Source organism: Calypte anna, chromosome 1 (genome assembly GCF_003957555.1).
Source record: "Calypte anna isolate BGI_N300 chromosome 1, bCalAnn1_v1.p, whole genome shotgun sequence".
Classification (NCBI taxonomy): Eukaryota; Metazoa; Chordata; class Aves; order Apodiformes; family Trochilidae; genus Calypte; species Calypte anna.
In genome coordinates this window covers 35,616,959-35,689,047 of record NC_044244.1, presented here as the reverse complement: position 1 = coordinate 35,689,047, position 72,089 = coordinate 35,616,959, and the positions used below count along the sequence as shown (strand labels likewise).

Below are 72,089 nucleotides of genomic sequence, written 5' to 3'. Positions count from 1 at the left end.
TAGCTACTGAGACAGACAGCCTAATGTTACAGGCTGAATAAGAACTTCAAATTGTCTGTGCCAAGACACTAGATATTGCTGTTCTCAGGGTATATAAAGCACCATGGAGTTGTTAGTTTCATGCCTGTGTGCCCAAGCAGGGTGCTGGTCAAGCAACATTTTCATGGGATGACAAAATGGAAGTCGTTCCAGGGCATCCTACTTAAGTGAGGATTACAAAATGCATCAAATAATGTTTATGCAGTCATAGCTGCATTAACACACTTTAATTACACAAAGCAACTTGCAACACTCCTGTGGGATGGCACACAAATGGTGAAAATGGGAACTGCAGGAAAATCCTAATGTTGTACTGGAAAAGGAAAGTGCTTTCAGTTGGGAAAACTACAGCTCTTACCATTAAGCAGTGTTAGCCCTGGTCATATTCTTTGTGCTCCTGCACTCTGGTGGTATCAGGCAAACTTCAGTGCTTCAGGTAGTTTCCTTTGGGTGCATGGAAAGAGAAAGAATTTGTCTAAGACCAAAGCCAGCAGAGATGCATTCACCCAGGTAATTTTATTGGTTTCAGAGGGACGGAAATAAGCAGAATACTACATACAACCCAGGGATCAAAAGTGCACTGCAATACTGAATTTTTTTTGTCCTGTAGTAACCCTCAAGGAAATTTTCTTTTAAATCTGGTGTAAAAAAGCCTGTGTATTCACAGCATGCATGCCACCACCACCTCAATTCATAATTTCTAAAACAACACAAGCCAAACATCACTTTAGCATTTTGCTCTTTGGATAATACTACCAGCTCTCCAAGGCTTCAGAATAAGGAGCTTAACTCTGCAGCATTATGGTGCCTAATCTCATCAGGGACCACGGTGGCAGCCAGGCTCCCCTGTGACAGCCATGGGGAGGCTCCCAGGGAGCAAGTGAAAGGCAGATGGGGAAGTTCTGCATAAAGAATATGAAATAAACATTCACTACCAGAACAGAAATCCCGAATAGAAAGAAACAAAAACCCCAAAACAAAACAAACAAAAAACCCCACCCCAAACAACACCAACTTGACTCATTTTCAGGCCTCCTCTGACCCAAAAATATCAAAACCCCACTCCCACTCTTTCATAGACTGAGGGAAGATAAATGTGTGTCAGAGGAATTCATTGTGGACAAGAATGAATATGGTACATTTACTGATGGGCTTCCTGCTAGTTTAAGATTAATTTTAAACTTCAGAAGTGCTACTATAGTAATGGCAAGTCCACCAAATTCAGTGTGACTCCATCATCATGAAAATTACTTCAGCCTGGACCTCAAGGCTGTAGCAAGATGAACCTCTCTTAGGGAACGGCGCTTCAAGGTCCAACCAGGCGTTCCAGCAGAGACTCACGAGCAACGCCCTAAGCCTATGGCTCTCAGAGCTGACCAGCCCAGATCAGTGCTGTTGCTCCAGGAGCAACTGGCCTCCCTGCAGGCATGCCCAAGACTGAGCTCTGCCTGTGTCTTAGGCCTCTCCTTTTATTGGCCCCCTGGTCCTGCTCATGCACTGTGGGGGCCCACCCTAATCAGGCACAGGTGGGCTTGACACAAGCTCATGCTCACTCCCTGGCAATTAGTGGCACCTGGTTGCCTCATTTCACTACACAAGGCAGCACAAAGTTGCATTATGAAGAGAACCATTAAAAAAAAAAAACAACCTATCTTTTTATTTTCTTTCCCTAGGAGAGAAAAGAAAAAAAATGCCTGGCTGGAATTAATTGGATGATAAGAATGGAACTCAGGTTGTGATGGAGACCAAAAAGCCAGGACATTTCAGATTTCCCCAGGGCTTTCAAATGAGAGCAAGACAGCCACTTATACCATAACAAAAGGGTCAAAAGGGTAGAGTCAACGCACTGGTGTAAGTGGGTAGGGACCCTGGCAAGGTTAGGAACCTTCAAGAGAGAAAGGTGCATTGCTGAGAACCTGCTGTAACTTCTTTGGCTACAAGCTTCCAGGGTTACCTAAGATCTGCTGTCTCCAGTGAATTTCACCCATGTGCTGGGAACTCATCTGCTAAGGCAGCATTTTTTTGTTGTTGTTGTTAAAAAAATAGAATACAATCTTACAGAAAACTTAGGTTTCTGGAAATATATAGGAAGGTCACAAAGAGTAGATAAAATCACATTTGCTGATGATCCAAATGTATAGGTAGGCCCAGTCTTTTTCAGAACTGTTGTGATAGAAGTCAGAAAACATAAAAAATGCAGGGCAGAGTAAATATCTATCCACTCCTAGCTGTCCATCCACACATTCATTGGGCTTGTACATAAACTGCCAACAAGATCTGCTTCTAGCTTCCTTTCTTTCTCCCTTCAGACATCAATCCAGGCAGTTACTGGGCATCATAATTATAGTAAGCTCTTAAATCCCAATAAATACTACCAAGCTGGCTACTCAGAGGCTTCCATGTCATCAACTTTCTAACACAGTCACAATAATTAGACTAAATTGCTTCTGACTGATTTTAGAGGTTTACCCTTTGATTAGACTTGAGAGGAGGGAAGAAATACTGGTAAAAATGGGAAGGATATTTCAGTTTGGGAAGAGATTTAGAGACTTTGTTTCCAAAATTTGACTTTAAAAAAGAATAAACAGAATAAACATGTAGAGATGCCTTTTATTAGGGTCTGCTTTTCCTTCAGACACGACAGTGAGAGAAAATTATATCAGCTGCTTTGTGAACTCTGGGATACCCACTTCCATAGAAACCTGGTTTATCACTGACTGTCTCATCTTCTCCAACATGAGTTCAGTTTCTCAGCCTGCATTTGTCAAAAGGGCAAAAGGCTTGGCTTGCATCATGGTCATGTCAACATTGGTTTGTCCAGCATCTCCAGTGGAAGTGCTCGAGGCTTTCAGTACCAAAAGTAAAACCTGAACCAAGATGAGGAGCAGGGAAAACAGGACCAGGGATGTAGCATTTGCTGCCTTTCACCTGCATGCTGGCCAGGTTTTGTCTCAGTCTTATACCAGTCCTTGACAGTCCTCAACTGCCTTCCTCCTCCATGCCATCTGGTCTGCATTACACAGTCCAGGAAAACTGTACAGCTACCTCCAAGTTTGTTGTCCAGCAGGGTTCAGTATAAAATTTAGGAAACACAAACTAGTTCCTCTTTCTTCCAAAACATACAGAGCTCTAAGACTTTCCCTGGGGCTCTGAGGAAAATGCCTTCTGTATCTCAAATTTCTCATGATTCAGGTCTTACTCAGAGAGACCTCCTCACAAAAGGCACCATTTAGTTTTGCTGCTTAAGATCTTTCCATTCTGCAGCAGCAGCAGAGTAAGAAAAGGATGAGAAGAGCCTTAGCTCAGAATTTCAGCAGATGGCTTTGTAAATGTTGAAGTCAAACACAGGAAAAAGAATCTGAGTTCACTAAACAAGCTCTGCTTCAAAATCATTCCCAGTTCATCTCCAGTGGTGGGCACTCCTTTAGCTTTTGACAGAAACTTGGGCTGTGATTGCCTGTGACATTGGGCAAGGCACAACAAGACTTCAGAGAATTGTGTGGACTAGAGTAGGGCACACAAGACTCCACCAGTGTCTGTGGCAGAGATTTATGAACCAGTGGGGTATATTTAGGCAGTGATAGGGCAGTGGGGAATCAAAGTCAATTCCTGTCTGTAAGGTGGCCTTTGGGTGATGGCAGATGCAGATGACTGGGACAAAATAAAAGGGGCCAAAGATAGCTCAGCTGAAGAGCAAGTTGATTGGCATTGTCAGCCTGACTTTCTTCAGGAAATTGCAGTTCAAAGGCCTGATCGCTGAGGAAGGAAAAAGGTGGGGTTTGATACTGAGATTACTTTATAGTTCTCATGTAATTCATGACTGATCCACAGGGAGAATGTTTATGTTTCTACTACTTTGGAGTGTAATGTACTGTTTAGCCTGTGTTGATTTGTTGTTTATATGCCTATTCACTTGCAGAGACACTGAATATATTTAGAAATAGCTGTCTTTATAAATTACAGCATCTCCTCTGCGAAAAAAAAAGAGCCACTTCGAGAGCAGAACATGGCAGCCATTTAGCAGCATGCAACACTCCTGTGCATCACTTTAGGCTACAAAGAACTGCAGATTACCATATCTAATTGCCACTGAAAGATGAAAGCTTAGATACTCAGGCTATAATTAACCACATCCAATTTGAGCAGTAAGCTAAGGTTAATGGTCCTACAACACTGGAGAAAAGTGTAATTGATCTGTTAGAGAGCATAAGTGATTAGGATATCAGTTGGTGTCACTGGAAACATAATGCTGTGAACACCACAGTGTCCACTAACAGAGTACACAGTGCACCAGTTCAGTTCCAACCTAATGAAATGGATGTGCTTAATGTCACATTTTCCACACCTTATAATCATGGACATAGACTGACTCCATTATCTTTTGTGTTTGTCATAACCAGATGAAACAAGGATTTCTATCATCTCTTAATAATCCCTTCCTTTCCTTCAGCTCCCAAGGTCAGGTAATCCCATTTAATTGGATATGGTGTTAAGCAAAGCTACAGGAGCTAAGCCTGAGGTAGAGCTTTGCTGTACAGCTCAAACCACGAATGATTATCCTGGTGCTGCATCCAGGACAGTAAAGCCTGAACCACAGAGGAGGTGGCAATGAGATCTCTGTTAATGTGGACTTGAACTTATGGACTATCCTAACACCACTAAGGAGATAAGAGAAAGGAAATTGAAGAACAGACAAACTCCAGGCAGGGTGGCATTCCAGCATGGAAAACTGAAGGAAAGAAGAATAAAAATTTTCTGTATTATCAGATTCACCTTCCAGAAATCTTGAGCATTTGGGGAAGAACTATTCAACTGACAACTCTTTCTTCCCAACAAAACAAAAGAAACAAAAAAATATTTATGGAAGCATGGAAGGCTCTCCTGTTTCTTCACAGGTTCATTTCAATTCACTATCTCACCTATCCCATCACACAAACTGATTATTCCAAAGTAGCCAATGATCTTTGTAATTTCATGCCCTTTCTTACTACAGATGTGTGCCTAAGTTTCCTTCTCAACAATTAGTTGTATTTCTACTTGAGCTTTTCACTGTAGAACAGAAATAGAATTTATCTGACTTCAAGTGGATTGTTAGCATTGAGCGGATTACACAGAAAACAGATGTTGGGTTGGAAAAGATGTAGTTCTACTTGTATTTTTAATCAGAACCAGGGGGGGTTGTCCCCAAATTAAGAAACACTAATCACTGCAGGCAGCCAGTGGGAACCTACCCAGGGCTGAATACGTATCTAAACTGTTGCTGGTGTAATTTTGACAAAGCCACTAATTCTGCCTCAAAGCTAACCTCAAAATATTTTTTTCTTGTCAGTGCCTGGCAATCTCTCACATCTCAGCAGTAATGAGTGGACAAATCAGTTTCTAGAGGAGAACCAGAAGTTGCAGTCTTTTCTGATGCCATGAGCCTCACTGAAGTCAACATCACACATCAGCCAGACCTTAACACTGAGGTCTGCTTCATAGACAGGCTCAACCCTGGAAGTAATACTATTTGACCCCTTTCCTGCCCTACAAAGGAAGGGAATCATGCCAGCACACAAATAATGTAGACACTCCTTGAGAAAGGTATCATTTTAGGCAAACAGAAGCATTTTCTACATGTTTATGGCTTTGCTGCAAATCACTATTTGTTAATTTAGAGGAACAATTCCTCAAATGCACAGAATTCCAGTTAATAACAGTCCTCCCTCAACATTTTTCATCCTACTGGCCTTGAATTTTAAGCAGCTAAAAGTATGTGTCTCTTACCAAATTAACACTGGACTCTTGCAGCATGGATCCTCCAGTCATCCAGGCTGTACTGGGTGTTTGGTTTCCCTGGTGTTATGCACACAGCTGAATACCTCTAAAAGAAAGGTACATGTGAAAAAGTGATATTCTTCTGTTTTCTAATAATGAAAATTTAATTTTGTAGACAAATTAAGACAGTTGGATCATAGCCATCATCTACCCATGTTGTTAGAAGTTCCTCTGAGATCATCAGTCTTATACAGAGTAGTAGCAAATGTGGAGAACGAATACAAACACTCTAATTCAGACCTCTGGCACAGTGAGCTGCAGTTGGGTAAGATTTTAGCCCTCTACTTATCTGTCATCTTTTTTCTGTTGAGCCAAAGCAGTAGACATTAAAATGTTGAGCCAAAACATAGCATTTCTTGCAGGGCCCTGGTTTAAAGGCATATGAAATGTGACAGTGGAGACTCAAACTCAAAACTTTTTAATGGCCACTTAGACAATCAATCTCTTCTCCCTAACAACAAACAACAAGACAAGAGAAAATGATCTTGAGTTGTGCCAGAGGAGTTTTAGATTAGCTATTAGAGGAAACTTCATCACTGAAAGGGTTATAAACACTGGAATAGGCTGTCCATGGTGGTAGTTTAATACCAATCCCTGAAGGTATTTAAAAGATATATAGATGTAGTACTTAGAAATACGGTTTAGCACTGGACTTGGTAGAGTTATGTTATTGGCTGAGCTCAATGATCTTAAAAGTCTTTTCCAATGAGAACAATTCTGTGATTCTGTTTCTCATACTGCAAAGAAGGTACAGTTCAAGTTAGGCTTCTTTCTTGATATAAATCTAGTCAAATGCACTTAATCTGCTAGGCAAAAAAAAAAAAAAAAAAAAAAAAAAAAAAAAAAAAAAAAAAATCTGAACTATGCCTTTCTGCACCTCCATTCTCCCAAACTCCCACCACCTCACATATATAAAAACCAGACTGAAATCTCAGCAGAAGGGCCTGAGCCAGCATATACTTACCTCCACCTCTCTCAGTAGCTGGCCTTTAATTTAAAGCAAAGAAACCATCAAAACCTCGAGCAAGCTGCTAAAATGCATACCAGGCATTGCTTTCACCACAAGCTGATGTAAGAAGCCTAGAAGTCCAAGCCTTTTCAGATGGTCACGGTTTCTAGTCTTTAATCATTCCAAAATTCACTTAGCTCTTGAAATCAGACAAGATCAAACTTATGAAGTGTGGGAAGCTCCTCCAGCATTCATTCAGTGGCAATTTACTGTAACTCCAGTAATGAGTTCCTCCCATGAGGCATTTGTACATCTGAAGTACTATTTCCTGAGGCTGTCATGTCATTAATTTCCAATGTTTAAAGGCTACTGGAGCTCTTGAATGTGCTGGGTGTAAAGGCTTTGAGATTATAATGCATCTCCTCTAGTGCATAGTGTGTTGGTCAGTTTTTCAGCAAAACTTGCAGTTGCTCTTCAGAGGACATTTGCAGGGACTTGAAGCAGGATTTGGGAAAAGAGGGAGAAGAAAAGTGGAAAAGGAAGAAGGTGAAGAAGAGGGTTAAAGGACAGTGTTACACTGAATCCTTAGTATAAAAACAAGGGAGTTTATTGGACTCTATTTTCTTTCTCAGAATTGTCATTTTTGTGTTCAACATGCAGATAGTGCATGTGATAAAAGCTCTATTCAGCTGAACCTTTCCTTCAGAGAATGGTGGGAACTGTAATTGCTGGGCAGCCCACAAATCTGTCTTGTTCTCAGCTTATACAAAATATTAGTTTCACTCTAGGAGTGAATGGAAGAACACCAGCTGTCTACTGTTAACTAAAGCCACAAACCTCATCTGCAATCACTTGTCATCCAAATGAGAGTAAACCCACTTTGGGATGCACTGGATGAATTCCCTGATCATATTTTAAACTTGTTTTGTATGGAAAATCAGGTGGAGTATTTTTCCCTATATTAACCAATCCTTGAGTCCAAAATTTTCATTTGTTGAACCACACTGATAAAACTGATGCTACTTCTTGGTTCTGTAATGAAACATTTTGTTTCAGGTTGAAGTTTGGGTTTGGGGTTTTTTTTTTACATTTAAAAATAGTTGTAAATCCTGAGTACATTTCTTTTTACATTTCTAAAGTTTTTAGTCAACCAAGTAGAATGTAGAATTCCTTTTTAAGGCATCAGCAATCTGCCTGTGAAACTACAGATTCTGACCAGAGAAGGGAAGATGTTGAAGAGAAGGCAGCAGGTTAAACAGTGCAGTAAGCATCATGTCAGGGAATGGAAAGAACAGTGCCATTTATTTTGTCCAGAAGCCTTTCACTTCACAAAACTGAAGAATCCCCTTTCATAGGGGGTACCTACAGGAGTTTCAGACTTCAAGTAATCACATCTAAATTTTCAGCGTGAAAATATCTGTATTGCCATTGAAGTGTGTGTGTGTCTGCTGGGGAGGATGGAACAATACTTAATCACACCATTGGATTTGGCTCACAGAAAATATTTACTATCAAAAAAACCCTTAGGAAGTCTAAGGAGCCCCCAGAGAACATATGACATTGTAATCATTATTTGACAGCTTTGTTATTGTTTTTCCCTGTGTTCCTTTCTTTATGAATCACATATTTAGTTTTTGAAAGTCATAAACTTTCCTTTAGAGTTCTCTTTGAAATAATTTCTTTTTTTCTCACAAACCAGACAGTTTTATACCTAAATATATAGCCTAAAATATGTAGCCTAAAATATTTATGCATTTCTATAAAGTTAAGGTTACAGATCACTTTCTCTGTTGATTTCTAGTATTGCTGTAAGCTAGCAAATTGGTAATATGTTGGTTTGTAGTCACAGCCAGGCAATCTAAATGATCTCCCTATCCCTGCCTAAGCAGTCTACAGTTCATATAGATTGAGAGGATGGTTTATGGGAAAATGAGGAATGAATTGATCATGTATATTGTATGATACACACCTGAATGTTGGACACATCTGACATGTCTATCAGCCCATCATGTCTGTGGAAGAAGTAGGAACTGATCTCAGTTTTCTTGCACATGAGAACACATAAAATGAAATGCCTGCGCTAGAATCCTCCAATAATATACTTCAAAATAAGTTTCCAAGGTAAAAAAAAATAAAATAGTCAGAATGCTATCTGAAAATTAACTAGAAAGACACAGAAATTTGTTGAATACAATTTTTAAACAAAATATTACTTTTCTGAAACCTGCAGCTATCCTTTTAGCCTCTGAATAAAAGTCCTCTGAGAGCTAGAAATGTCTGTTTTTCATGGAGATTGGAAAACTCACAACTTTTATTTGCACCCTTTAATATCTTACACAGGCACTGTGCCAGACAAAGGAAAATAATTAGCCTCCTTTCTAGTCATGCTTGTTTGGAGGCTGAGCTCAACCACCCACCTACTCACAAGTCCTTGTCAGCATGTGATTTTTCACCTCTTTTCTCATCATCCTTGCATCCTGTCATTTCCAACATCTCATCAAATTCTGCCTATACGTCTGCTGCCTTTCCATTGCTCAAGAAGGCTCAACACTGCAAGCCTTGATAAGTGGATTTAAATTTTGGCACGAATACCAGCTCTCCCATGATTCAGACAGACAGACAGACAGACAGACAGCTAAGCTTTGTGAGTTAAAGGGCTAATTATTTAATTGTCAGACACAAAGAGTGAACCACTCACGTTTGCCTGAAATAAACTGTTTGTTTATTTGTTCATTTGCTATTTTGCTTTGAAACCAGAAGGTAATGGAAATGTGAGTGATAATTCCCTTTCTTCCCTTTTTCCCTTTTAAATTTTATTTGTCAGACCAATTTTTAATCTTCTCTTTTACTGCATGAGGAAAAAAAAACCAAACCAATTTCCTATGTTTCAGATAGCATTTCAAAGACTTGTATTTTAATGAAGAAGTGATGGGATTAAGCAGCCACTAATACATGTTATCCTCTGACATGAAATCTTTGTATTGAGGAGGATATCATTAACAAAACAAACAAACAAAAAAAAACCCAAACAAAAAAACCCAAACCTGTTGTGAAATTGAGTAGATTTAGCTAATCAGAGTGCAGACATGTTTAATAGCGGCAGACTCAGGATTCTGATAAGCAAGATTCTTTAAAACATACTTGATTTTAAATACTGGAGAAGTTCAATTAATTTAAGTAATATCTGCTCAAATGGTTAAGGTTGAAGGCTTGCATAATGAGCATTTGACTGAAACAGGACCTCAAATCTGAATCTGGTTCTCAGGAGAAATGTTGGTTGTTTTGGTTTTGTTTTTTCCTTTTCCCCAGGAACTTACTTTAATAATTTGTGTGTGTTGGAATAAATGCTCTTAATACTTTAATACTTTTTAACATATAAAGTGCTCTGAGTTAGTCAAGTTATCCAAAAGCAGAATCACAGAATTATAGAATAGCTAAGGTTAGAAGAGACCCTAAAGATCATCTAGCTCTAAGTAAGTAGAAACAAAATATTTATTCTTTCTCCAGAATACATTTTTTTTCCACTTTACTTTATGTCATGATATTGAAGATCATCTTTATTATACAAATATCCTTTTATCATGAAATTAGGTGTGGAAATGGTCATTCACTAGTTCTGCTCTGGAGCAGTGAAGAGCCACACTAAATAACGTATTTGCTATTAGTATTGATCAATCACAGAGCTTCTGCAGCATCTTCTGGGAGAGTCAAACCTATATAAGAAGAAAAAACATCAAATAAGTAAAACATTCCAAGTCTGAATTGGTCTTCCATAGATTTATTGCTTTCTTATCTGCTTTTTTATCCAACATTAAATGCATGAGCAATTGTGCCCATCCTGAAGAGTCGTTTGAGGAATTTAAAAGCATTCACACAATAATCACAGCAGAGAGAGTGGTAGAGAAAACCAAGCCAGCAGTAGGTATTCCCTGTAAGATGGTTCTCCTCAGTAGGGTAATCAGTGGTCTCCCCCTTCTCTGAGAAATTACCAAATTCTGTCCTGGGATGGGAGAGACTGAACACAATCATGTGCACCCCATTTCTCTGGGAAATTCAACCAAAATTAAGGTTCTAAAAAGTCTCTGTGGCAGGATAGAGGGCAGAGATAAGTTAGTCATGAACACAGATGAAAAATAATCCTGCATTAGTCACACCACAGATAATAATTGCTGGAAAATGATGACATGTGAGCCTCATGTTAAACCCACTTATGTTTAATTCTCTGCACTGAATATAAAGTGTTCTAAAGAACAACTCATTCCTACAGAACTGTTCTTCACACAATGCCACTAACATCTCTGTCACCTTGATTTAGGCCATTTACATGTCAGTAAGACAAGTGAACACTGCCTAAGGGCAGCTTTGTCCTATGCACCAAAAATCTTGTTCTATCATATTCTATTTTTCTTCAGTGCCTCCTGAAAAGATCTAGCTTTCTCAGGTAAGAATACATTTCCTGGGTGTGTGTAGAAGGGGGAAGGGATGATCAGGGGCTAGGAATGGTGATTCCCCTTTCTCTACCCAGTAGTCCTACCCAATGCAGTATCTACTGCAATGGAAAGAACTGAGATGTGATGTGAGTAGGTGAACCTCTGCCTCTGCCATAACCGTGCTCTTGCTCTACCCAGCCTGCCATGTGCCAATGCTTCCCTTCATTACTACCACCTCTGAATCCCTTGATTCTCCAGGGGAGTGTTTTTATGTCCCCCCAAAAGACAGCTGATCAGCCGTGGATGATGAGTAAGAACCAATCTTCCATGAGAATACAAGGTACTCATCTGCCCTGCAACTGCTTTGAATGCCAAAAGATAGACAGTTTCTACTGTGAGACAGTATTATTAGAAGTTGAAAACAAAACTCTGCAAATCCACACTGATCTGGCAAGCTCTGCCACAGAGAAAATGGGTTTTGAAGGGCTTTTTTTTTTTTTTTTTGCAAAAACAGGTGTAGATCTTGACAGTACAAAACCTCAGAGGTAAAGGTTTAAAATGTTAGCAGATTATTAGCAGCACAAAAATGTGCAGAAAGCAGTTGAATTAATTAAGCTCTGTCCTCTCAACTGCTTGTTGTCCATTTGAAAGGAAGCTTTGGACCACCTGCCATATGGTCTTCTGACCTGCAGTCGTAGGGTTGTATGGCCCAGGTACCCTTCAACAAGGTGCCTTCCATCTGCTGAAGTTATGAGTTGGTCCCATCTGCAGGAAAATTTCAGAGCAGGTATTCAAAGTCACCTTTTGAAGTTCAAAGTTCCAAAAAGAATTAAAACTTGTCATATAAACCAAGTGCTTGTGGCTCCTTAGAGAGCTGTTCCCACTTCTGCATCTTTTCTCTAAAGGTAACACACAGCCTGAGACACAAAGGAAATCTACTTTACTCACTCTTCTGGAGAGTGAACTTTTCAAGCACTCTTACAGCATTTTTTCCCAATGACTTTGTGTATTTGTCCTTGAAGAACTAGAGCAGCTTTGTGGATGAGGGGAAGAGAAAAATGTTCTCTGAAAATGCTGTTTCTGGAGATTGGTTTTTAAGCTGAAGTTTTCCTGCTGAAGTCAGCAAGAAAGTTACCACTGGCATCAGTGGGAATGGTACTAATTGTGACTGTTTGACATTTACACTGGATTAGGAAGCCTTTTGTACTGCTCTTTGGTTTGCATGTCTCATTTGCATGTCTCACATAGCAGATGATGCCAATAAGAGGACTGACCACTATTAACAAACTGCTGTAAGAAATAACCTGGTAAGTATGGGGTGTCTTGTGTTACAACAGAGAAAGGGATATTTGTAGATTAGTGTTATATTAGAACACTCTTTTCCCACAAGGAGAGCAACTTCAGTGGTTGAGTCAAAGCATGGGTCTGACTATGAATCACTCCCAGCCTTCTACCCCCACCCCAGAGGACTCTCTCTCTGGGAACAAAGGAGCCTGAAGATACTAGTCTCCTAGCACAGGTTCCGAACACTTTGTCAGTAGGTTTCAAAACAGAGAAACGGAGAAAAGCAGAGAACTGATAAAACTTCTGTCTCTTGTCTTTTGTTCTGTCTCATGGAGATAAAAGTACTGACAAAGCAGCACCCACCCATTCCCTTCAAGAGCTGACCCCTCTTGCCCCACATGCTTCCAACACTTCCATTTTCCTTTGCACACTCTGAATTTCTCTTTAGGCTTCCTTCTCTGAGCCCCAGGCTCTTCATTTAGCCATACAAATGTTCAGCTCTTCACAGTTCTCCTCCCCTCTGCACCTTCTTCTGCACCCCTCTCTCTCAATCAGTTCTCAGCCTCTGTCTTTCCCTTCCATTTCCCAGAGTCTTTATTTACCCAGATCCAATTACTGCCATACCCCACGCTGCTGCAGATCCTCTTCCACTGTCTCTCTCACCTTTAAATTTTCATCATCATGAGGCTTGCAGCCTCAGTCCCCCTTTCTTTCTCCAGGTAAAACCCTGCATCTCCTTTTGCCATGGCCTTTAACCTGCATTGATGTCCTGATCTGGTATCCGACAGGTCCCCATCAGAGTCCCATCTCCAGGCATGACAAGCATCATGTTGTGCAAAGCATCTCTATAAAGGTTTTGAATATCTAAGCAGGAAACCCAAGGCAATGCTGTGGGAACTGAGGCTCTGTTCTCTCCAGCAACACGTCTGGTACCCCCTAGCCTGGACTCGCTACCCAGTTAAAATCTACCACCAGGATGGTCAGGTTGATCTGTTTAACTCCAATGGTCTTTCCAAAACTGCAGTATGGCAGTATGCATTTTATAGCTTTACAATCAACAAAGGTAGATCTGCTTTTTTGCAGGTGTGTGGCTGTCTGCTTGGTGCCAAAAGAGTCACCTCCATTTGGGGTATTAGTTGGGATCAATGAAGTTTTAGGAATGGGCCATTCCTCCCATCATCCATTTCTACCCTAGTTGTGCTGTTCCCTTCTGCAGTGCCAGTGCTGAGGCTGAGCCAACCCATCAAGAATCACACTACTGTGTGCTACTTTGCTGCCTCTTGGATTGGGCATCTTGTAGGGTGCACATTCCCTGTGAGGAGGAGAAGAGTGACCCACAGGCATACCAGCACCTGGGTGCACAGGGAGCATATGGTGAGGGAGGATGGTGCTAAGGAGTCCAGATGTAGTCCCTGCTAAGGCATGATCAAAAGATGGAGTGGAAAAAAGATGTGCTGCTGCACAACGTGTGAATGTGGGCTTCATATCCAGTGCCTTTCCCAAGGAAAAGAAGTTCAGCTCCATTTGCTAAAAGATTTCTGTTATTTTCTGTCATCCTGCATGACATTTCTTGTATTATAAGTGTCCTCTGCATTACTAGTGTATCTTTTACCAACATCTCTCACTAATATCTCCTTGTCTTTTCCTCACTTTCCTTCCTTCCCTCCAGCCAATTTACAAACCTGGTGGCCACAGTAGGACCTACGAGTGTCTCAACTTACTGGTGACAGACACACAGCTACAGCCTGACAAAAGCCATAAATGAGACACTGGTTGTCTTCTGACAGAGGTGAATGACTTTGTATCCTCTTTCATCTTTTCTTCTAAGTAGCTTTAATCCCCTGCTGCAATTCACTACATTTATTACAGCTCAAAACCTCTGCCCTCACTTGAAGAGGTCAGGGCTGCAGCATCCTGCTTTGCAAATGAGGTCATTACAGGCAAAGCTGGAAATTTAACTCAGTCACTGATAAGACTGAGCTGACTCTTATCTCTTTGGTTTCTCAGGGTACACCCAGTCTGTGTTCAGATGTGCTGTCTGCACCCAGTGCTCCAGCCCTTGAACCATGAGCTCTTTCTAGGCACAGATTGGAAATCCAGGAGATGGAAATGAGGATCCCCTCCCTGTGCCTTGCCCAGTACAGCATGGCATTTCTGTTCCCTGCAGAAGGCTTAAGCAGGGGATGGTTGGCTCATGTGAAATGTTTCCTGTTCATTTAGCTGGAGGGCTGGGCTGGAGCTAGCTTGTTAAGGAGTTTTCAGCAAAGGGCTTGCTGTTAGGAAACGAGGCCATGACAAAAAGAAACCCTTTGTGGGAATGTTTTCATCCTATGAAAGCTCTGGAGAGGTATAGCTGTTGGATCCAAGAGGAAAACCCTGGTAAAAAGGGGTATGAAAGAGAGCATTTTCCTTGTCTAAGCACATATAAAACAACTGGGTTTATTTCTCAACACCTGGATTAGGCAGAGAACCTCAGCCTGAGTCTCCTATCTCTTGTGAATGAGCAAAGCTCTTCTCCTTCTCCTCATCCAAAGGGAGATTTCTACCCCATGGCAGGTTTTTCAGTTTTCCCTGCTAGAGCAGATCTAAACCTGCATAAATACTTAAACACTCACTGAGAGAGGAGAGTGTTTTTCAAGAGATTGATTTGACAGTGCTGTAGTTCAGGCATTCACATAGGATGTGGGAAACTGAGGTTCAGGTCCCTGCCTCACTGAATAATTAATTACTTATGGAAAGTGGAGCAGCTGCAGTAGGAAGGAGTGAGAAACAGTGACGGCTCTGGGGTTGGGGCAGTTATAGATGGTGCTGAAGAAGGCAGAGAAATTCTTGAATTCCAGGCCTCCCGCATCCCTGATGACTGTCCCAGCTACTGCTGGCTCACTTGCTCTGGTACACTGGGAGAATTCTTTGGAATTTTCTTCTGTCTCACTGCAAAGATTCTGAAACCTCTGTGTAGCACAAACTACTCCAGTTCTCACCTTTCTCAGCTTTTCTTCCCTGTGACCAGTCAAAGGAGCAGCCTGAATAGTCTCTGTATTTTTAATCTGAATTCTGAGGCTTACTGATTTGCCCCCCTGAGCACTTTTGTGGCTGAGAAAGGACTTTTATGTTTGGTTTGGACAGTATAAGGTTTGAGGTCAGGTTTACAGGAGTAATTTTTGTAGGCTAAGACTCCCAAGCTGTGTCTTACAATTCCATTAAGGATAACACAAGGAGATTGTAAATTAAACATTCACTGTGGAGAAACGTGAATGAGACCTCCCCACAGAGTTACTGCCTATAGGCACTATTCATGGAGTCCAGGAGCCTGGGCTGAGTATTTAGGAAGAAGTCCACATGAAGGAGAAGAAGTGGATCATTGTGTGCCAAGTGGGATGAACCTTTACATTTCATGGCATCTCTGGACATCCATCTTAATCCTTTCACTTTCCTTCAGTTCTAGTCCCCCCCCTTTTCTATACTTTCTTTTTATATCATGTCAGAAAATTCCTTCCATTTGCAGTATCTCATTATGTGAAATCCAAAAAAGATAATACAAAAGATTAAAATATTAATCTTTTTGACTGGTCACTGTAGTCCTCAGAATGGAATTTAAGCCTGTTTATGATAGATTAGACTAATCTAGACTAGAGTAGAATATTTCAGTTGCAAAGGATCTTCAGTAATCATCTAGTCCAACTTACTGATCACCTCAAGGCTGACCAAATGTTAAAGCATCTTTTTAAGGACATTTTCCAAATGTCTCTTAAACACAGACATGTTTGAGGCACTGACCACCTCTCTAGGAAACCTGTTCCAGATCAAACTTGTTACAGATCACTTTCTTCAAATATAGGTCCCTCTGTCTGCCTGACTTCAGTAAATGTTTTTCTTCAAAGCTTCCACCAGCTAAGTGCCTTCAAACCTTAAAATTCTCTTTAGAGCAAATGGGTTGTACAGGCTCCTTGATTTCCCTCACTAACTTGAAGCTCACATTCATCTCTGTGACCTGTCACCTTGCCATCATATTTCTCCCTGAACTGTCTTTTTACCCTCATTTTTTTATGTCTGTAGATCTCCCTGTCATCATCAGCACAGCAATATATCCATGTACACTACTGTCTCATCTTCCTAGTTGCCAAAATCCTCTTAAAATGCCTGTAAAGGAGTGTAAATCTGTGCATGTTGCATATCCATTTGGGACACTTGGGAAACAGGGATGATTATACTTTTTGGGAGGGAAATTACAGGAGAGCAGGTATGGAGAACCAATACTGACCCACTTCCCATCGGATCAGTGACTTTACCAGAGGGGCAGCTGAGTCTCTAAGTATCTTAGTGCTGAAGAAAGACCAAGACCAGGTAGACTACTGGCTGATGGAGTAGGTGACAGTGGCTCAGCCTTACTAATGTCCACCCCCAGCCTGAAAGAGTAAGTGTGGACATGCAAGTGAACACCAGGCTTTTTGTGGTTCTGGGCAACTGCATTGTAAAAAATACAGTTTTCAAATGGCAGAGGTTGGGCAGGAGATATTGAAAAACATCCTGCCCCAATTTCAGAGCTGATCCTTGTGGGTAGGTGAGATACAGGAGAGTCTGGTTGTTTTGCTGCACTTTTGTCTTTAGATAATTTCGCTACACCTGCTCTGTACTAGACCAAAGATGCCCAGCAGTGTTTTGGGGCACGAGTGCCAACTGGCATGGAAAAACCTACAACTTGTAAATGATCATGTCCATTGAAACAAGATGGTTTCATGCAAACCAGAGTGCTACTTAGGACAGGTCAAGGTCATGCCTGGGAAAATGGTGTGAAGGTGTCCAGGAAGGCTCCCAGACACACAGAGGTTTCCTGCAAAAGACAGTCTTTTTGTCAAATCCAGGAGGATCAAGGACCTCGTTTGTCATCTTGGCTCAAATCAGAAAATCTATAGCTTGTGTGGGAAGATAAGATATGTGCTATTTTGCTGTTTTGTGAAAGGCCATTTAGAAACAAACACTCAGCAGAGGAGGCAACATTTGACGCACAATCCATCACTCTGACCTTTGCAGGAAATAAAGCTCAGCTTCAGAGCTCATCAGCCACAACAACTCATGGTCTGATTTACTGCTGGTTTACTCTAATATTATGCTAATGTAACTCCATTGATTTCTGTAGACTTACAGTAGTATTACATTAGAGTAACACAATAAGAAACAGAGCACTTAGTTTGATGAAGGGACTATGTGACAGAAAGCTTGCCTGTGTTTGCCAGCTTTATCTGCTGGCCTAACAAAACTTACTTCTCCATTCAACCATAGTAGTAGTTAAAAAAAAAGGGTAGATTACCTTCTCTTGCTGGCTTCTGAATTGAAAAGTATTTGTAAATTAATGCTGGTTGCTATTTCAAGAGAAAAAATAATTTAAAATAAATAAGTATATAGATGTATAAAATGAATAAAAATAATTATACATATGTATTTATCTTAAATTAAATAATAAAATTTAAAATCAATTCAGCAAATCTCACTAAGCAGTGCAGATGAAGGAAGACACTCAGAATATCTGTTACCAACAGGAACACTTTACATGACAATGTTTGCCTTTAGTTCTCCAGCTGATTTGTAACTGCCCTAGAGAACATTGAGGGTTGGTTGAAATTTCTGCCCTGCCATATATTTATCTATTTGTTTGCTTATGTACTGAACACAAAGGTTCTCCATTGGGCTTCTCAGACTTCCCTCACATGCTGCAGAGGGGGAAATATTAACCCCTTGACAGCTGCTACACTGCTTAAAACATATTTGAGTGAAAAAAAGCCTATTGTGTAGATATAAAAACCAAAACAAAACAACAGACACAGGATAACATTGAGTGAAACACCTTTCCACAGCTAAGTTTAGAGAGCAGAGTTTAGTATGAAGCAAAAAAACATATGAATTTCACCATGCAACCTATCCACACTGAAAATAAGAAGCACAAACATTCTTCAACAATTTCAAAGAAATCCATAGGATGTCATCAGCTGAAAGAGCATGGTCATTAAACTTCTCATAGCGAACTCTCAGTGAAATAAAGAAACGGGTCTGATTTCTGAAAGGACAAGCCACAGTGATGTGTGGTATAAATGCATAATTCCAAAGGGAAGTGGGCAATAACTCTTTAATTGCTGGCAACAGAAACAGAAAAATTTCCAGGAAAGGAAATTACCCAAACCAGGACAATATCCCCCAGAAGTAACATCCTTCCCCACCATGTTATTAGCCCTAATGAAAACTAGAAATGGGAGTTTCAGGATTTTGGCAGAACTGGAAAAGGACTTTGGCAAAATGGTTGCCCACAGAGCAGAAGAGGAGAAGCTAATTTAATTCTGTGAGGCTAAAATATAACAGTACCACCAAATCTCTTGGGAATATTGGGTAATCAGCAACACCGTTTCCATGCAAGAGCACAAGACCAGTCAGGAAAATGATCTTCCAGAGTTACTGAATTTCACAGACCAGGGCCAAAATCAGACTCCAGCAAGGAGACAGATGTGGTTAGTGCAGGGTAGTGAGGCCTGGAACCACAGTACCAGAAGCTGTTTGAATTCAGCTGATATGCTCACAGAAGTTCTGAATTGCAGGTTAACTGGTGGCCATAAAGCAGATCAAGAACTGATATTAGTTCATTATGGAGGAAAACAAATAATGTTTTCCTAACCCTGCCTCCATCAGCTCAGGCTCTACTGGTTGGCAAGGCTGGTGAGGTACAGGCAAGGCTCTCCAGATCACAGAAACAGGATAAAATGTCAGGGAACAACGCAGGAGGCAAAGGTTCAGCAGGGGACCAAGGAGGTCAGAACAATATAACTGTGTTTGAGATGAATGTTACTTAGATTTCCATCTCAGCTCCTAATTAGACTTAGGAGCAGCTGCAAAAGACCTTCAAACCTTTTCTCTTGACTTTCACCCAAGAAGTTCAGATGCTGTCTGTGGAATATTTAGCCCGTGGTTAAGAAGGTGGGTTAGTATGCTAATACACATACACACCCTCTGTGCACTCCCAAAGGGTTTTATATCAGACAGATCTTCCAGAAGAAATAAAAAAAAACACTCAGAGGATGGTTCCCCATTGTAAGAAGTCTCTGCTGGGAGCATTAGACTCAGATTATGCCAGTGGGAGTAGAATCATCTCAGTCCCTGGCAGACACAGACCCATCACCAAGCTGGGTCTATTGCTCACTGCTCTCCTGGGGGTAGCTCCAGCATTATCAGCCATTTAGATCAGCCCCCAAACCTGATACTTGGAATTCCACTGCAAGATGATCATTTTGCAATGGAGAGTAAGTAAGATGGAGAGTTGCCACCTCCCCATGTAAAATGGACCCCATAGCTCTGCCCTCAGGGGCTATGACAGGAGTAGGAGCATGGGAACTGCCAGCAGAGCTAACCTCACCCCTTTTTCTTTTTCTCAGGCTCCAAGGCTAGTGATGAGCACAGAAGAATGGTTGTGGGAATCTCAGGTTGTGATTCCCATTTCTTATTCTGCTCAGGAAGATGGGAGCCAGGCAGGGTTGAGTCTCATGGTTGGTGGAGAAGAAGGATTTGGGACAGGTGGCCTTCAGAGTAGGAGTAGGAAGTACCAGCACTGTACAGCTGTGATTCCAGTGCTGACAGCTTGTGTGGCAGGGCTGTCACGTTCATCACCCAGCCTTTAATTACCTCACTAGCAGCATCTTTTCTACAAAAGCTCTTTCACACCTTCTGCAAATGTGTAACAGTAAACAAACTCCCACTATTGATAAGAAAACCCTGCCAGTGTAAGAAACCTCAAGCAGGTTTTCACAAGCTGAGGAAAACTACAAAAAGGTTCTGCTGGCTTGTTACACTGTGTGGGCAGAAGGACTTTTTGACCTGCTCCACCTTTCACTAGGTTTATCCTGTCTTCCCAGATGTTTTTCACAAGTATCTTGCAAAGCACCAGTTTTACTCCCTTCAGAGAGAAACATCTTCACCAGGATAGGCTCTACATTAGGCCAAAGCCATTCTTTATGTTCTACTTGTAGTCTTTGCAAAACTGAATGGAGAATTAGACAAGTTCATGTTAGGACATCTGCTGAGGTATGGTAGGTCCATAGTGGCATATTAATAGGATCACCCAAATTCCATTGCTCCCTTGTTTCGTTTCCAGGCACCCAGACTAAGACAGTCAAACATGTGAAAACAGCTGAGATTTTAATCAAAGTCTTACACTGAAAATTTTCATATTTTAAAATTGTATGTTTTTTAAACCAGTAACATCCAATAAAGTACAATACATGCCTCCTGACACAAAGCAAAAGACAACAGTCTAGAAAAAATATATGCTCCCAGCAGCTCAAGAGCTGGGACCCCTTGGACCCAATGCAAGCAGCATGCACTTCAATTTGCCTCATGATTTTCAAGGTATTTCTGTCTAAGTGTTAACTCCCAGAGGAAATTAAATCATGAAATGAGGTGAAAGAAGAGTCAGAGCACCAAAGTGCAGATACTCAGCAAAAATTGGTAGAGAAACTGTTGCCATAAGGAAGTACCCCAGCCTTGCAGATGGATAGAAAACAAGAAGATTCAAAACTCCATGAAAGTCCTTTACTACATAAACATCTTAAGCTAGTTTGGAGTTGAAGAGGCATAAAGGGCTAGGTGAAGACATGCACACAGGAACATGACTTGCACCAAGTGGTTGCTTTACCAACTCTGCTCAACACTGCAGAGAATTATCTGCACTGCAGGCAGGACCACCATGGCAGGTCCACAGTCATCACTCCTGCCAGTGCTCTTTGTACTGGTAAACAAAGGGTTTGGGGGTTGATAGAGGAGTTTCTCAGACCTGTGTAGCAGCAGAAATCTCACGAGAAAGAAACAGTCTTCACTATGTGAAAGCTGGTTGCAAATAGAGATTGCTAGTGCCTGGCACAAGGGATGCTGACAAGGGTACTTCTTGGACCCAGTGCCTTGGTTTCTCCAACAAACTGTCACGCTAAGGGCAAGATACATAAAATCACTACTTCCAACAGGAGAATGTAAGCCTCCAGAAAACAGAAAGTGGGGCCACTCCCCTGAAGATTCTGGCAATCCTCTCTGGGAGCAATTCTGATACAAGAGCACTCACCAGTACAACGAAAAAGAAATGTTTTTTTACAGCTAAAAAAGTCAACTTCATTTGTCAGAGGGGAACAGAAAATGTAAAAATAGTTGAAGAAGAAAACATCTTTATTGCATTTCAGGACACTGGGGAGCACAAGAGCTATGGCAGCATTTCAGGTCTTGAAAAGTAAGGTGTAAGGGAAAGGTGTAAGGTGTAAGGTGTAAGGGAAAAAGAAGAAAGCATTTGCTTCAGGTAAACATGGAGTGCAGAATCATCTATATTTTCAAGGATTAAAAAACAATTAAAAATAAGCTGAAAAAAAAAGGTAAAGAGCTAAGACTTCTACAGTAGGTCCAAATCCACAGAAGAAGAGATACTCATGGATGGGTCATAAGGAGATGAAAACTATCTGGCAAGCCTGGTCAGGGCAGAGGTCTATCCTGGGATGTTTCTAAGAATAAAAACAACTGGATAACCTCACAGACAATCACCAAAGTGTCAAGGAAGAGCTGGGAACTTGACTGTCCCCATGTCTTCCCATGTGATGCAGATGCAGGACAAGTGCAGGAGAGAGAAGGGTTATGCTGAGGGAACTATCAGATGCCATCATGCTTGCCTCAGAATAGATGTCTGTAGAAGTTTTAGATGCTATTTATCAGAGAGATAAACAGCACTGTGTTTCAACTGGATTAAGAATGGACAGGTTTCAGAACTCCCATCTAGCAAACAGAGATGTGAGCTCAGCTTGAAGAAGTTTCTGTACAACCAGCAGTCATCATTCACCTCTTTGCAATCCTCTCTGTCACTGCAGACTTGAAAAAAAATCAACATCTAGGCAAAGTGTGGCTTCATCTGCTGATACTGCTTCATGGTCCTTTTCTTCTTGTAACTTGTCACTGTGAAACCATTAGAGGATTTCATTAGCCTTTGCTAGGAAAACTGTAGCATTAGCATAGCACCTAATGAAGCTGCCTTCACTGAAACAATTATCATCAGCACTTTTGTAGCTGCAGAGAGGCACAAGCCATGTTTAATACAGCACCTGGCTGTGATCAAATCCACAGAGGCTGTAGTGCTTTTTTGAACACTGTGACTGATGGTCTTGTCATCCTTTGTCATGGTTTAATCCTCTGGTCATTGCACACTTGACTACAGCAACTGACCATGACTCATTCCTGTCTTCATTAACTAAGAAGAAAACCTCTTATTTTGTTTTAACTAATGGTTCTTCCTCAGGTAGAGACCAACAGGACACATCAAATACTTAACAGTGACATTTCAGGTTACCAAAGTGTAAAAGTTACAAGTTCTTCATTTCCATTTATTCCTTCATTTCCTCAATCTTTTTACCATTAAGTGGTTACAACTGTGTCACACAGGTCCAGATCACAGCAGTTCTCCTGGAGAGGAGGGACAGATAGTGTCAGAACAGTGAGAAGACTGGATTCTCAGAAGGCTACAATGGGTTACCCAGGCAAGCTGCTAGTGGGGGCAGCATTCCAGTTTGTACACACAGATGGGAAGATGGTGCCACTTCGATGCAGATGGTGAGCTGGGTAAACAAGAAGTTCCTGTTCTGCATCAGCCTGATGATGTGCCACTTGTGAAAGGGCATCTGCAGGCTGATCATTACCAGTTTACAGCCATTTCCACCATTCCATCAGTGCTGCCTGTGTAAACAGGGGAAAGGCACAGAACTCAGCCAGCCTCCTCTGCTCCTTCAGTCCCAGGGAAGCAGGAAACATACATTTATCACCCACAAAGGCACTTTGGTGTGTGGGGAAATATGATACATAGCCATAAAAATAGCTCTATCTCCTACCCAACAGCAGAATTATTTCAATGTTCCTTAAATTGCCATACCACTGATAGCTTAAATGAAATGAAGTTATGTTCAGCGATGAACTTCAACTTCCAGGGCTCTTTATTATATATGTAAAGCTTGATCCAACACGGCTCCCAAGCAGCTGTTTGTGCACATAGTCTAAATAAAGTCAACAAAGTCAAACACACAACAAAGGTGTGTTTCTACTGCAGTTTACTGAGTCCATGCCTATACAATGACTCAGCTCTATTGCCCTGAACAACAGAGGTATTTAATGGGCCACCTGTAGACACAGGTGCCACACAGTGGAAGCTGTCTGCAGCTCTGTCTCCCAAAGGGAGGTGGGTGTGTGCTGCAGACCAGACTCAAATAGCACTGGATTTTCACCTGCTTTTTCACCAGAGCTGCTTCCCAATCAAATATTAAAAATCAGCATCACAGAGTTATGCATCTTCCCAGAAGTTAAAATGAGCTTAGTAAGTGTTTGTATCTTTATGTATTGACATATTCAGCCAACAAAATAACCTAGCAGGTAAAATCTGTGTGGTGCTACTTTACCACCTTCACTACCTAGGTGTAGATAGCGTGACTTATGCTGTGTGTAGGGTAACAATACACTTTTTGCTAGGTTATGATTCTCAGTGTAAAACTACACAGATTCAACAGTCATTCACAATGCAGAGAATATTTGAGCCCTAATTCTGAAAGAGAGCTGCTATAGTTGCCTTTATTACATATGTGAAATTTCAGGGGCACATCTGACCAAAGTACCAACTAATATTTTCAACCTGAATGGGATGTCCAGCAGTGATGCCCCAAAACATCTTCTCTGCTACTGGTCTGTGCAGTTTGTTACCCTTTTTTATTCTTCCTCTCTTATCAATGAGAACAGGGGCAAGCTGATGTTTATACAGCCTCACTTGCCATCTCAGCTGGGGGGAGATGGGGGGAGGCTGAGCTCCAGGTGAAGACCATACCTGTGACAGTGTCTGTAATACAGGCTGCTTCTTGAAGCTCAGTCTGCAATGGGCGAAAACCCAGGCAGTGCAGAGCAATGACCCAGCTGACCACCAGCCAAAGCCTGTTTCAAACAAGCAGAACCTCTCCCTTGGCTTCATTTGTCATCAATAGGATCACCATGGCCCAGGTTGGTTGCTTAATCATGGACATCTGATGCCATTTGGTGTTCCTGCTTTGTCTTTCAGCTACTGCTTTGGGATAGTGTCACATGCCGTGCCTGTAAACCCCCAGGCATGGCTGGAATACCCCAGGAATCTCACTGATTATTTATTTCAAACCTTCTTGCTCTAGAGGAGATGCTGTGGCTGAGGATTTAACTGTGGACCTGAGGATTTAACTGTGCACTCCCAAGACAGAGGTTCCCAGTGTGATATATTTACCACTGGTATTATCAGAGCCCCATTGCTTCTGAGAGCTGCTAGTCAAACTCTGAGTTTACACCTTGTGAATTAGCTAATTTCATTTAAGAAAATGTTTGGTCGTCAGACAGTTCACAGAAGTAATACATTCAAAGTGAGTTCATTCACCATGTCCAAAGGAAGTTTGTTTTAAATGTATTGATGAGACCATTTCTTCCAGACCATCAGGAGTCTGAGACATCCAGCAATCCAGAAACAGAATAGACTATGCAATTTATTTGTCCAATCTATGCAAACTAATATAATTAGGATTTTAAATAGCAATTAATTGATAATTACTGATTTGTAAGCACCATAGAGTCCTCTGAGGCTCTTGGCATAATTCTTCAGACACAAGTGATCAGTCAGGACAACGTGAGAGTAGAAAAGATACAAACACGAGTACTCCTCCACACTGTTTTTTCAAAGCTATATGGAAGACACTTGAATTAGCACTAAGATCATCACTTCTGTACATGCTGCATTCACTTTCCAACATTCTGTTCCTGGATGTATGCCTGATCTCTAAAAAACATCTTTTTATTTTGCTGTACCTCAGTTTCTCCAGTGGAAAATGGCCACTCTGATGCTATGAACAAGAAGGACTGTGAATTAAGCTAATAAAATATTATCTCTAATTCTGCTTACTGCCTGTGAGGTTTGTTGGCAAGGCAGACTTGTGTGGGTCAGGCAGGCATTCTGTTTTCTTGCACAGCCCTGGAATGCAAGATTGCAGAGGTGGGTGTGTGGGTTTGCAATTATGGTGCTGTTGACTCTAATTCATCCAAGAGAAGACGGCATGATTTGTACAGAGCTCTGAAAAGAGTCCTTGCCAGGCTTGCTACCATCTGGGTGGAGAGTCATTCCTTGAACAGAGCCAACCACGTCAGCTGCAGGGAACACTAACCAGAATAAGCAAGTGTTGTGAGAATGAAGCACAAATGGGTGGGTTGCTGGGATGAGGATGAGGAGGTTGGCTGTAAAACCTGAGAAGCTCCTGTTGATATGTGAGGAGTGAGCTGGACGTTCCACTGCCTGGTCAAGGTGAAGATAGGTAGAAAGGTGGGCACCTTCTTACATGAAACTAAAACCCAGGAAAAAAAAAGATCTCTGCTTAGGTTTGATTACAAGCATGAATCTCAGGTTAGGTTCATCAAAGTTGCCGGGCAGGAGCCGAGTATTGAATGAAATGACCGCTCAGATTTCTAGCAGTCCCAGGTTACTTTTAGAGTCAACCTAGGGTTATAGAGCTGAGGATCTATGGTTGCAGAAAGGAAGGTTATGGACCTAAGTGTTTTTTTATCATAAAGCAGTACAAACTAAGAACTGGAAAAGTGCTGCTTTCTGTTCTCTGGTTATGTGAAGGACAAAATGGTATCAAGCCACTGTAATTGAGGAGCAAAATTCTGCAGATTGAACTGCTTAGAAGTGGAGACCTCGATGGTTTTCCTCTGTCTTTCCACAGATTTTGGATACATGGTCAAGTTATATTTTGCAAATTGGAGGGGAATTCTAATTTGGTTTGTGAGCATTGTTATGTTGGAATTTTCTTGGCTGGTATCTACTTTTCAGATTTGGAAATTGCATCAACATTTGCATTTTTATTTTTGTTTTAAGCCATTCTGCTTTTAAACCCAGGCCCAACTTCAAAACCAGGGCTTGAGATCCCTAATCCTATATGGTTTTCGAGTTGTTTGTTTTGTTTTCATTCTAATGGAGTGGATTTCACTTTTTATTTTGCTATTTTTCATTTCACTATTTTTTTATAGAGAGAAGGGCAGAGAAGGGCCCAGAAAAGACCATGTAGGCTTAGCTCCATCAGGATTAAAGACGCAAGGAGTGCACACACAGGAAATAACCTGCCAAGCATGTTTCATGCTATGTCTTACTTTTAATAGGTATGTGTCAGTTCCTTTGTTAACATCTGTCTCTATGATGAGACCTAGGACTCTACCAACTGAATAAACAAATCGAGTCAACCACATCCCCCTACAGAGATCAATATGAATCCCACCTCTTCACCTGCCACCTGACATGGTATTATCAGTGCAAGGGGGATGCTAACTCAGTCAGGGTACTGCTGCTCCCTTTTCTTCTGTAGCCCATGCTCCAAGGCTCTTCAGCTTTACCCTGTTGAAGCTCCTCATGCCTTCCCAGCAGCCTGTAAGGGGATGGATGCATGGGACAGTGCCATTCTTGTTAGGGAAGGAAGGAAACAGAACTAATATCTTTCCCTCTGGCTGTGATGTCTACCCCCAGTCCTAGAGAAAATACACTGTACATGTGCTAAGCAGCTGCACTGAAGCTGAACCAGCTCTGCAAATGATGGACTACAGTGGCTTAACCTCTGAAAGGCAGCCTCTGGGGTGACCTAGTAGTGTCAGAGGGAAATGCAATAGAATATTAGTCAAATCCTTCTACACCTGAATCCTCAGATGGACAGAGCTCATGGACAGAGCTTGTAATCTCTTATGTAGATTGCAACACAAGTGTTTACGTTTGCTGCCCTCATTCTGGGGACACAAGAGCTCCTCAGGATCTTCAGCAGTGCAGATTTTTAGTGCCCATGTCTGCTGTCAAACCATGCTCCTGCACACCACCAGAGTTGCCCTTCAGGGAACTACTGGCTACAGTGAAGATCCCCCTCACCAACATGGGCTGCTCCTCTGCTTTTCCTGACTGAGCTGTGCAGAACATCTCCTGCAGTGTGGGCTGGTCATTTGGCTGGAATGCCACTTATTTACGGTTTTAGATCACTAGATGGCACTCAGATCAGTTTCTACAAATGACCTCACCAGGACAATGTCTTTGTAATATTACCACAAACTCTGCAGGCTTCATACTAATGTGAAGGATACAGGATGTTTCTTCTCTGGACCTCATCTGGACAGTCACAAGCTTCAGATTGCTCTTGCTGTCCTTCCTATCTTGTTTTGTATAAAAACACTGTTGGGCTGTATGAGTGGAAGCTGTGAATATTACCTGGGTCCACTCGCCTTCTGCTTTTAATTTGAACATAAATTCATCTTGAGTTTTCCCGCCAAGCCAGTCTGCCTTTCCTTGAACTGTGGGAATGGCTACTGTGAGCTACAGGCACAATGTGTGCACCTCCCCAGAGCAGAACAGCTCTCTGGAAGGTGGCTGTGTGATTCCTATGTCATGCTTTACCCAGCTCTCAGGGAAGGGGATATCACAGCCTGCAGTTTGGGAGCAGTTCCTGCCCTGCCCTCTGCCCATCCAAACACGAGCACTCGGGTCCATCCTCTGTGCCTGGGGTGTCCAAGCTCTGTGTTCTCCATTCCACCCCGATTCTGTGCACACAGGACCAAGAAGATTCCCCAGTGTCAGACCTGAGCACTGTTTAAAGGATACTGACTGCAGTATTTGAGGCCCTTGGCTGCTGGAAATAGTGGATAAATTAGCATTCTGGGCAAAGCATCTGATCTAAGAGGGACCTGTATTTTAGTTTCCATCATTTATGAGGACAGCAGCAGTCCTCTGGAAGGTAGTCTGCAAAGATAGTGTCCTGCAGAATGAAGCCCCTCCACTGAGTCCACCCAACATCAGCCAGCCACTCTTAATCTTCAGATAACATCCCTTTGCCATGCAGCCTGAGAGTCCTGGTACCCCAGGGGCTTTTCTCCCATCCTGATAAAACCAGGCTTGGCTGCAATTCATGCAATGCTGCTCCAGTTTCTTCCTCCAATTCCTGTTTTCTCTAGGGGATGGTCCCTCTCTATAGGTTTGCCTTTGGACAAATAGGATGAAGTGTAAATATCCCACCACCTGTCAGAGCCATTCTTGCCTTTCCATACTTTTTCATGTTTCTCAGGCCTTACTCTACTTACCTTGCTACTACTTTGGCAGAACCCACCTCCCTTCAACTCTAAATTGTTTCCCCTTTTCCCTTTTCTTATACCTCACTTTCTGTCTCTCTCTCTCCTTTTTTTCCTTGCTTTTTTTTTTTTTTTTTCTTTTCTTTTCTTTTCTTTTCTAATTAATCTCTCTGCAATGCTGAAATGCTAATAAGAGGGAGAAGGGATTTTGTGGGACCTACAAATTGTTCGTGAGCTAACAACCTTGTTAAAGTAAATTTAGGAGACATTAGGTGGAACAGGCTTGCTCTGTATACAAACCTTGACTCAGCACATGTGCAAACAGGATCCAAAAATAGATTGCACTTTCCCAATTCACATGTGATGCATGTGCTGTATTTCTGTGCTGTGCTTACCAAAAATAGCATTCACACAGGATTGGTTGCTCTAAATCTGTAATCATTCAGCTGCACGCTTTTCCAACACAGGCATCAAAGCACGGGGCTCCACAGCCTTTTCATAGAGGGATTTTTCTCATGGGCACCTCCCCTTCTATTCACAAAAATAAGGGTTATGTCCCCTCCCCCGTGCGTTTGCTTAACATCCCTGTGGCAACTGCACAAGCCCCTCACGTGGAGAAGTGACTTTAGGCATGGGCTGAAATGTATTTTTAGCTTCTCTCTGGGCTCTCTAAGCAACTGGAAGCAAAGAGGTAACCCATTAGCTAGAAGCTAACCAATTCCCCTGAAACACCAGCAAGGGCTCTGCAGAGCAGTAACCCAGAAACTGCAGTCTGACAAGCAGAGGTTGTTTGCATCATGCCGAAAGAGCTCTGTTGGAAACTGCATGAAAGGCTTCCCTCCTGTACTTCAGGGGAGAAAGTGAATTTACGTGCAGATGTCTGCCAAAGAGAGACTAGAAACTGAGACTGAACAGGCAGAGAGCTGGTCTGGTCACAAAGATCATTTCTTTGTGGAATAAAGCAGCCAGAGAGATGGGCAGCAATAGCTGTGATTGTGTCATCTCTTAAGGACAGCCCCAAATTCACCCCCACACACTGCTAATTTATTTGTATGGTCCAGAGAGACTCTGAAAAACTCCAGGGCATTACAGATCAAGGAATGTCTTACAGGTTTTCACCCATACTTCAAATGTATCTCTGATACACACCAGCTATACTACAGGCACAAGATACATAGGAAGAGGCTGTATCCTGTGTAGTGACACTGCAAATTCACTTTTAAGACCCCTGCTACTAAAGCAAAAATGACAAAGCCACATAGCATATAAAGTTACTATGCCTATTTAAATGTACCCCAAAGTTCATGTGAACAACACAATTCCAAGAAGCATCATATCAGAGAAGGTCCCTATCCTTCCTCCCACAATTACTGTAAGCAATTAATATGTGTGCTAGAGATAGTTCAGCAGAAACATGACAAAGGCCCATATCTTGCATCAGACCCACAGAGTCCTCATAGATGATCCAATAATGCACCCCATATTTGCAGTCATTAATTGTACAACCACAGCCTGAGGCAAAAAGGAAAATCAGAGGTGATATATGAGCCATATCACTTTTGCAGCAAAGTGGACTTCATTATCTGAATGTTTCCTGCCTCCCATCAGGTAAATCAGGCTGATATGTCCTCCAAGCCTTAAGAAAGGATTTGAACTTGCAGGAAATCCAGTAGCTTAAAAGCAGCTTGGGCCAGCCTCACTTGGAGCCAACACTGCAAGGTGCCAAGTACTTGCTGAAAGCACCTCCTTGCCCTTATCCTTGCCCTATCCAGCCTGCTACTACCACTACTTCACTTACCAAGTGCTGCTTTACACTTATTTAACTCCAACAGCTTTACTCCTAAATAGACCAGTATTCAAACATGACTCAGAGATGGTACCATCAATGTTTAGTTTGGTTTTTGGTTTTTTTTTTCATATAGCAGGAATGTTTAAAGATAAAAGTGAATGCAGTTACTCCAGAGGTAAAGAAGCAAGTCAAGAAGCTGGCAGTTCCAGTTCCATCACCTCCTGGTAACTTTGCTGAGTTTTCACAGGCTTTGACAAAGGGTCTGCTTCAACATATGATGGAGACATTCAGCTTTTACAAACAGGCACTTTAGAGGAAACTTCTGGAGGGTTTATAGCTTGCTCTCTGTTGAGCTATCTTCACTCCAACACCATTTAAAATAGCATTTTTTGTCAGGAAAATAAAAAGTGAATTATTCCCATCCCTCCTGTCCCAACCCTTTGAATCCCTTCAGATTTCGAGCCTCCTACAAACCACTACTTCAGAAAAGCAGAGCTACAAACTGCTGATGCAAAGACTGCAGCAGAGGTGCAGCAGTGACCTAGAACTGCTGACTGGGGGTGGGTCACACAGGGTCCCTAAAAGATGGGTACCCAAGAGGGAGGCTCTGCACCATCTCAGCCACATCTCCCTAGGAACAGAGCAGGTTTGTCTGTTCATGCTACACCTCCACTTGTTCAGCAGTGCAGAGGAAGCCAAGAGCCCTGCTGAGCTGGCAGAGATTGTGGGGTACAGCAGCACAGAAGAGCTGGTGTGTGACAGACAGGCTGTCTCCTCAGCCACCACCAAGCGCTGGGCTGTCAGTGTACAGATGTGGGTGGCTATGTGAGCGTCTTCTTGGTTGCCATTCCCACCAAGGAAAGACAGCCTGGTTTATGCAGAGCTCTGAATAAATTCCCTGCTAACCTCACAGCCATCTGCTATGCCAGTTGTACCTTCAAACCCAGCCAGCCAGCTCAGCTGCCAAGTGCAGGGATCAGAAGCCCCCACTTCTCTGAGGGTCTGGGGTATGGTGCAGAGGGCTGGTCACAAAATCGCTTGAGGTCAGGCCAGACTGGGGGTGTACATATCATGCAGTTTTGTTGAGGGCTTGCAAATAAATATCCTTTGCCCATCTGGATTATAAGAAGAGCATAAAAGCATCTGTAATGAAATGCAAACCTAACCAAACTCCTCTGGTATGGTTACAAACAAGAGTCTCAGGTTAGGTTCACAGAAGTTCACAGTTCTCCTGGTACATCTCAAATGGGCTTTTCATGAACAAAGATTGAATAATAAACAGTTTAGGGTCTTCAAGCAATTCAGGGAAGTCTGATTATGAGTGAGGAGGAAGCAAATAAAGGGGCAGGTTCAGACAAGAGGAGTTGAATCTCTGTGTGGGAGAGCTGAGTTGTGGGACTCCTTGCTTCAGGATATTGTGGGTAGTAATTGTTTGCAAGTATTCAGCAGGGAGCTGGACAAATTCGTTGAGTAGACATCCCTTGGAGGTCTACAAATGAAATGAATACCACCAGATCGTGAGGTTCCTGGATGCTTGTGGTTCAGGGAAAGAACTCAGAGCAATGACTGTGCAAATAGTAGAGCCATTCCTGTTTACTCTGTTTTATTTCTTTGCCCAGCACCCATAGTACACACCATCATTCAAATTTGCAAAAGTATTTATGATCTCAAATTTTACTGAAAGAAGCAATTTCAGGCTTCTAAATGCCTTTGTGATTCTGGAGAAAGGTGGCTCATCAGCTTCCATGGAGACATTCCCTCAGCCCTGCCTTGGTATTCACACAAGAAGCTGATGGGGGAGGTGTTTTGCAGATGTCTGTGGCCTGTAAACTCGGTGGCCAAAGGCAGAGCTGAGCTATTACAGCTCAAGGAACACATAGGTTGAAGAGCAGTGTTAGTGTGAAGCAACATTACAGAACAGACATTAGCTTAAGCATTCACTAAAGAGATTTAATACAGACATGGTCCCTCACATTTGTGAGCATTACATGGGCAGAAGCTGTGTTAAGCTGATGTGTGGTAGCTTATGAAGGCACTGTAGCTCACTGGCAAATCTGAGACCAACTTCCCTTGCAGATAAATATTCCCCCACATCAAGTAGTTTGACTGACATCAGTGGAACTGTGCCAGCTTACACCAGCAGTACATCTGCTCCCACATCTTTACATAACTGTTCCTGACTTTTTCCTTTTTTTTCTTTTTTCTTTTTTTTTTTTTTTTTTTTTTTTCCCAAAGGTAAAAAGAAGCTGTGGTTATCCTGGAATCTTCTGAGAAATGCCACTGAAACCAACGATATCATATTTATATTTGCTGCTGCTCATATTTTAAGCCCTTCAAATCCTTCCTTCAATTGCTGTCAGAGACAGGCTGTTTAACTCATTCCCAATAAAAAAAAGCTAGAAAGAAAAGCTTTGTGGAAACATTAAACACAGTGTGAGACTTGGGCCAAACCTGATTTACAGTCACTCTAGATGATCTAATAATATACAGATCAGGTTCATGCAGCAGTGAGCAATTTGATGGTCAGACCAACAGTGTTTCAGAATAGGGGAAGGTCATGAGGCAAGCAAAAGGATGCTCTGTGGAAATAAAGCACTCCACAGTGAGGCTGTATTTTCAAAAGCATTTTTCACATTAAGTAATGTTTTTCTGCTTTAAAACAATACCTACTGCAAATGCTGGACACATTTGCTGTAGGCACTGTGTTAACACCACCCCAGTGAAAATAACAATGGTTTGGCAGCCTGTGAAGTCTTTTAAAAATAGACTGTGAAGCCCCTGAGAAAACGGCAAGCTCTAAAAATAGGACTAGAGCTGAGGGAGGGAAAAAAAAGGGAAAAAAAAAAAAGCTTTCCTAATGCTAAAGCTCAGGGTCAGCTGCAAAACATGGGGTTCCTTCAAGGACACACAATGAATTTGTTGCAGTGCTCTGCAAAAAACCAAAACTGTACTGTCCAAATGCCTCCTGTGCTGTACTGGTTCCTCAGTGAGGGGAGAAGAGAGAATAAGGCAGAATTTCAACAAATTCAAGTAGATTCAATCTGGGGATTCCTTCCCTTTCTACCCCTGCCCAACCCTTAATAAAATCTCACAAAAGAGGTGCAGATCTATCTTTGCTTCTTCCCTAGTTCTCCACACCCGCCCCTGTCTCTGTTCTCCAGTGCCAATGCTCCTGCCCACTAAAAGAGATTTTACGAGCACATCGTTGCTGCACTGGCACAGAGACAGACCTTGGGAGGCTAAGAAAAACAGTGTAATAACCCAAATAATTTTAAGCCAGTGTCCCAGATTCTTGATTGTTCATGATGCAGGAAACTGGACTTCCCAATTTTTTTGCAATTTGCATCCCCAAGTAGGATAAGGCATGAGGCTTCTGCAGGATTTTAAACCCCCCTTTTGGCCCACTGCAATGGTTATTTTTAGAATCACCCAGGCATACTTGTAAAATAAAACTGGAGCCTTCTGGTAGCCAAAACAGCACTGGTAACCTTGCTGGAGGCGAACTAGAGATGGTCTTTGAGTTAGCTGACCTACTTTACCTTGGCATCTGCCAACCAACAGTATGGAAAGGACTCAACAGCTGAAGTCAATGGGATATACCAGGGCAGGAAGCAGCCAGACGTGGACTGTGGACTCTCAGGTTAAAATCCCAGCACATCTGTCAAGCCCTCAATTTGCCCACAGGTTACTCCTGGCCAGATTTCATCTTTGTCACTAGTAGAGAAGACACCAATGGAAAGGGAGAGGCATTTGAAATGGCCATGGTCACTTGCTAGAAACAACCTGACCCATCCCTCACTTAGAGAGTTGCACAAAAGGAGGAAAAACCTCACCTGACTTCTCGGAAGGAAGGCAAACCAGAGGTATATGGGAGAGATTGGATACCCCTAGAAAATCCACTCTGTCACCTCAGAAAATAGTCAGGAGCCTCCATAGAATTCTCTTCCTTTCACGTAGCCACAAATCTCAGTCAAACGAAGTGCTTGTGCTTTTGGTAGTTGCTTTACAAACAACTACTCAGAGTAGATGCTTTGTTTACTTGAGCACTTACCTAAATGTACTTGTCCTTTCTCAAATACAGTGTGATACTTGACCAAAGAGTGGATTCAGCTGAAGCTGAGCCTCTTGTGTGTGCCACTCCAGGTCGTGGGATCTCCTAATGGTGGCTCCCAAAGGTGCAACAGCAGCTCCTTTAGGGGATTATCTTATTCCTGTGACCCTCCTTGTGAGATGCTGTCCCATGCAAAAGAAAGCAGGTTTGGTTTCCAGGTCTAGAGTTTCCTCCCTCCAACTTTGATTACCCTAGTTTTGATTTTTTTTTTTGCCCACAACCATCAGAAAATTGAGTTAACTCTGGAGCCACAGAAGGGAAGTGCCACGCAGTCTCACAACCTCCTGTGATCACCAGTGACCTCCTGGCAGGGTGGGCAGATGCTGACCAGCAGATTCAGGCTGCTCCTCTGCAGGGTCACAAAAACACTGCCCCAGGTCTCACTGCTTGTGGGAGGAACACCTAAAGGAACACGAGGCTCCACTCAACCCAGAGCAAATGCTTCCAGGGAAAAGAGAAGTTCCTTTCTTCATCTTTACTACCTAACCCCTGAAGTCTGTGGGCAAGGACAGGGTGACTTCACCTCCTGGGCACTCTGTGCCTGACTCACCTCTTGAGACTTATTGCCTCCAACATAACTTGAACAAAAATATCCCAGACTTTTAAAGCTGAAAACCCACTCACTGGGCACTTGTTTCACTTTGCAACAGAGCGGTCTTTCTCCAGCAAGTGCCGATAGGGAAGAAGTGCTCCATTCTGCAGAGCTTCCAGCCGTAAGGATGATATTCCCAGCAAAGTCAGTGGACTGGCACTCTTTGACACCAGCAAGAAGATGAACCTTTCAGCAAATGTTAGGCCTTCTCTCATGGATCTTCTAAGTCAAGCTGAATGCCCAGATTCACAAAATGAACAAAAAAAACTGAGTTGAATTGTTTCCCAGAAATCTCTCTATGCATAAAAATGGTATTTAACCAAGGGCAAAACAATGGAAAATAACGGAAAGCCTATAGATATTCAGTTCTGCTGAGTTATGAAGCCTAGTATGGCTTTTTGTAGATGAAACCCCAAACTTTAAGGAAGTTGCTAAGAAGAGTCACTTATCCATTCTTCGCTTCTCCCCCAGCACAGCTAATTCCGGCCTCAGATAATTTTCTGATGCTGCAAAAACTGAGTTTCCTGCAAAAGTCCACAGCCTGAAGGGCTCTAGAAACAGTGATCAGCTTTTTTTTCCACCCCAACAGCCACGGTCATCAGTTGCACTGCAGTAATCCCTTCAGTTCTGAGAGGGCTAGCTTATCACAAAGGCCCTTTGACAGGGCAAAAAAATATCTTTTTATCTGCCACAAGTAGTCAGCAGAATGAAGGGGGGAGCCTGCATTTATTTGGAAGAACTCAAGGAAGCATATTTTGTAATGCAAAAGGTGAGCAAAAAGAAGAGGAAAAGATAGAAGAAATTTTGAAGATTACAAAGGCACAGCTGGAGAAACCTCCCGTGGGTGGAAAAACACCACAATTGGCTAGAAAAATAGTGTTCAGATGAGTTACATCCTGCTCTGAGATCAAGAAGGCAGTGAGGAGGAAAGAACATAATTTAACTGAGACCAATTAAAATGTCTTCAGATACCTTGAAGGAAACTGTCTTGTTGCAAACTGGAGTTACTCCTGTTCTATAGGGCAGTATTTACTACCACCTAAGACACTAAATTACTGTTTTAAAAAGAACAGCTTGCTCATTGTGCATGGAGCCAAAGTCAGCCCAGTTCAATGCACTACATGAGCTCTAAAGACTTCTAGGTGCATTATTGAACACTGATATACAGCCCTTGGAAGAGTAGACATAAGTCCTCATGCCAGAAGCCTACAGATGATGTTCAGGTGGGCAGGTACTAGGATGGTGAGAAACAGATAAGCTGGAAATCCATGTCAGCAGGACCAAGGGAAAAGAAGCATCAGCCTGACATTGATTAGGAAGCAAGGTCACATTAACAAATTATCCATCCCAGTACACAGCCTTTCAGCATGGAATCCTTCATCTACAACCCTGATCAGTCCCTATGAAAGAAGTTCATCGAGCTTTCATAGAAAGAAATTGTTTTTTCTTGACTTTTTTTCTGGCACACAGCCCATTCATACCACTGCTGTCTTTAAACAAAAGGCATGAATTAGAAAAGTGGTCCTAGACTGAATCCTGGCCATAAATCCTGCATGTGTTGAATGAGACCACTGAAAGTAACTTTACCAAGACAAAGAGTCTTAGGAGGAGGTGTTTCATGTGACTTTAAAAAACGTCTTGATTAGTAGAAAATAACTTTGTATTGCAGAAGTACCAGATAAACCTCCACCACCCCAAAAGGATACATTTCAGCAACAAGAGGATAGCCATCCACATCACAGCCCTCCTGAGACACTACCCAGCAAGGAGTGTTACTGGAAGACAGAGAGGAATTTGCCTCCTTCATCTACTCCAATATAAGAATTTGTGGTGAGACTGTCAGATTCATCAGGAGAAATGTTGGTATAGCCTGGTTTGACCAAGGGAAGGGGACACTTTGGTGCCTCTATGGCATGACTGTTGGAGACTGTTGGCAGTGATTTCTTGCTAGATGCCTGAGAATTTCAACACCTCATTAGACTCTTCCCTGTTTGAAATGCCAGAGGAGTAAAACCATTCCTGGATTACAGCATGAGGCCACCCTTAGACATCCCCAGCATAACACATCTGGTCTGGGTTGGGGAGGAAGTGAGATCCTGAGTAAGCTTTGCGGGTTTCTTCTGCTCCCTATGACTCAACAAGCTAAATTAATGCTAAACAAGCCCACTTACCTGGCTTGCACCAGATCCCAGCTCTCCAGCCAGCAGAAAATCTGCAAGTAACACACCAGCCCTTCTCTAAGTCTCTACACAAGTCCTTCTCTCTCCCATACCACCCTAGTTTTCTCCAGCCTCTCACAACAAGATGTGCCTGCTCCACCAGCAAGAAGGGGTCAGCTCACAGGAATCAGCCACCTTCTAGCACTGTGGGAAAGCTTTTGGATAAAGGGAACTCATCTGTGCAGTTTGCTGTCACTCACTGCTTCAATTTCTATGCCCATGGCTCTGTTGACTGAACTGTAATCTGAATGAACCATTTTAGATGCATCTAAATATCTATTCTTTCTATTCCCTCCAAATACACTTCCTTCTCCTAACAACTGATTTCCAAGGAAGCTGAGCTGAAGGAGATGATTCTCACGGACCAGGAACAGCTTGGGTAGCCCCTGGTGGCACTAGGTAGAACTCCAGTCACTAAAACCTGGATGTCTGAAGATCCCGTCTTAGTTAGGGGTGGTTCATTCCTTGCTTTGCTGCGATCCTTAGCAATCCCTGCCATGGGCCACAGTACCAGATTCTGGCTAACTTGATTTGTGGCAGCCACAGGAAAAGAAAAGGAATTTCTCTTGACACCAGATACATTAAGACATGAAGGGTCTGCCTACTCTGGGTTCTCTTGCTGGGTCACACGTGTGTTTGTGGCTCTTGTGTTTATCTTCAAACATTTATGTGACCGTGGGGCAAGAGGCTTGTGAAATACCTTAACAAAGGTTTCTGCTGCCACCACTGCCCTGAATGTAGGCTTGGCAGAGTGGCTTTAGTCAATAGAGCCACCTTCCACAGCTAAGAGGAGTAAAAACTTCAGTGTCAAAGAAGTAAGAGTGCACCTGTTGCAAGATCCCCAGGCTACAGATCTGCCTGTAAGAGGAGATCATATTTAATAATGATAAAAGGTTGACAATATTACACTAATGTAGCTATTTCATGTCAATACTTCCACTCTGATTAATAGGAATAGCAATGTAAATATTATGGAGTGCAATGTGAGTTAATATTTCTGGTTTGGGAAAAAAAAAATTTAAATTTTTTTTTTCAGAGAAACTTTAAATGCCACCATTCTGCCACCATAAGGAGGAGACTGATGGCAAATCTTGTTTGCACTGTTCTCAGCCCTCTACAGCACAGCCCCAGACCTGTCCACTTCACACGTGGGGAACATTCCTGCATTTCCTTGTCCATGGAGAACTTCCTTTCAGCTATCCATATGTATATGCTTCAATATTGGTGAGGTCAGCTCTATAACCACCCCAGTGCCAGACACTGAGTAGAAAAGGACAACATTCTTTAGCCTTTTGCATCATCCTATAACCTTTAAATAGGAACAGTACCCCCCAAACAAGTTCAACAGATTGCATTTAATTTTTTACAAGACTCATCCTCTGTGGATTACATCCATCATCAATTTTAGAACCAGAAAGGATTGCTATGTAATGTAAGGTAATCAGAAAAGGAAAGAGAGCAATGGAAGCTCAACCAACTGGCAAAGCAGCTCTGTAATGCAGCTCACACTTCTCCCACTGTCACAGGAAAATAGAACAGTTTGTATTGGGAAGGGACCTTAAGGACCATCCAGTTCCAACCCCCCTGTCATGGGCAGGGACACCTCCCACCAGACCAAGTTGCCCAAAGCCCCATTCAATCTGGCTTCAAACATTTCCAAGGATGGGCCACCCACAACTTCCCTTGGCAACCTGTGCCAGTGTATTACCACCCTCACTGTAAAGAATTTTTTCCTAAGATCCAATTAAAATCTACTCTCTTTCTGCTTAAAACTGTTCCCCCTCATCACTGCATACCAGTTGCAAAAAGTTCCACCCCAGCTTTCCTGTAGGTCCCTTCAGGTAATGGAAAGCCTCTATAAGGTCTCCTTGGAGCCTTCTCTACTCCACTCTGAACAACCCCAACTATCTCATCTTGTCTACCTAGGAGAGATGCTCCAGCCCCCTGATCATCTTCATGGCCCTGAACTGGACTTGTTCCAACAGCTCCATGTCCTTCTTGTGAGGGCTCCAAAACTGGACATGATACTCTAGGTGGGATCTCAAGAGAGCAGAAGGCCAAGAATCACCTCCCTTTACCTGCTGGCAATGCTTCTTTTGATACAGCCCAGGATATGGTCATTTTTACAGCTTTCTTGTCCTCCAAATCCACAAATTACCCTGAGAGGGTAACCTCAGCAGGCAGACACCACACACTTCGATCATCAATAGCTTGACATCCCATGCTAGATGCAAAAGATCTACTTTTTATCACTGAAATGTAGTTAGTAAAGGAGAAGGTTATGCAGCTCAAGCCTAAAGTCATGAACATCATCACATCACCTCATTTGTCCACCTTGGGGAGTTTTGAAACAGCTGTGGCATGTAAAGACAGATGCATGGGTAGCTCGATTGACACTGCCTAATTCATAAAAAGTAAGAGGGAAACCAAAACAAAACCAAAAAAACCAAAACCAAACCAACCAACTAACCAATCAAACCCTCTCTCCTTAGGCTGTGCTGATAAAGAGAGAGAAAAAATCTAGAGAGTGCTCCATAGATAAATAGAGAGTGTTCCATAGATAGAGTCCATAGGGATAGGTATTTACACACCTGAAACAGCAGTGCAGAGGAAGAGAAGAAAAGGAAAGAGAAAGAAGAAAAAAACCAAACAAAAACAGGCAGTTTCTCCAGCTCATCTCTGAAAGCCTCCTGCGCCATCTCCTGGAGTGCTGAGCTCATGGCAACGAAGGCAGGGAAGAAGGAAAGGGAAATAAAGGTGTGCAGTGGAAAGGGTCAGGGCTAGGAGAAGGCAGAAACCACTTGGAAGTGAGAAAGCTGACGGGAAATAAAAACAACGTGAAGAAAAATGAAACACTGTGCAACAACTGACGTGAGTGAGCTTGCTCTGTACTGGTGTCCAGAGGGAAAGAGGTGGACAGAGGGGCTTGGGGCTATCTTAACTCACTCCACAGCAGAGTTACAAGAGTTGGCTCCAAAATTTGAATACTACAGTGGAGCAGGCAAGGAGGAAAGAGGTGTCAGAACTTCTGCAGAGCAGAAGTCTCTGGTATCAATCAGAATTATGCCATCTGTTTTCCAAGCAGAAGTCAAATCAGTGCCACAGACAAAGGATGCTGCCTTAGGGGAGGTTCCTCAATGTCAGGAATGCATCTGTGCTGTTCACCTGACTGCAGCTGCTTTTGACAAGAAGTTTAATGGGTTCCTCTGATGTCCCCACAGGAGCACGGTACAGCAGATGTTAGGCAATCTATCCACTCCCTTGCCAGCTTCTGACTTCATGGAGACCCAGAGGAAGAACAGATAAACAACTGAAAATAGCAACCAGAGAAGAGATCCTTCCTTCAGCTCACTCAGAAGTGTGAAGGGCACCCTCAGAAGCTGGGACCTGCCTGGGAAATATCTAATGCTACAGGTATCACACCAGCCATTTCTTTCTAAGGTTTCTTGTACACTTCGAGAGAACCCAGGGAAGAACAGCTGATAGAGCTTCAGCCTTTCGTTCAAAGGTGGAATATCCTTGGAAATTATGTTTTTCTAGAGATTTCTACTAAATAAAATTCAAGCCAGTAAGCCCAAAAGATCTGAATTCACTGCAAGAAGTTTTCCCGAGTCTTATGAAACTGGAAGATCCATTATATTTTCAGCTGGTTGGCATACATTTCATCCTGGAGTATCACAATCAATAAATTGGTTTATGCTGGGAAGGTATGAGGCCTAAAGCCTGCCAAAACCCAATGGCCTCATGCAAGCTCTTCATCTGGGTATGATTTAACTCCCAAATTCCCAGAACAGTCCCTCAAATTATTTGGGAAGTACTAGTTGTCATAGACAAAATACACAGTAAGAGCTACTGCATTCATTCCAGTATCCAGGAGTGGGCAATTTAATTTAATAGCACAGGTGTTATTTAACCACCTTATGGAAATAGGCCTCAGAATCCACCTTTAAAGTCACTTCTAGTGCTGTACATAAAACCACTAAAGGGTGTCCCCTTTTCTCCCCCATTCTTCCCTTCTCTCATTGGGAAGAATGAAGAGTAGATGAACATGGTGCACCCAGCCCTGAAGAAGAACCTCTGCCATGTTGTGCCTTGAACAGGCATTAATGATGATGTAGACAAGTGAAAGGTCTTTCTTGATGCAGTCACATTTTCCAGGGAAAGGGAAGTAAGCAGGAATTTTTAAAAAAATATAAAAATAAATCAATACAGGCCACAGCAGGTGCAGCCAAGGAAAGGTAAGATGTCAGCTTCCTCCTTTCCCTTTCAAATACAGACATGCTGGTTTTGTCAACATAACTGCAGTGCTTTCCAGCCACACACACCAGTGGAATACAAGCACAATCAACACGTTTATATTATCTTTTTCCTTCTCATGTCTGTAGTTCTTCCTGCTGCAGCATCCTTTCTTTATCCCATCAGAATTTCAAGCAGACCAGACTGAGTAGTTTAGTATGACTGGAATCTCATATCACTGTATACTCTTAGACAGGACTTCTGAAACATCTGACTCCACATGTAAGGGAGTGCATCTCCTTCTCACCTGTATGAGCTATCCTTGTGGATCATACCCTCTGGATCTTACACTGATCTCAAACAGCATCACAGCACCACCAAGTGTCACCAGCAGTGATAACTCCCTCTGCCTCTCCCCACCTCCAGTCCCCAGATCCTTGCTGGCCTCACCTCATGAGTGGAGCAGTTCCTCAAAGCTGGAGGAGTGTCATCCTGACTTTTGGAGACTGCATCCTTAGCACAGGGTGTCACTGAGACTCAGCCCTTCACCCCTGCAGCCTGGGAGGTCCACACTGCTCTTAAGGGACACTGCCCAGGGCATGCAGACATCCAGTGACTTCCAATGCATGTTCTGGCTCTCTGCTGGGAGAAAAGGACAGCAGTGTTGCCAGATAATCCTGGCAACCCCTTCTCCACTCCAACATCACAGTGAGGAGACCAAGCACCCACAGCAGGAGCATCTCCAGGGGGAGGTACAGAGGGTGGATCCCAGTAGGACTGCAGGGTACCAAGCAGGTCCTCACAGGGCAGCAGAGAGTTGGGCTCAACACTAAAGACCCAGCAGTACTGGGTCTCAGTGCAGTTTGCAGTTCTGCCACTCAGTGGTGCCCCCAGTTTGGAAGTGCAGTCCCCTCAGCTTGATCACAATCAGGAGTGCGTCCTATGGACAAAAATCCTCGAATGCTTTCCTCCCACCTTATGCAATGCCCATATTTCATTACTGTGTGGACATATACAGCAGTAAAAGGACTATATTGGGTGCACAGCATAAGCAGCAGACAGAAAATAAGCAGCTGACTGAGGTAGCCAGTAACCAGTTGATCTTAAAGAAGCTGTTATCTACCCACCTAGATAGAGTGAAGCAGTTTAGGAAAGGAGTTTACTTCTTTAATTACAGTGTCTCCTTAACACCTCTCTAAGATCATCACTAAACCCGTCCCAAGCCATCCCAGCCCAGGGGTGTCCCTGTACTTCCCTCAGTCCCTGCTTCACTTAGAGGCACACACACTGAGCATCCACAAGTTCCTCCAGCTCCCAAATAAAATTCAGGTGCAAATATAAAGGCATATTTTGCTCTACTCTGAGCAAATTGGATTCTTATTATCTCCAAGCTGCTGCCTACAAACCACTGGGGAAAGGCTTCTGCTATTCTTCACCCTCACAACTGAGTGCCAAGAAAGATCAAGTGATCACAGCAAAACAAGTCTTACATGAGCATTTGCTTGTTCCACAGGGCTGGCTGAACTTGTAGAACCTAAGGACACCAGGCTGGGCTCACAGTTGACTCCAGACTTGTTGAGATTGTGGTTACATGATGCATCTTTGACTATTACAAAGTGGCTTGAAATGGTAATTTTCTGGTCAGCATCAACACATGCTATAAAGGGTGAATTTTTCTGTTAATAAACAAGGAAATTATTACCCTACTAGTATGCAAATTGCTATCCAGGAAATGGGCTGGGCTATTAGGACCTATTAATGTGCACATAATCAATATACCAGCAGATTGTCTGGCTCCATTCAGAGGCAAACACACCAGTCACACTGGCTCAGCTTGGTCTGGGGATTGAATATGATTTTTTTCCCCTTTAAAAGAGAAAGAGTGTGCTGTACAGACCTTCTGTTATCTGATGGTGTCACCCAGAATATCATCAGTTCAGTTCTTTGGACATGGTAATTAAGGAAGAAAAATTTGGCCAAGTTACAAACAAATATAGGGCTCCCATCTTCTGAGCACTCATCAGCTCCCTTCCTGATGAACTTAAAACTCTCACTGTAGTGCTAGTTTCCCAGGAATGGATTTCTGCTGCCTACAATAAATCTGAAAAGTAAGGAGGAGCTTTATACCATGTAGCTAGTGTTCTAGTTAGTGTTCATCAAACTATTGTTCAAGACTCTTTAGGGGTCTATGGACAAGTCTTAAGGAGTCCATAAAGCTCGCTAAGAAAAAATAGCAAGTATTTACGCTGGTATTTACTGTACTGACAGTCTGATCTCCACCAACAATATTAAGAAAATCTGCAAATCAAAAGAGATTGGGAAACAGTTACCTGATTACATTGGAGCTTGGGAAAGGTCAGATCTAAATTCCTCCAAACCCTGTTTAGTACAATTTACTTTCATTATCACTTGAAGTTGATCAAATTTTAGTCTAGATCTACTTTTTTTGTTTCTGTCCGTCTTCTGCATGACTATTAACAAGTCTGAAGATTACATAGTAGCCTAACTACAAGATAGATGGATATTACTGTCACTTTACCTTTTCTCAGGAATTTCATCAGCTGGAGGCCTGACCTATTCTCTGTGATCTTGGTGTTATGCTGTAGGTGAATGTTTTGCTAATACAACGGCCAAAGGTAAAGTAGCTGAGATTTGTTTGTATTTTTTTTTTCAGTTGATTTACTGCACCTAACTTTAATACCTGATGTGATATGTAATTGTGTGAGATGCAGATGAGGCCCAGACTTTCTGGAATTAACCATAAAATCTGGTTCAGATCAACGGGCCATCTGCACCTGTCTCCAGCAGGTGTAGCAAAAGAAGAAAAGAATTGATATGATATTTTCCATCCTTTTAATGTTTTCTAGCTTTCAGGGTCTACTAAGTCTGATGTGTTTTGTTTATTCAGTAATCTGCCATCAATCTCTTCCACTAGTGCTTAGCAGATCTCCTTTTATTTCCATGTAAATTTATTGCCTCCATGCCATCTTTTGTCAATGAGCTCTCCAGTTCTGCTTCTTTTTTCTTGAACAACTACTTCCTTCTTTGTGTTTTGAGCTTTAATTGGTTATTCCTTGTCCTGTTACCCAGAAAAAACAGGTAACTCTTAATCCCCAATCAAGTTCTCCATAATATTCACTATTAGACCTCTGTCTTATTCTTATCCCTTTTCCAGGTGGAAAAGTGACACTCCACTCAGTCACTCCTCAAATAGAGCTTTTCCTTATGTTGATGATCCTCCTTGCCTTCTCCCACCATTGTCCAGTCATAATCTGAAGGCACCAGGACTGCAGATGGTACTCCAGATCCTACCAGAGCCTTTTATTTGATATGCTAGTTAGACTGCTGCTGAACACTTGAGATCTTTCTTGATGCAGATACCTATCATGACCATGTAATCTCATTCCTGACCAGCAAGGAACCAGACAGTATTTATCACTGTGAACCTAGGATTGGTTTTGCCCATACTCATCATTTCACTTTTACCTACACAGAATTTTATCTGCTTCTCTCACTCAGGCTTGTAAGGTCCTTTCACAACTCTTTACAGTCAGATCTTTTCCTTACTAAAAGCTTTGTATCATCAGCTCCTCTGCCAGATTATTTATGAAAGTGGGGAATAGCACAAGTCATAGGACAGATCATACCCAGCAGTGATTTTTTTCCATTCTATCAGTTGGCCAGAGACTCTGCCCACTATTTCCCATTTTTAACTATGCCAGGATTTTCCCTTTTACCTGACAGCATTCTCTCTATTACTTTCTGGAAATCTAACAAAACCAAATAGACTCTCCATTGTTCTTGTTTACCCCTTCAAATAAATTAGTTTTCTAAGACAAAATCTTTCTTAGCAGAAACTGTGATGACTGTTCCCAGGGATTTTTTTTTTTTTATTTATTTTTTATTTATCAGGCATTCATTGATTCAGTTCTTTGTTATTTAATCTATTAATTTGCCTAGTGCAAAGTGTCAAATTTGAGACCACAGTCCCTGAAACACCTTTGTGGAAACTGTTTTAAAGAATGGCACCATGCTTGCCAGTCAGACTTCAGGCACCAATGGAAGTCCAAGTGAATTATACAGTTCCATAAGTAATTCCACTATTTCTCTTAGAAGTGACTACCACTCAGTTCTGGTGATTTTTCAGAACTCATTCTGTACTGTCTGCAGCACAATCTCTCTGCTAGAGTTTATTTAATAGGAGACATGCTCGTCTGTCTTTGATTTCATTTCTTCTAATTCAATGATTCTTCAAATTGTATTCTCTACTGGGATTGTTAATTCAGTTCTAGGGAAATCATTAGAATAGGCCAATTACAATAGCAAATACAAATGTATTCAAAATTAATTAATATATACTCCCTGATGCTGGTCCTTCTTCCCACTGTTTCTTCTATACCTATTTTACCCACAAATGCAGTTATAATCTTATATTCCACAGGCTCTATGGGACTTCATGGCCCATGATGTTTGATTGATCAGTTCCTGGGTTAGCCTGGCACAACTTACAACTTCTTCAATCCTTCCTCCAAAAATAAGCTCCCAAACTTACCCTAGATCTGATTGGATCAAAAAGTTCTTTGGTTCATCCATCATACAGCAATCACACTGCATTAAGTCAGAATAGGAAGGTGTGGCTGAGGAAATGTAGGAAGACAGACAGAACAGACCCTGTTCTGGAGTAGATGTGTCTTTTGCCAGGAGTCTCCTAATCCCTTATTTCAGAAGGAAGTCATGCAATAATTTCTTCCCATCTCAGCATCAGTGGAAATGAAAATGTGTTCTTGCCTTCCATTCTTCTTGTGCAATAAGCCCATTAGATTCAATTTCAGACACTTCCTTCATCAGAGTAGCAAAGATCAGACTGTGTCCATGAGGCAGGCTGCTTGCCCAAATAGATAAGGATGTAAAATTAGGGATGGTGATACCGTGCAGGGACAGTATGGCCAAAGGTCTTGTAGGCATGAACGTGAAGCATGCAGAAAATTGCAGTCAGTGGTGACACAGCATTGCCACACATCAGGGCACTATGGGCCTGTGCAAAATTATGTGTTTCTACAGGGTATTATTTTTATGCTACAAGTACTTGGAAGAGTGGAGGCCACAACTAAGCTTACAATCTGTCTAGAAGTTATTTTATCTTCACCACCCATTTACAGTTCAGATGAGCATCCATCTACATGCAGCCTGAGACAGAAGAGATGACCACTCTTCCCTTGGCAGTATTTCAGATCATGATGGATCCACCTGGAAAATGCTCTGGCAGTTGTGAGAAATCTCATTTCTGCAAGTTTTGACCACTGCTGATGCAGGGCTTGAAGTCACAGTGTCCATAATAATGGGAAACAAGAGACATTTTTGTTCCTTAGGTGGCATTTGTGCAGTTCACTTTAATAAAGAGTTTTTTGGGGACAGCAACTTCCCTCATTCCTCCCAAAGAGAGGTCAAGAACCATCTGAACTGAAAGAAGGAGGGAAAGAGATGAAACAAGGAGGCAAGCAGGGTCAGGCTGAAACTGTAGTTTGAAATGAGGCTGCTCAGAGAACAAAGGTTTTGTAAGACAAAAGAAAGAAGAAAAGAAGAAAAAAGAAAAAAAAGAGAAAAAGAAAAAAAGAAAAAAAAAAGATGAGTGTGCAATCAAATTTGAAAGTGAGAGAGCTCAAGGAACTACAAAGAAAGCCAGAGACCTTATATGAGGGTGTGTGAGGCTGTGATTAGAGACACTCAGGTCTCTGGATGAGTGATAGGGAGCAGATGAGCACATAAACTCACTGGACACATTGCTGTCTCAGTGTCACTGAGAAGAAAAACGCTGTATGGGAATCATTGCCCTTGCTTAATCCATCAAGACACAGACCACTGCATCTCATGAGGGGAAGAGAATCTGGTGTTCTCCTCAGATGTTGTCTCATCACCTTCTTTCAGTGTGGCTCCAAAGCAGACAGAATGCCTCCCTTGTGGATAAATTTTGAGGCTGTCAAGTCAAGGAGCAAGCAGAAGATGAGAGGAGTAATTTGGAGCTTACCATTGAGCACTCCCAGATGCAGTGAGCCTGGCAGAGCACGCTGGCTCTCCAGGGAGGTGGCAATACTCAAAGTGCCTGAGTCAGCTGAATTTTGTCCAGGTTTCCAACAAGATCCAGAATCTGGGAGATGCAAAGGCACCTCAGAGGTACCCTCAGAAACATCATTTCTCAAGCAAGGTTTGGAATAGATCCAGACATTCTACAGAAAAGGAGAAAGTCTTTGAAAAATGCTTCCATCCTTTGGTATCTGTAGGGCCAGGAGGTGAGAGGGACAGAGGCAGCAGCAACAGGTGTGATAAGAGACACACATCCCTCACTGGCACCATCTCCAGCCATGATATTTAATTTGACAGGTTCTTGAGCAGCCCTGGGGGTCGTCCCTCTGTCACAGAACAGAGGGACAACCCCAGCAGGCCTAGGAGGACGACATGCCAAGCTACCTTCACATCCTTCCTTGCTGCAGGTGTTCAGTGCAGGACTGCAGCAATCACCTCTGAGGTGGAGAAGATGCACTTCTGCAAGTGGCTGTGAACTGTTCTCTAGGGACTCCACATCAAATATTTCATATGAATGTAACAAAATCCAAAGAGTAGAACCAGGCTTTTTGACATAAAAACCACACCACACTTTAAAAAATACAGTTTTATTCATACATCTAGCCTATTTAACAGCAGATCACAATGACAGGAACAATCACAAGTATCTAGTTACATGGTTTTATCAGGTTCTGGGCCTGTGCAAGGTTGGGCTTGAGTCAAGCACATATTATGGCATCACCAGTAAGGACAATGATTGCTTTTTAAAGCTCCATGAGTCCCACCTCCTTGGTCAACTTTCAAACCCTCTTCTCCTACAAAGCAGGGATTCTCTACAAAGAATTGTACCCTTGAAGCTTAAATCTAGAAAACAGCCAGGAGTACTGCAAATTCTGTTTACCTCATATACTTCACTTGAAAGGCTTCAGGTTTTCAGTTCAACAAACACACAAAGCACACAAAGTTTTCAGTTCAACAAGCACACCCCCTACTAGCCACAATTTCTCAGAAATGCTGGACCAGACTTGTGCAAATCAGCCTAACTCCAGTAAGGGACGTGAAATTACTTATCTCACCACATGATCTGGCCTGGAAATCCCAGCTGTCTTCCTCGAAACACCACCTTGGAGCAAGGTTTCAAAGCAAAAGAAAAGCAACCCTGTAACTAACACCCCTGCTGCTTGTGCTGGCACCTAGGATGGTTTGAAGTCTCTGACCTGTGTGCCATGGATCAGAAGGATACAGACAGACTTCTGCAGCATACTCACACCTTCCTAAAGGCAGCCTGCACTTAGGTTGTATCTGAAGACAAATGCCCTTGAAAGAAGGCTAACCTTCTGCTCTGGTTAACCATGGCCACACAGATCAGGGCAGGCAATGCCTCACACTGCAAGCTGGCCTGCACTAAGACATGTAATAGGGATTGTTTCTGCCCAAACAATAGGAACAGGGACTCACTGTTGCCTTCCACTGACTGTGGGCTCACATCCACGCTCAGGACTATTGAGCAGACTTGCACCAAAAGTATTTTTGGGTCTAGCACCTCATGGTTTCTTTAAGCCCGGTCCTATAAAACTGTTGGAGTCACAAGGCAGTCATGAAGTCACAGCTCACCAGAAGATCAGAGCCTCAGACACCAGCCACAAGGGCACATTACAGTCCTTGCCTCTTACAGGTGCTGAGAGCTGCAAAACTAGATTGAGATGCTTTCCACCTCTTTTCTCTCACACATCAACTGGCATGACTCCCAGACAGCTCATAAAGATGTACAAGGTGGTACTGACACAGGGTCCTAGGGAATCTCAATGTTCAGCATCCATCAGAGTAGCCCCTGAAAATCCCAGTCAGCATCCTCAGAGTACCCTTTACTCCCCTCTTCCTCTCCATCTCTCCCCTCCACAAATCAATTTCCTCTCCCCACCCTCCCACTTTCCTATGCAGCCACATACAGGGTAGACCCACCTTTGGTTATGGATTTTTGGCTGCACAGCTCAACTTCACTGCTGCTAAAGGTAGGAGATTCCAGGCCAGAGCATCCCTCTCTGCTCTTCACTTTGCAGTGCTAATTGGGTTTTCCATCAGTTTCCCTACAGCACAACAAGGACTTGTGGAGCTTGAAAAGCAACAGAGGTGTTTATCACAATGGTGCAATGGAAGAAGACTTCAGATCATTTTCTGGGAATGCTGTGTACAATTCTACATTACATTTTCAGAACTAGCTGGCTATTGTGACTTATAATTCACACGAAAGACTACAAACAGTGCTATTTCAGTGAAAGTCCACAGGCACTGAAACTAAGTCACCACCTCCTTTACAGCAGGCAATGGACTCACATGTTCACAACAAGAATTGACTGTACACACACCAAAGCAAGACACTTCATAGGTAAACGAGAAATACCTCTGGTTTGGGCTTATCCCTTAGATATCAGATATTATGCATGATCATTATTACTTGTAGAGCTACATGAAACATCGACCATTTATCTGAGTTATGACAGCACAGTTTTAAAAAGCACAGTAATGCAGGGCCAGGAGACAGACAGGCAACTGGAGAGACTTTGGCCACTTGTTCAATTTTCAAGAAAAAGCTATTTGCTCTTCTAAGGGCTGCTGTTACCTGGTTGCCAGGACTGGATCCTCCACTTGAAACAAAGTTTAAAACAAGTGCCAATGAGAGAGTCTTTTGAAGGTGACCTGTGTCCATTGCCAGCTTCCCAGAGGATTCAGTGCTTGTCTGGGGCTTTTCATTAACAGTACATAAATTTAGCCCCTGGAAGCTGAATCCTGCTTTATAAAAAGACACATTTGGATCTGGTATGGGATTCTTCCTGCCTTCTCCCTCAACCCCCTGTTCACATCTACTTTCAGTTTCCCAGAACTATGGACGTTAATTCTGTTAAAAACAACAGCAACCAGAAAATCACAAAGCACAGAAACCAGTTTCCTGACCATAAATGTCACCAACTCTAAGGTAAGAAGATGCAACAACCTCTCTTGCAGCATCCTGAGACGACAGCCTCGCAGCATCCAGAATCCAGCCTAGCAAGGAAAAAAAAAAAAGTGTTACATGTGAAAAAAATGCCCAAGTATGTTATTTTGGATGGATCACAGTTAAGACATGTGAAACTAAGGTGTTCTTTCCTCGTGACAATGTTTGAAGGGACAGAATTTGAGATATCTTCTCAATATAATAACATCTGGCTACAATGGGAAGAGTTTCTTCCGCTTACCTTGACATCTAGTGGGATTTGGAAGATTTTTCCTTACAGCTGCTGGGAACTGTACACATCTCTTCTTGTATGAAATGAAGTATGCATACTAGAATGTTGCTAAGTTTGGTCAGATGCCTTGCAGTGCTGTGCTGCTCCAAGGTCAGAAACCCAAGGTCTGACCTTTACTGTAACTGGGGCTTCTGCTACATTCCCATAGACATTTTCTGCATGTCTAATTTTAAGTCCTTTTAAGACAGATCTATATTAACAATTTGAAGTATAAGCCTCTCCCTCCATGCCAGGGTTAGGAAAGCCTAATAGAGCAAGAAGGTATTTTTATATGTTTTTTTAGATCAGATCCAAAGCAATGTATTGAGGCAGTGAATGTAAAACGTGTTGGGCTGCAAGGACTTCTCTTAGATGACTTTTTGGTTGTCACACTTTGATGTGGACCATGCTAGCTCCAGAGGTCTGTGTTACCAGAGGTTTCTGGGAACACAGAAAACCTAAGGGGCTATTAATGAGTTATTAAAAATACCTGCAGTCCTCCACAGCAAAAGAGGAAGAAAAGGGCAGACAGAAGTGACTGGAATTAATGTGACACTTGGGCTCTCCAAAATTCATCAAAGCCTATTACAGTCTGAAAAGTCACCTAACAGTTTCTCATAAAGCAAGCAATACTTACACTTCTTTTCTCTCTGCACCACAATATAGCAAAGACTTGGTTCTGCTAGTTAAATGTGCCTGTTAAAGTTACCTACTGATTTTTTTTCTTTACACAGGATGACTGGCATGTTCTTAAATTAATAATTTTAGGACTCCTGAGTCCTAAACAAAACTCTAAGGTCCAGATTTAATTTATTTGTGTGAGTAGTTTACAGTGCTAGTCATGAGCTTAAAAAATTAAGCAGCTGTCTACCTAAATGCTACGAGAGGCTCAAAACTCACGTAATTTATATTTCTAGAGTCTTTTTCACTGAGAAAATTCCATTTCCCAGTTCAGAACTATGAAAGCAGCCTATTCCACCATGAAGACCATACACTTTCTAAACCCTCATGGTCCAACAGCTCCTACTACTGCTTGCCAAGGACCCAAGTAGCCAGAAAAAGAAGAGTAATACCAGTCCATAAAAAGAGTGTACCAGTGAGAAAGCTCTGGGACAGAGTGTTGGTTGCAACATTGCCAGAGACCAGAGGAGAAATGAAAAAATGGGAGAGCCCTTTAGGTAGACGCCCCTCTCCTAGCACTGTGGGTCCTGGTCACTGCATAAAAAGAACCTGCCTTCTCTCACACATCTTGATAGAGCCAAGCTCAGCTTAAAAAGAAGATTGTAACTATCATCAGGTTTCTACCCTGTGAGTCCTCCTGCACTGCCAAAGTGTGGAGCATCTTCAACTCTGTGGAGGGCTCATGACACACCCCAGGACTGGCTATTTAGGTAGAATCATAGAATCATAGAATTGGCTGGGTTGGAAGGGACCTCAGAGATCATCAAGTCCAACCCTTGATCCACTACTGCTTGGTTACCAGACCATGGCACTGAGTGCCACATCCAGTCTCTTTTTAAATATCTCCTGGGACAGAGAATCCACTACTTCCCAGGGCAGCCCATTCCAATGTCTGATCACCCTCTCAGTAAAGAAATTCTTTCTAATGTCCAACCTAAACCTCCCCTGGCACAACTTAAGACCGTACCCTCTTGTCTTGCTGAGAGTTGCCTGGGAAAAGAAACCAACCCCCCCCTGGCTCCAACCTCCTTTCAGGGAGTTGTAGAGAGTGATGAGGTCTCCCCTGAGCCTCCTCTTCTCCAGGCTGAACACCCCCAGCTCCCTCAGCCTCTCCTCATAGGATCTGTGCTCGAGTCCTTTCACCAGCCTAGTTGCCCTCCTTTGGACCCGCTCCAGGACCTCAATATCCTTCCTGAACTAAGGGGCCCAGAACTGGACACAGAACTGGACACTGGTGTGGCCTCACCAGCGCTGAGTACAGGGGCAGAATCCCTTCCCTGGACCTACTGGCCACGCTGTTCCTGATACAGGCCAGGATGCCATTGGCCTTCTTGGCCACCTGGGCAAAATTTTCAAAGAGGCTTTCAAAGTAGCTCCCCAGTAGCAAGGAAACTCTTTAAGTACTCTGAATGCCAAGCCAGGGCACTATCCTCATGCAAATGAAGCCTTCAAGACCAAACCCACCTCTGCCACAAGCTCCCAGCAGCGTATGGCAGCGCAGGTCCCGCATCCCAGCGCTGCCGTGTCCTATACCCCCAGAGCCCACAGGATGGCACTGTGCCACCCCACTAACTCCTCACTGGCTTCTGCCGGCCTTTCCCAACAGCAGGGCAGTATAAGGCAGATATTTCACATCACGGGTTTTTCCTTGCATTTTTAGGCTTTCCAGAACTCAGCATCACTCTTAAGGATTTTTCCGTGCTGGCACACCAGCTGATCCTTTTTTTCTTTGCTCAGAAAGATCACCATCTGGGGTGTGTTTTTTGTGGGCATTTTGCTTGAATAAACAACAGTAAACCAGTGAGCTTAACCCTGAAAAGGGTTTTAGCCTGGTAGCTACACAGCAGCCTCCAGAACAACTGCCTCTTTTTGCTGCTGAGAAATTGCACTTGGTAAACCTGGAATTGATCAATAGCAGATATTGCTTACAGCATGCTTTATATGTTCGAAGTATTGTACAAAATCAAATTAACAGTCTTGCTAACTGCCCCATCATTTGCATTTTACTTAGTTTAACTGCAAAAGCTTAGTAACCTACTCCAAACGTGGACTGAAAGGGATTCAAGCCTTCACATCCCCATGGACACACTTCACACATATGCCCAAGCTCAACCGATACAGTATCCACAGACCTCCCTCCCATTGCTGGGTCAAAGATGGAGCCAAACCACAGACATTAAAATTTGGACTGTGCCTCAGGTTTCAAAGCCTTCTCAAAAGTTCTTGAGGGCCCTAAGACAGAGGATTTAGATTTCTCCCTAGACTCATAAAACCTGCCTTCAACAAAAATATTCTGGGAGAACTGCAGAGTTAATGACATTAAATTAAAATTCAAAAGATATGCTTGTCCTTAGTAACATTTTTGAACAGGATCACCAAGGTGAATTATTTCAGCTTAATGTAGCTGTGAATATAAAGCAACTTGAGTTTTACTCAACTTGAAATTAATTTTCCTTATCAGCTCTGACTTCAGTTGCCGGCCCTTGGTAAATCCTTACCTGTTTTATCTTAATAGTTGTTTTTAATATTTTTTTTCACTATGTATATACCCAGGGAATCAGCACACAAAATCACAACAAACTATTAGAGCTGGGTCTACAGCAGAGGCAAAGGCAGCAGTTGCTAAGGACAACAGCCATCCTCCCACTGGCTGCTTCTGCTTACACCCAAGCCCTGGGAAGCCAGGCTTGTGGCTCTGGATGAGAAGCTTGGAAAAGGGTTTGGGGATGAAGAAACTGCTACGATGGTTCTGGCAAGAGTTAAGTCACCTCCAGTCCTTACCTCTCCCCTCCTCCCAAGGGTTTCCAGGACCACTCTGGCTCAGCAGTCCTCTCTCTGTTCCTCCCCAAGGCTTAACTCTGTCCCCACAGATGCAGCAACGTGGCACTCAGTGCCATAGTCTAGCAACCGCAACGGTGGTTCAAGGGTTGGACTCGATGATCTCTGAGGTCCCTTCCAACCCAGCCAATTCTATGATTCTATGATATTTAATTTTGTTTTTACAGCAGAGACGTGTCAGGTTGGCAAGGTAAAACATTAATAAACAGAAAGCAACCACATTAATTTCTAGGAAAGGTGCCACACTTAGATGAAATCCTGGGGTTAGAAGAAAGCACTGTGAAAGCAGGCATTGCTGAGGTGGACTTCAGAGGTGGAGGTGTGAATGGAGGTGCCAGGCTGCAGGGAGTGCACTCAAGGGATTATCAGAGCAACAGTCACCTGGAGACCAGGAGTGAGCTCAAAAAATGCAACGTAAATGCAAGCTGCAAGTTAATTTAAAGCTCACCCGTCCCTAAGAAGTGGCTGATTTGGGTTCAAGGGATCCTTTGCTCCTGCTGCTCTTTCACCATCGAGTGCTAATCCACCTTAGAGCAAGAGGCAGGATTTTCAAACATGCTTGCTACTGGTTCAACTATTTTAGGAACATCACTAGACAAAATTTCCAATAGCCACGGTGTAGTTAGACCTTAATAGTTATGTTTAAAAATGCTGATTTCTAACAAACTCCAAACAGTGACATTTATACCACCTTCTGAGTGTCTAGCTGACTGGTTAAGTATTTATACTCCAGTATTATTAGTTAAATATTATTTTATTCATTATCTAATATATTTATTTATTATATTAGTTATATAATACATGAAGTTATCCTATTTATTATTATTAAATTATTATTTATTATTAAATATAATTATATTAGTTAAGCATTTATCCTCCAGTTGCCTGAAGACCCAGTAGTCAGGTTTACTATTATTGATGGAAAGCATGGAAAGATGTGTGGGGCACAGGGAAATACTAACAGAGGCAGCACCACTGAAGCAAGTAAAGAAGGTCAGTATCCCATTTATCCTGTTTCCACCTGTGAATATAATTATGTCCTTTATGGAAGTTATAACCATGTGAAGTCAGAAACAGGCTTACAGAGAAGCTGACTGAAGGTCCCAGAGCAACCCAATGCCTCAGCTGCAAAGCTAAGTCAAACCTCTCAATAAACACGCACATATGCTTTGTGATTCCCTGTAGGAAAAAGGGTCATTTGTATTATCAGAAGAAAAATGAGTTTATGAATGAATACACTGATTGCTCCTGTAGATCCTTATCACTGATAAGCACCCAATTGTTTGCTGAGGACAGAAAGACTATTTTCCTTCTACAGGTCAGGAAATCAAGGCATAGGAAAAATAGTATGTCAGATACATACCAAAGCCAGACACAGAACGTGCCTGTGAGCATCAGTCTGTACACAGACTGCTATGGTGCTTTGGCAGACAGAACAGTCAGAACCCAAAAATGGGATTTTAGCTACACTTTAAGACATTGAATTTTCAAGCTAACAGGTCTTATTTCCTATCTATATGGAAAACTGACCAGATGAGAAGCTACAGAATTCTAAAACACCCTGTTGCAACCTGCCTAGTTGGCATCAGAAGAAAAATTTATTGATCTATAAATATCAGCAGAGAATTTCACTCCACTTGCCTGAAATCAACTATCTGCATCAGTAGGGGTGTTAAAATATTTCAGCCATCATGAAAACTCTTACTGCATCTTGGTGGGCACAAATGACAATTGGCCTTCCCCAAAGATGCAACTGACTCAGGAACCTAAATACACCATAGAACAGGAAGGAAGTTGCAAGAGGATTCATCTGGGCCTCTTTGCCTATGCTTGCTCTTGAATTACCAATATATAACTAAATATAAACCACGAGAAGCCGTAATGGCTATTCTATGTATCCTAATGTTCCTCTGAAAGACCATAAAGGAACAAAAACTAGTGAAGCCTTTAGGAAGATTAGCTCTTAACAGTGCCAGTGAAAATCTGTAAAGAAATTATCTTCCCAGACTCAACTGCTCAGCACCAGTGAGGTGTTAGCATCCCAAACACCTTCATGCTTGGACAGTTAACACAAATCTGTGAGAGAGATGGTGAACTCCTCCCATCTCCAGCATATTTTCTTCTGCTTTAATACCTTGGCCTCTGGTAGCAGTTCAAGGGGTGAAAAAAGCAAAACCTGCATAAATTTACTTCTTTTGGAATAGTTGTGAAAAGTTGATGTCAGCCACTGATCTCCATGGCACATTCAGTGGGCTTTCAATTTACATTTGCAGTAAGTCAGCTCTGGGCTTTTCTTGTCATTAGTTATAAGGCAGCCTGAAAGGGAAGAACAGAGTCACGAATAAGGGGGTTGCCCTGAATATTTTCTGTCTGAGCCTGAAAAACTGAAAACAGATCAGCATTGCCAAAGCGTTGGCTCAGAGCCAATGAAGAGCTTGGTAGCAGCAGGACTTGCTAGAATTTGGATAGTCCAGGAGTCTCATGCAAAGGACCAAATATATTCCTGTGTGTGTTTGATGCTCACTGTCCATGTAAGTTAGTACTGTTGTGACAGTAATACAACAGGGAGTCCTTAGGGAGTAGGCATCTCCAGCTGTGCCTGACATTGTACAGGTATGAGGAAAGAGATGGGGCACCCCCCAAAAGATCTACCTTTCTAAATGGTTTAGAAAAAAAGGAGCAACTGAAGGTTGTAGTACAGTCCCATTTTGTTACTGAGGCACTGACATACATGAGACACCCAAAGGTCAAGTAACAAAGCAGAGGACTGTCCCTTTGACTCCAAGTCCAATATTTTAATTACAAGCCCTTACTTCATAAATGGACTCTTAACTAATGAAAACCCGTATGCAACTCTAGATGCCATTTACAAATAAGCAAAAATGCCAGGGCCAGATGTACCAGAGTTGTTTTTTTCTGCTATGTAGGTTACATCATTGGGGATGGAAGATGGAAAGGAAAGCTGCATCAGCCTCCAAAACCCATCACAGCTAAATCACAGCTGCAGCTGGCTTGATCAGTATGTATTCAGACACCTTCTAAGGAAATCTGAAAATGTTTCACAGCATACTCAAAGCAACTGCCTAAGTGCTGATGGTGCTTTGCTGCTTTATAGTTACTTTTGGAATTGTCTTTCTAGTTTTGCTGACTACCATAGAAACTTTTGAAACTGATCTTCATAATTCTCATGGATAACTCTGCATTTCATATGTGCTACAGAAACATTTGCAATCCACTCTACCAGCTCATCAGATCTTTTCACATGCTCTTTGGATGAACAGTGATAGGATGAGGGTGAGAGTTTCATAATGAAAGAGGGTAGATTTAGAATAGATATTTGGGAGAATTTTTTTACTGTGAGAGTGGTGAAACACTGCAACAAGTTGCCCAGAGATGTTGTGGATGCCTCCTCCCTGGAAGTGTTAAGGGGCAGGTTGGATGGGGCTTTGAGTAACCTGGTCTGGTGGGAGGTGTCCCTGCCCATGCAGGAAGGCTGTAAGTGGAGGAGCTATCATGTCCCTTCCAATCCAAACCATTCTATGATTCTATGATTAGATAGCAACCTAACAGACAAGCAGTAGTGAATACCTCCCCCCCCAAAAAAAATGTTTCTGGAAGTCACTGCACCACCTCCAAGGACAGATTACAAAGATCAACTGCTTTGCAGCTTAGTTCATAAGCATGAAAGTCCATAGGATACAGTTCTACAAGGAATATACCTAGCAATACTATTTCTTATACATTAAGATGGTAACATAATTCAGAGCTTGATATATACATAATATATTTGTGGTACTTATCTAAAGACATATTACAGTGATAAAGCAGACATTCAGTCTGGCCAAAGTTTGGCCATCTGTCACCAACAGGTCTATTCTGGACCTTTCTATTTTATGTCTTGATGCTGGAGTGAGATTCTCCATCACTGACAAGGAAACGTGCACAGAGCTCTTTACTGCTTGATGACAGCACTACTCCTGATGAGAATGCAGGTTTTGACTGAGAAAGGTTTAAAACTGATGCATGGAAAGAGCAAATAGGGTCAAAACTTGGTTGCAAGTTAAGAGCACATTAGTGTTTCATACACTAGAGTATTCTTGAGCTGTTTCTTTTGTAATGCAAAGCCAAAAAAATGCATACAGCTCAAGATCAATGCTCTGTACACAATGACAGTGCTGGGCCACCTTGCTGGACCATGCTTTTACCGGGAAAGGTTGGATCAGATGATCCTTGCTGTCCCTTCCAACCTGGCATTCTATGATTCTCTGATATAGGAACCCTAAATTAAGAAGAATATAAATATGTGGTGATTGGTTTCTCCCACGAGTTTCAATGTGAACTGAGCTCAGAAACAGAGGTGACACTGTTGTAGAGAAATAAGATAAATCAGGTGCCTTGAATTGCCAGTGAGGGGTGTGAGTCCACCTGTGCCTGATTAGGACAGGCCCCTATTGGGCATCAGCAAGGCCAGGGGCCAATAAAGGTGGAACACACACCCAGAGAGAAGACCTCAGTTCACTCTGGTGCGAGGCATGGAGAGGCCAGCAGCTCGTCGAGCCTCTGGAGTAAGAAAGGCTCTTCCCGCTACACTTCTACCCTGGAAGCGCTGTGTGGTGGCTGGAGTCCTGGAAGAGACCAGCAGCTCGTCGAGCTTCAGGAGCAAGAATGGCTCCTCCCGCTACATTTGGTGGAGAATGCGGGCAACATACAGACATCTAAAGAAGCAGCAGTGTGAGGAGCTGGCAACAGGAACATTATCCCCGATTTGAAAAAAGTGCCTGGGCTAACACTCTCCCTGAAAGGTATGACCAGCAAGCTCTTTGGATTGGAAACCCCTGAACAGAGGGAAGCCAAGATAAGGATTCTCTCTTTGGAAACCCCTGAGCAGAGGGAAGCCAGGAGGATGGAATCCCATGGTATGGAATCCCATGGAGGGAAAAAAAACAAAAAAATAAAAGTGAAAGTAAATAAAAGTAAAAGTATGGAATCCCACAGAGGAACCAGAAACCCATGAGGAACCAGAAATCTCTTTGGAAACCCCTGAGCAAAGGAAAGCCAAGAGAAGGATTCTCTCTTTGGAAGCCCGTGAGCGGAGGGAAACCAAGAGAAGAGCAGAAACAGGAGGGAGAAGAACAAAAGGTACAGACTTTGTGAAAAAGTGCCTGGGCTGACACTCGGTTGCCTAAGCTAGGGTTAAAATCCCGTAAGTTATAAGTGTATTTTTGTAAAAAATCCTGTATGTATGTGTAAAAATCCTGTACTCGGGGCCCCCTCGATGCTCTTAGCTGAGTGTCCTGCGGGGCCTGAAGAAAAATCCTGTATGTCTGTATTCTGTGTGCCCCCTCAATGCTCTTAGCTGAGTGTCCTGCGGGGCCCGAAGAAAAAATGTGTATTTTTGTGTAAAAAAATCCTGTGTGTCAGTAGAAAAAAAAATGTGTATGTTTAAAAATCCTGTGCAAAAATCCTGTATGTTTGTTAAAATGTCTGTAAGCTAGGGCAAAAGGGGAAAGCTTTAAGAAAAAAAAAAAAGGGGGGGGGGGAAATGTAGAGAAATAAGATAAATCAGGTGCCTTGAATTGCCAGTGAGGGGTGTGAGTCCACCTGTGCCTGATTAGGACAGGCCCCTATTGGGCATCAGCAAGGCCAGGGGCCAATAAAGGTGGAACACACACCCAGAGAGAAGACCTCAGTTCACTCTGGTGCGAGGCATGGAGAGGCCAGCAGCTCGTTGAGCCTCTGGAGCAAGAAAGGCTCTTCCCGCTACACTTCTACCCTGGAAGCGCTGTGTGGTGGCTGGAGTCCTGGAAGAGACCAGCAGCTCGTCGAGCTTCAGGAGCAAGAATGGCTCCTCCCGCTACACACTGTGTTCATGGTTCAAATGAAACTCCTTGACTCACTATGTATTTTTTGTGATGCTCTTCTAAGGTTGCTTACTGCCATAACCCAAGAAATGAGGCCGAACCCTTGAGACAATTTATGGACAAGTGTATTTGTATGCACCATCCTGCTAATGGCATTGATAAAGCTCAAGTGGTGTTCATATGCTTTCAGAATGTGCAGCACTGTTGATAAAATTTGCTTTGCTTTGCTTTTTCTTTTTTTTTTTCTACTTAAAGGAGAAAAAGAAGAGCTATCTCAAAGTTAAAGAGCAGAACTAGGTAGCCAAAATATAGATAAACAGATTATGGTTTCCTCACAGAGCAGCAACAAGCTAGACAAGGACAAAGGACAAAGCACAGGGAGTACATTTGTCTTGATGCTTTTGTGACACAGAGCTGGATGGATGCCTGACACATCTTGGTCAGTGTCCATTCCATGTGCCAAGCTTAAGGGATAATTTATAACTTTTCCACAGGATGAAATGAACTGGAAGATGTAACAGAGGAAATGTGAAGCTTTATTCTGTCTCTGTCAGAAGAAACAGAAAATAATTGTGCTAACTTCTTCAGGTTGCAGTGGCCATGGTTATGAACTGCTCTGACCTTCCATTCAATGAAAGCTGTTGAAGATCAAGGATTGCTGTTGATTTCTGTATCCTAATTAGATACCCTGCCTAAACTGCATCAGAGCTGTCTCAGTTCTTCTCAGAATTAGATGCAATGTGCTGGTCCAGTGATTCCAGAGAGCTCATGGTAGTGAGGAATTACCACAGACCCCAGGACAAAGGAGGACCAGCGCAGAGATGGAGAGCTCTGCATAGGGATAAAGGACAAGACAAGGTCAGCAGAGGTTCCAAGTTGCAAGGAAGAGTACTGAATAGAAACAGGGGATTTTTTAAAGGGCATGAACTTCTCCTCTGTCTCCAGACTAGCTCCTGGAGTGATCTGCCCCATCCTACCCCACTTCTAGGACTTTTTTCTCTACCCCCAGTACCATAGAGAAAAAACATCTTCTAGGACTCACAGCTCCTCCCCTAGTTCTCCCTCCTATCCACACACTCCAAGTATCAAATAATAATATCACCAGGATTTGGCATTTTGTAGATAAATGGGTGCAGTATGGCAAAAGAGGTGAAGGACAAAAGAAATGGGGAAAGATTAATAATTTCTTATGTATTCAGTATTTCTAATATATCCCACATTTAGGAGAGGATTCTAGTCAAAAAAGTCACTGAACTCAAGCCATTTCCATTGCATGAAATTACTTCCATATTATCCCTTTCATAAATTTAACAAAGTCTATCTAAAAAAAGGGCTTTTTGCAGTCATTTCTCCTATTCAACCTGCAATGAGCTTTCATTTACCCTTCTTTGTATGTCATATTAGAAATCAATTTCTTTACAGGGTAGATTTATTCATAGCCAGTTTATGCTCTATTGTTCAGCCACCAATATTGCCTTTTAGCTTAAATAGCTCTTACTTCTTTTGGCTACTCTGCCCCTACCAGTTTTGTAACTACAAATCCTGTCAGTCTTTTGCTGGCCTAGAAAAGACAGGCCCTTCCAGCTTCCTCTTGCAAAGGAACTTCCACTCACCTGATCACTCTACCTGTTCTTCTATACATCCTTCTGTACCAAATTTAGGTCACAAAAAATGCACACAGCATTCCAGATGAGGCCTTACAGAATTAATCTTTCCCAGATGGAACATGGGTTCCTGTGGAGGATTGGTTAGCCGAACAAGGGCATACAGACTTGACCGAAGTTGCAGACAACTTAGCAAGGGTCAGAGTGCAAGCTCTCTGACTTGTTGAGGTTGCACAAGTTCAGCAGTTTGCAACCTTAGAGTCACAAGTGTCCTTGTGCTGCTCAAGTGTCCTTGTATGCTGCTCAACACATTGTGGTCAGCAAAGCAGGATGAAGAAAAGGCTTTATCAGTGAATAAAAGTAACAGAGAATGAAACTAACTTTCAAATTAAAGCACCAATCATGAGCTCAGCTTTTGCAATATGTATGAGCTAATTAACAAGAGTATATTAACCTGAACTTGGAATACAATAAAGGAGTTTGGTGGATTCTTATATTAAGTGTCTCCTTCTTCCTCATCGCGACTGGTTCCTTCTGAGAGTTTCAAAGATTTGTACCTGCAATTTTTACGGCTGTATTACCCTGGTGGGTCAGTAAGTGACACTGGTTCTCTGGTTGATCATAGAAACCCTAATTTCTCATTTTTTTCAGTCTTTCCCAACTGATAAGCTTGCCATGAAAATCCCAATCACAACTTTGATTTCTGTGCTATTTAGTATCTTTCCACTTCTTTAAATTCAGTCACATAGTTCTGTTTCCTAATCCCATAGTCTCGATGATGACATCTAGGTTGTTTCATAGCTAAATCTCATAGTCTCAGCTCTGCTGCTAATATCTGAAAAAAAAAATCCCAGGACTAACGCTCAAGGAATTCTTTTAAGTACCTCCCTCCTGCCTCACATTCCTTATTTACTCTCTTCTAGACTGACTCTGTTTCTTCCATTCACCCCCATCTGTCCTGTACCAAGTGTCATTTTTTTCATACAGCATACTAATGGCTTCAACATGAAGATCTTTGTCTGGTTTCAGGGACAGCATCAACAAAGTTAGAGCAAGAAAGAAGTTGCCCAATTTTTTAAACTGGGTTTTCCCTGAAAATGGAGACTGGAGACAGTAGATCTATAGCCAACCAGCTACAACTGCAACTATTTTCATGTAGCCATAACAGAAAAAAAAAATGTTGGAGGGTAGAGTTTGTCTCTATGTCTATCTCTACTGCCCTTCTGTTACTGTATTACTTAATACTTGTGTTTCTTTAGCTTAAAAACCCCACGTCCTCAGAAAATAAAGCCAAGCAAGATGAAGCTGATGAAAACTGGAATGGGAAAACAGTCAAGAATCTAGGACCAGCATCTGCTCCCTTCAACACTGGGAAATTTGGTGACCATGTACATCCCACACCAGCCTAACTTTTGCTACAGCCAGGAACGTGGGTGTGATGCTAAGGACACAAAAGGGTTGAGCATAACAGAGCAGACAGGCACTTGCCTTCCCCTTATGGTATGATAATGGTGCACCTTCTTGAGAGCACCATAGCAGAAAAGCAAACAAGAAGACTGTGGTCCAATTCTGCTTTCACCAGGGATAAATTTGGAGTCACTTCACTGACGTCAGTGGAGTTATTCCAGAATTGCACCAGTGTAAAAGAGGGCAGCATCTGCTTCCTGAAAATGGATGCCATCAAACTAATTGAAAACAACAGATGCATCAACAAGGAGCAAGAAGAGACAGCAATGTTCCCATTTTCCTATAAAATACCATTTAGTTTCTCTCCAGAGAATCTACAAGAATAAACTAATAAGTACTCTAAAAGTGAAACCTTTGCTAGTATACAACCATTTAGGTGAATGGACCACTGTGTATTTACAACATCTAAAGAGATCTATCCCAGGCATCTGTCTTTACAGCCGTCTTTTTTGTGCCTGATTATTCCTTCACAGTCACTTAAATCAGGAGTCATGCCATTTAAATCCTTAGGGATACATTTCTCTAACCTCAGGTAGAAACCAGAGTTGAGACCCTGATTTTCCTTAAATAAACAACAGCTGTAGTAAATTTGGTAATTAAATGGGTAAATTTGTGATTTATAGCACTCTTTGACTAAAGGTCTTCCAAAACTTTACACCAAGTAAACATCTTTATATATTATACATAGATGTCACACTTAGTGGCATCTAAGGACATGTTTTAGTGGTGGACTTGGCAGTGAACTTTATAATTGGACTCAATGATCTTAAAGGTCTTTCCCAGCCTAAATGATTTCCTGATTCCATATCTATTCCATGAAAGTGAAGCCAAAAAAGGACTTACTGAACATTCAGTGATATTTTGTAAGAAGACAGAGGCTTCCCTAATGAGTTTTGTCCCTAATGAATAGGCAACACAGTTCCAGTATTTTAAGGTGATGATAGAAGTTGATGGATGATGATGATAGAAGTTTTACCTCCTGTAAATCCTTTCTTTCACTAAAAAAGTCATGCACAGCAAGTGAAAACCCAGACTATTAGGAAAAGCATATAGAAGTGACATGCACTAACAACATCAGCTACACTGGAAATCAATGTTTCCGCAGTCCTTGCCTGCTTTCCCCCAAAATCATTATTTTGGATTTATCTCCCTGTCTAGAGTCTTGCCTTATTTAGGACCTGACCCTGCACAAGAAGAGCTCCTTCTTGTAATTAACGGGTGATTTCATCACCAACTGTCTTTGGTGGCAGCTAAGGACACTCAGCATTCACTGGCAATTGTTCATGTTATCAGAGGATTAAGTCTTCTCATTTTGCAAGCACCTGCTCCCCTCCTTAACTTTATGTGTACAGCAGATGACTGCAAGTCGGGGATTCGACTGTGAGCCTGCTGATAATATGGCTACAAATATCTTCAGAATAGGATTTGTCTACTGTGAGCTCCTAAGAGCAAAGATGAAGAGCTCAGACTGTGCTTGCTCTTACAGCAATGTAAATAGAAATATCTTGTGCGTGCAGGGCTGCAGCTGAGAGAACAATCTCTTTCAGTCTTAAACTTCTCTACGAATTTGCCTGCACATTTCTTACCGTTGAGAAGAAAAAATAAAATTATGCCACTGCTCTGATTTTTGTCAATAAAAAGAGGCTTAATTTTGCTGAGTCTGGTAGACTTACTTGGACTCGAAGTAGATGAGAGCTTTTGGGAAAGCTGTGGTCATGTCCTGCTGCAGTCTTCAGATCTTTCCCCGATGTCAACAGGACCTCAAGAGAAGAGCAAACAAAAATAAGCATTTCATGTTTTGACTTGATGCAGAAGATGGAAGTTGGAGCCCAGTATAAACCAAGTGAGTTGTACTCAATGGAGTTTTGCCAACTTGAATCAGCAGATGGTGAGGATCTGGCTCATGCTGTATTTCTGTAGTTTATAATTCTCTCTTTCTTCACCTAGAATCAGATTCTCTCTTTAGGCTACAAATCTTACTAAAGAAACCCTTCCTCATTCATTGCAAGAAATTCTTTATTGTTAGTTTCACAGAAGAAAAAGAAGCCTTACCTGCTTCTGCAATAACAGCAGACACCGGAGCCGTTTGTTCCTTTGCTTTTAGGGTTGATGCTCTTCTTCCCATCACAGTATGGAAGACACTTCAGTCCTCACCCTGTCTCTTGCTGCCCTGAATTTCCTTTACACTTATTCTTCTTGAACCCTATAGGGATCTGTGTATTCTGATAATGAGGGGCTAGGAGAGAACACCAGGTCCAGTCACCTTCACCCTCACGACTGCCCTAGCAGTGAATTTTCATCCACAAAAGCTGGATTCAAAAGAACAGGGCCAAAACAGAAAATTGCTCAGGAATCCCAAATTGCAATATTTTCCAAACGAGCAAGGCAGGAATTTCATCTTGTAGACAAGGACAGGAATCCATCAGTAATGTGGACTTTCGAAACATCATAAAACAGATCTTCAAGCCTTTGAAGCTTACAGTCTCTTACATGGTTGACAGGCTGCAGACATAAAAGGTTTTCTCAGTAAAATTCTTCCTTTCTTTCCTTCCTCACCTCCAAACAAGATGACTTCTGCCCTCTCCTATTTTAGTGCAAGACATCCTGTAGGAAAATTATCTGGGGAACTGGTTGTCACAGAACAGCCAACGGTTCAGGCAGGAACAAGTCTCTTCCACAGCAAAACCATCTCTTAGTGAGACTGTTGAAAGATGAGTTTCTGGTGTGTTTCTTTTTTTAATGTAAACTTGTGTACCTAGTCACTGGGCACCCAGATGACTTTACATTCACAAGCCAGTTGCCCCTCAGCTCCTTGACTGTGAGTGCTCAGATTGTCCTTCACACACTCCCTATATCTCTTTGTGCAAGGACAGACAGACAAAATTCCTTCCCATCTCTGGTTTGCACTCTCCGCTTTCAATTGATGGTAACTGTCTGTCTGGAATTGGACAGGACAGTTGGACACAGTATAAGGTGACAGGATCATCTTCAGTAAGCAAACAGCTGTAAAGATAAGGTGCTAACATCTAAGAACTGAAAATATTCAACGAGTGCTTTTGCTTGTAGTCAAAGTCACAGGGTAGAGAGAAACAGTCTGGGAGGTTGTTATGGAAACAAGTCCCTGGAGGTGCCTACTTGGCTTCACAAGGATGTGCTCTGCCTTCAAAAGGAAACAGCTAGACAGACAAGACAGATTTGTATTTAAAACATCCATGAGTGAGTGATATGAGCTGAGGACCTGAGTTAAGATTTCTGAAAGCATCTCTGTGACCTGGTGACACGAGTCCTCTGTAAAATCAGTGGCATGGGTGCCACTATGCCAACTCAGTCACTTGCAAAACAGGCTCCTTAATAAAAATGTCAAGTTCCAGAGGTTCTGCAATATATAGTATTATTGATCATTCTGGGACTTGACTGTCTTGCTTTTCAGGAGATGCTTAGAGAAGGAGTTATATGCTCAAATGAAATTCCCTAGGTTACATTTTCCAAGCTTCATTTGGCTTTTTGTATTTCTCCTAGCTCTAACACAGCAAACCATGGGACACAACTCCTGCTTTACACATTTTCATTTGCACTTTCCATTTGGAAACAAAAAATGTAGGTTGCAAAAACTGCACAAAGCTGTCTGTTTACAGCAATGATCCTTCATAACTGTTTTTTGTGTATGCATCAGTGCATGCACATGTCTGTGTGCAAACAACACTCTAGCTAGAAACTCACTGCTGAATTTCACTTGAGAGCAAGAAATCTCTTTAGATGAGCATCTTTACAAGACACACTGGGATTATGTTGCCAGTAATTTGTCTCACATCTTTTTTTCTCTATGCCCAGCTGTCACACTGGTCAGGAGAACAACCTGTTCTGAGCAGGGAGGGCTCCTGCCTGGCAGGGGCAATGGGGTCAGGCCCAAGGGAAGAAACAAGCATGGGAATTTTCTGACGTAGGCTGAGTATGTCTCATGCCTCCTCCTGAACTTGTGCTTAACCTGAGTTTTTTATATCTTACTTTGGAAAAACTTTTATCAGCTGATACAGTTAGGCATAAAATAACCCCACACATGGGCATTCTGCTAAGAGACAGCAGCAGCCTAGAAACATCCTTCTTAAATAGCAGGTTCTTTTGCTACTTTCTAGTGAGTCTGCTAAAGCAACAAAAAAAGAAGAGTCACTCTCTTGTGCTCACAGAAAAGATTTCATTATAGGGACCCTGGAACACAACCAAGAACAACAACAGTTTTTTACTAAATGAACTCAATGACCAGGACAACTTTTTACACCAAATCAACAGAGATGCCACCATGCTGATCCTCCCTCAGTTCCACTTGTTCACCAGGATTACTTACCCACTGCCTACCTACACGCTTCAAGGCATGCAGAATGGCTCCCAAGGCCCAGACCTTCACAGCCATTTGCATCAGTCCCAATGAAGCAAAGAGGAATTAGGCACCTATATATATTCAGGCAAACTCCTCTCAGATAATAGAGCCCTCACCACAACACCCTTGTGTCTCCCTGACTGATCTGCAGTAACCGAGACAAGAAGCATTTTACTAGTGATTTCAGAGAGGGAGAGAACAGAGGTTTTAATATAATGCTTCTGTGCTGACCACAAGGGAGATCCCTGCACATTAAAAACCTTAGAGAAGCCAACGGGACTCTGGAAAACGCAGCAGTTAGGATTTACACAAACAACTTCTACCCTATGATCAGGGCCCAGCTGAAGAGAGGCCACAATAAAAGCACTCGAGGCATGGAGCCAGATCTCAAGACAATGAAACAACAAGCAGGATAACGAAGATGCAAAAAAGACCTCACAACCAGTTCTACAGCCAGTTTTGACTACATTAAAGCATATGCCCTTAGCATTGTTAGCCTTACGGTTGGAAAGTGTAATATATACACGTACATTAAATGTATTCTATATATTTTGCATCTTGATATTATGTCTGGCTTATGTATTACACGTCACATGCAATATGCAGTACATTCTAATATGCGTATCATTCAGTATGATGCAAGGCAATAATGGCTGCCCTTGCTTTCATACACATGCACACATGTGATTGCAGAATATATGCTCATATTTCAAAGGGGAAAGACTTTCCCTTGCAGGAAAATTTGCAAATAGAATCTCAAAGCATCCGTTTCCCCTTCTCACCCACTGGCAGCATCTGAAAAAATTTAAGGTTAGATGTAAGGCAGAGCTGATTAAAAAAAAAAACAAAATTATCTGGGAAGCAAAATGTGCATCTTAAGGTGCAAATCTCCAGTCCTTTGGCAAACCCAGCACTGCAGGCCAAACTATGCATTCTGTACTGCTGCATAAGTTGCTCTCACAAAGCCTACTGCATGCAAAAAGACATTGCTGTGCCTTCTATCCATGAAATAACAAAAACTGGGTAGATCAGTAACATAGCAAAAGCATTTCTTCAAGCCTAGCTGTTTCTGGCCTCATTTGAAAGGTCTGGGGTATACTGTTGGGTTTGTGCAGATGGCTTAGGGAAGTTTGTAACCATGCCAGTCTAAGTCTCAAATGTTGATACACATACCCTGGGGCAATTTATGCTTGTGACCCACTAAATCAGTGCTCTCTTCAGATAGTGCCAGTGCAGCTATCTGTGGTCAGGACTTTCCAGCAATGTCAACGAAATACCAACGTGCAGACTTCCCTCAGCCATACAAACATTTCAATAAAAACAGTGGAGTCAGTCGCTCTCACATGCCTGAATACAGAACTGGATATCTGAAGCATAAAGTACATCTCATTAAATGCCATTGTGTGGAGATAAACTGCAGAGATAACAAATGAATTTGCTCAAATGTGCCTTGCATGAGAAGGCACTTACCACTATGAAGATTAAGTTGGTACTATAAAAGCCAATTAACATCAGGACACTGACATAAATGAGGCTGAAAAAAGCTCACAATACAGAGAATCTTCACCAAGCCTGTTGATTTCTATAAGCCTGTTTTCGATAAATGGTGTATGGTCACAAGTAGCAAAGAACTTTTCAATTGATGCACCTTTTCTGAAACACAAACAAACTGGAACTTTAGCATGCCAAGGGTTGCAAAGAAGGCAGGCATCTGCTTGCTGACTTTCCCCTACAGCTGCAGAACTCACTGTGATGCTGGCCACAGCGTTTCCATTATTCAAAGGCAATGGCACGGCAGGCGTGACTGATCCCACAGCCAAGGGAGCTGGGCTGGCACAGGAACTGAGGGCACAGCTTGAGCCAGATGTTTGCAGCCCCTTTAACTCTTTACTCCCTGACGAATCCTTCAGCTAAAGCAGTGGCAAGGGCTTCTCTGCTAGTGGAGTTGAAAGGCTAGGTTTCAGAGCAAATATTGAATTAAAACAGTCTTCAAAAACAGAGAAAGAAATTCACGAGGGAGTGGGGGATGACAGCTAGCACTCCACAGAATAAAGCAAGAACATTTCTGGCTGCACATGGTAATGAGAAACAGCAAATCAGGACAGAAGAGCCCATTATCACAATCATTCTGTTTACAGTATCACAATTCACAGTCTGACACATAAATGCTGAATACATCCAGCTGCTAGTAGGAAGACGGCTGTGCAGCAGCTTGCAGCTCTGTGTTTGGACCCAGGATAACCAAACTCATCACACCTCTGTCAGCATTTTCTTCTCTTTATAACCCTGGTTGTTGGGAGGAATGAAGTTGGAGTATTTCATGGACTCCAGGTCTTCCGCTTCCAGGAATTCAGATTTGCTGAGAGACTGATTACTGTCCCCCTTCTTGGGCTCAGAGAAGGGTGACTGCTGCTGGCCACAGGTGACGTGGGTGTACTGGCACTGTTCTTCATGATCAGTCTCCCGGTGGTAGAAGTAGTTGAAGTTGGACACAATGACAGGGACAGGGAGGGCAATGGTGAGTACACCTGCGATGGCACACAAGGAGCCCACAATCTTGCCACCAATTGTCATAGGATACATGTCCCCATAGCCCACAGTGGTCATGGACACCACTGCCCACCAAAAAGCATCAGGAATGCTGGTGAACAAGGAGTCGGGGTCATCTGTCTCTGCAAAGTAGACAGCACTGGAGAACAAGATCACCCCAATGAAGAGAAAGAAGATGAGGAGGCCCAGCTCTCTCATGCTGGCCTGGAGAGTTTTCCCTAAGATCTGCAGCCCCTTGGAGTGCCTGGAGAGCTTGAAGATCCTGAAGACCCTGACCAAGCGAATGACTCTGAGGATGGCGAGGGACATGGCTTGCTGCTGGCCTCCATTGTTGCCACTGCTTCCCGGCTGCTGCTTCTGCTGCTGTTGCTGGGCCAGCTCGGTGCCCAGGGTGATGAAGTAGGGGATGATGGCCACGATGTCAATGATGTTCATGATGTTGCGGGAGAACTCGGGCTTGCTGGGGCAGGCAAAGAAGCGGACGAGGAGCTCAAAGGAGAACCAGATGATGCACAGGGTCTCGATAAGGAAGAAAGGGTCAGTGAAGAAAGGGCCAGCACCATAGGCGGGGTGCAGGGGCGGCGGAGTCCCGCTCGGTGGTGGCGGTGGCAGCAGCAGTGCCTCGTCGCTGTGTGGTACCACCTCCCCGAAGCCGGGCTGGGGGCCCTTGGGCTCCTGGCGAAACTCGGGCAGGGTCTCCAAGCAGAAGATGACAATGGAAATGAGGATAACCAGCACAGAGACGATGGCGATGGCCCGGGCCGGCCCGGAGCTCTCGGGGTACTCAAAGAGCAGCCAGACCTGGCGCTGGAAGTGGTGCTCGGGCAGGGGCTTCTCCTCCTCTTGAATGAAGCCCTCGTCCTCCCGGAAGGTCTCGATGGCCTCCTGGCCCAGCTGGTAGAAGCGGATCTCCTCCAGGAAGATGTCGAGGGGCACATGGACCGGCCGGCGGAGACGCCCCCCGGACTGGTAATAGTAGAGGATGGCGTCGAAGCTGGGCCGGTTGCGGTCGAAGAAGTACTCGTTGCGGAGTGGGTCGAAGTACCGCACCCGGCGGCTGGGGTCCCCCAGCAGCGTGTCGGGGAAGATGGAGAGGGTCCGCAGCTGCGTCTCGAACCTCAGCCCCGAGATGTTGATCACTAGCCGCTCGCTGCTGCAGCAGCTGCCGCCGCTCCGCTCTTCGCCCGCCGCCTCCGCCTCTGCCTCGCCACCGCCCGCCCGGGGGGCCGCCAGCGCCAGCGGCTCCTCCGCCCGCATCCCTCCCGCTCCCGGCTCCGCTCTGCCCCGCCGCCCCCTCGTCCCTCGCCCTCAGCGGCCGGCACCGCCACCCGCCATCCGCCCGCCCCGCCTGTTGCGCCTCGGCGCGGCCGCGCTCGCCCGGAGGGTTCTCCGCGGGGCTCCCGGCGTGGCGCAGCTCCTCCTCCGGCCCCGCTCCCGGCTCCGGTCCCGGCTCCGACCCGCTCTGCCCCGCGCTGGGGCAGTGAGCTGCTGCGCGACGCGCCCGGCTCTGCCCTCCCCGCCGCGCACACACACACGGGAGGGAGGGAAGAAAGAGAGGAGGAGAGGGAGGTGTAGGAGCAGGCAGACACACACACGCGGTTACACGGAGGGAGGGAGGTACAGGCAGACACACAGAGAGGCGCTCAGAAAACACGCACCGGTGAGCAGAGGCACGGACGGGTACAAAAAGACGGACAGACAGACAGGCAGACGTAGAGACAGGCAGCGCCAGCACGGACACGCACAGATACAGACAGATGCAGGCACCCACACAGCGA

General features: G+C 43.0%; 1 protein-coding gene and 1 long non-coding RNA gene across 2 annotated transcripts; both read right to left on the bottom strand.

Moving 5' to 3' along the window:
- Positions 1 to 50,638: 50,638 nt before the first annotated feature.
- On the bottom strand, positions 50,639 to 65,530 carry LOC115600443. The gene is made up of 3 exons (XR_003988964.1): positions 65,439 to 65,530; positions 65,060 to 65,146; positions 50,639 to 50,714 (listed from the first exon to the last, which is right to left on the bottom strand). It is a non-coding gene; the product is annotated as an uncharacterized LOC115600443 (long non-coding RNA).
- A 4,064-nt stretch (positions 65,531 to 69,594) lies between these two features.
- Positions 69,595 to 71,571, bottom strand: LOC103538165 (potassium voltage-gated channel subfamily A member 6). Its single transcript, XM_030469222.1, has one exon. It carries the CDS (start codon positions 71,566 to 71,568, stop codon positions 70,012 to 70,014), a length of 1,557 nt encoding a protein of 518 aa, XP_030325082.1. The 5' UTR covers positions 71,569 to 71,571; the 3' UTR covers positions 69,595 to 70,011.
- Positions 71,572 to 72,089: the final 518 nt, after the last annotated feature.

Coding starts and splice junctions, on each gene's coding strand:
- LOC103538165 (XM_030469222.1), bottom strand. CDS start 71,568: ATGCGGGCGGAGGAGCCGCTGGCGCTGGCGGCCCCCCGGGCGGGCGGT.